We start from the raw sequence: 67320 nt of genomic DNA, 5'->3' as shown, positions 1-67320 counted from the left end.
GCCTATATTAGTTAATCTCCCAAATTTCCTCCTCTTAATTTAAGCATCACCATATAGTTTATATATATATGAATGGCTCAGAATGGTCAATAGTGACATACTCTTTTTTTCAGTTGTATAATAAGCCTGATAGCCTTCTTTCTTCAAAAGGGAAGATTTCTGTATCATTATTAAATTCATATACCATCAATAGCTTTATGACACTCAGGTTGCCAAATTTGGTTTTCTTTATTCTACTTAATTGAGATAATTACTGAACCGCCCATCATTGTACTGAGCTCAGGCTATACCAAGATGGTTAACCTGCCCTCAAAATGAGCAACAATTAATCACGTTGAGATGCTTATGCAGTTAGAATGTGTGCACTGTGCTCTTTTGTTGCACATGGCAGAGACGCTGTGCAGCCCAATCCATTTTCCTAGCTGCATCAAAATAATGACAAATTAACCCATTTATTCTTTCACATATTTTACATAATTAAAAAATTGTTCCCTCTTCTTTGGTATTAGTCCATGCCCTGATTAAAAGTTTCCTAATGCCCCTATAATGTTTCTAATTTCACTTTGAGTTTTGTTGCAAAAAAGAGAAGAGAAAATGGAATGGGAAAATAATATTCTCTGAATGATTTTCAAGGTATCAGGTAGTCGGCTCACATTTAATTTCTAGAAAATAAAAGGAAGATGTCATGGAAAAGTAATGCACAAAGGTAAAAGGAAAGCAAATGCTGAAAATTAAAAAAGAGGAAGTGACATCTCCCCTCCTGAAAAGACAACATGACGCAGCTGATGACACCACCACGATTCTGGGGTGTTACACAGAATAACAGGTTTCAACGCAGCAGGTGGATGAGACTGGTGAAACCACAGACAGCTCCAGAAGGAGGGCAGCTGGATCTCTAAAAGGGACTGTTACTTCAAAGGCTAGTTTTCACCTTTGAAGGATCAGGGAATTTTTTCTTTCTTACTTATCTTTCTTCCCATTTCTTAACCCTCTGTTTTCATCCACCCCTCCTCCATCTTCCTCACTTTCCCTCCTTCCCTCCATCTCTCCTTTGTCTCTCTCTCTCCCTGTTTTATTTTTCCACTGACTACAAAGATGATCCAGCCCCTCGAGCTTAGTCTCACCAACTGGTATTCCACAAAGAGTGGCTTGTGCACTGAATGGCCATTTAATTAATGTGAGACAGGTCAGATATCCCAGGAGCTAGTAGATGTTACACCTTTACCCTGGGCATTATTTTCATACACATATTCAAGTTCACCCAAAGATGAAATTACTAATAAAACTCGTTTTGTTTTGTTTTTTCATGAACTGAGAATTAAAGGAATGGAGGCAGGTCATCACCGGGAAACATTCATCTCACTTCCATACCCAGCTGGGCTGCTTTTCTCCATTACGGATGTGGCTAACAGGTCTTGTGTTACTTTCTTCCAGATGTTGTTATAAGGACATCGCACAACCATCTTCAGGGCATCCGGATGCAGGAGGAATGATGGTCATTTCCGTGTAACAGGAGTGAGGGGGCAAAGGTCTCACAGCCAGAATGAACTAGAGCTGTGACCTGAACCCGGGCAGCCTAGCCTAGGAGTTTGCTGCCACAACCATAAGAGGGAAAGACCACTGAATAAGGCATTTCCCTGCCATATATGAACACTAGCATTATTCTATTTACTGGAAGCATCTTCCTCTCTTTCTAGGTGGACCAGAATCCTTTTGGATAGAATAGGGCTCACTTAACACCTACTGATTTCCAAGTCTGCCTTTCAAAGAAATCATGCTAGCTTTTGCTCTCAAATGTATCTCTGAAACTGCCCTTTCCCACATGAGATATTTTCAGAAATTAACAAGAAGTTTAAAGTGTCCATTTTATATTTGTTCTTATTATCTTTGTTTTCAGAATCCTTCATATTTCCAACAGAGTTCTTTAATGCTAGGTTACACACACTTCAGAATATTTACTCCTTTTTGTACTTGCTGAGGGGCAGAGACTCCTGTGTCTGCTCCTGTGACAGACACTGCTCTAGAATCTAGGGACAGTGTTACTGTCCTCAGGGAGCTCACAGTCCAGTGAGAGGGCAGAAGTCAAACGACTAGTTAGGGTGATGACTTCATTACCAGTTTGCAGAGAGCAACTAAAGGCTTAAGGCTCAAGAGTTTAGGTGGAGGGAGTACTGTGTAGGTTTAGCCACCATTTATAGAACAAATCATGACCTTTGCCCAGCTCAGTACCCTCTCTAAATTTTCTGTTTCTCCATCTATAAAATACAAATGACCCTGATTATTATATATCAAAGGGAACTTCTGAAGACGCAATGAAATTATGCTTATAAAGTATTTTGTTGAGAGCCTGTATATAAGGAAATATGGCCATTAATATTAGTACTGTAAAAAAACACCTTTACAGGAGCGTTGAGGTGATGTCATCATAAGCTTTAGGTACCATTGCAGCCCCCAAATCCCCGTTCTGTGACATTGTCTAGACTTTTCTTCCCAGAACAATCAAGTAGGTGTGAGAAAAAATGTTTTGAAGCTGTGGTGGATACTGCATCGGCATTTCTTGCTTTGAAGTCTCCCATCTGTACTCATGTTGATAAATTTGATTTTTAAATTGAATTCAGAAACACATGCACAAAAGCAGAAAGGGAGACTAAAGGGATAAAATGGAAAATCCCAGAAAATGCAAGTTTTGTGTGCTATGAGCACCAAGTGTTTCTATCATGAAATAGTGCATATGTTTATCATTTTTATATTCTCTATTTTTACAATATATAGTGTCCTTCTTTGTAGTAATACTTTTGTCATCAACTATTATTTTTTATTTTAATATATCCATTTCAGCTCTCTTTTGGTTGCCATTTGTATGGAATATTCTTTTCTATCTTTTTTAACTCTCAACCTATTTGCATCCTTGGGTCTAAGTCTTACAGATAGTGGTTGGATAGTTGGATCAGATTTTTGTTGTTGTTGTCTTGTATTCATTCTTCCAACTTTGTCTTTTAATTGGGAAGGTTATTTCCCTTATATTGATGATAATTACTGATAAGAAAGGATTTATCTCTGCCATATTGCTATTTCTTTTCTATAGGTCATAGTTTTTATTTTTCAATTTCTATAATACTGCCTTCTTTTGAGATTGATTTTTTTAGTGTATGATTATAGCTCACTTTTCATTTCATTTTCTGTATGCTTTTTTCTTTTATATTGATATTTTATCGGTTGTTCTGAAGATGAGCACATAGACATTATGAACAATTTGTACACAATTTCTAATGTATGTATCGAAAATCCAAAAATCCATTTACTTGTAATTCTTTTCTAAAGTTGTTCCTTTGACTCTCCAGCTTAAAATTTGGAGGAAAGTTTTGCCTACAAAGATTATCAAGTACACTATCTTCAAATATTGATAAGCTGTTATAGCATAAGTCCCACTAGTTCACAATTTAATATCATACATACCACATACATTTCCAATCTTTCCCAGTGTGGTAGTTAGGTTCAGATGTCAACTTGGCCAGGTGAAGGTGCCTGGTTCTATTGCTGTGGACATGAGCCAATGGCATGTGAACCTCATCTGTTGCTGATTACATCTGTAGTTGGCTAGGAGGTGTGCTGCTGCAATGAATGATGTTTGATTTAATTGGCTGATGCTTAAATGAGAGAGCTCAGCATAGCACAGCCCATGAAGCTCAGCATACCTCATCTCAGCACTCACAGCTCAGCCCAGGCCTTTCTGGAGATGTAGAAAGAAATCACCCCAGGGAAAGTTGTGGGAACCCAGAGGCCTGGAAAGAAGGCCAACCGAGATCACCCTGTGCCTTCCATGTAAGAAAGAACCTCAGTTGAAAGCTGCCTTTCCTCTGAAGAACTATACATTTTTAACTAAATAAATTCCCTTTTGTTAAAAACCAATCCATCTCTGGCATGTTGCATTCTGGCAGCTAGCAAACTAGAACACCCAGCATATAACAAAGTTTTTAGGGAAACTGTACTACATGACTAAGGATGCTGCAGCATGCCCACAGTTCTGACAGGGAGAGCCAAGATGAGTGTTCTAATTTGCTAGCTGCCAGAATGCAACACACCAGAGATGGATTGGCTTTTAATAAAAGGGGATTTATTTCATTAGTTCTTCAGAGGAAAGGCAGCTAACTTTGAACTGAGGTTCTTTCTTACGTGGGAAGGCCCAGGGTGATCTCTGTTGGCCTTCTCTCCAGGCCTCTGTGTTCCAACAACTTTCCCTGGGGTGATTTCTTTCTGCATCTCCAAAGGCCTGGGCTGAGCTGTGAGTGCTGAGATGAGGTATGCTGAGCTGCTTGGGCTGTGCTACGTTGAATCTCTCATTTACGCACTACCCAATTAAATCAAACATCATTCATTGCAGCAGGCACACCTCCTAGCCGACTGCAGATGTAATGAGCAACAGATGAGGTTCATGTACCATTGGCTCATGTCTGCAGCAACAGAACTGGGTGCCTTCACCTGGCCAAGTTGACAACTGAATCTAACTACCACAATTAGGGAGCAGTTTTAAGAGGCAAAAACATGGGAACAGAAGTATTTAAAAATGTTCAACGTGTACTAAATGCATGACTATGACTCCAAATCATCATTTGGTATGTGTTACGTTATAAGATATAAAAATTGTCACCCCCCCTTACCCTATGGAAGTTGACATCCAAGGTAGGTAAAGCCTCTCAAAAGTCAATATCCCATTATTTTCTGATTGTATCAAAAATAGCAAATGATTTCCCTCTTAAAAAGACACATTTCCACATACAAAAAATAGGATGAGGTGTGATTTCAGTCTCCTTCTTTAAAATGTTTCCTCTAGTGCTACTAAAAACTTGCATTTACAAAATAGTTGATTAAAATTATCTTCTGTATTGTACGAGAATGGAAAAACAGGACCCTGGTAAGACACTGTATTTGATATTCATCAGACGTGACTTCTTTCTCTCCTGCTTCATCAGAGGCTGAACTCTCCTCATTTTTAGTTTCTCCATTTTGTCCAGGTAAATCTTTTGTTACTTGGTCAGCTACTTCAGCTTGTTTTCCCTTTGCTCCCCTTTTCCCTTTAGGGTGTACGTTTTTTGTCTGAAGACTTATCCTTTCCTGCCACCTATTTTGATTCACTTCCACTTTCTCAGGAGCAGGTTGAGGTGACAGTCTCGCAGACCTCTGCTTGGGCTCCTCCTTCCCCACACCTTTGGCCAAGGTGACCTGCGGAAAGAAGCAAATGGTGAATGCATTTTCCGCGTACATTTAATTATTTTCTGGGGATTACCCTGGGGATTAAAATGAGCATCTTAAACTTATAACAATCTAATTTGAATTAATATAACTTAGCTTCAATAGCATAATGAAATTGTGCTCCCATACAGCTCTGTCCCCCTTTTTATTGTTATTGTTAGAAATTACAACTTTATACATTGTGCCCATTAATACAGATTTATGATTATTGTTGTAGGCATTTGTCTTTTCAATCACATAGGAAATGAAAATAGGAGGTATAAACCAAAAATGTAATTATACTGAATTTAATATTTTTCTATGTAATTCCTTTACCAGTGTTCTTTGTTTCTTCATAAGGCTTTAAGTTACTGTTTGGTGCTTTTTCACTTTAGGCTAAAGGACTTCATTTAGCATTCCTTACATGGCAGATCTACTAGTGATGGGATTCCACCAGCTTTTGTTTACCTGGTATGTACTAATTTGTCCTTATTATTGAAGGATAGCTTTGCTAGGCAGACAGGTCTTTTTTTTTTTTTTTTCCTTTGGTGCTTTAAGTGTATCTTCCCAACCTTTCTGTTCTACATACTTCTGAATAGATATTAGCTATTAATCTTATTGAAGATCACTTGTAGGTAATGAGTTACTTCCTGCTGCTTTCAAGAATCTCCTTTGTCTTTGCCTTTTAATAGTTTGATTATAATGTGTCTCATTGTAGATCTTTTTGAGTTTTCTCTGCTTGGAGCTTGTTGAATTTTTTTGATATGTAAATTCAAGTCTCTCATCAATTTAGGATTTTTGTTTGGGCCATTATTTGTTAATTTATTCTCTTTGCTCCTTTCTATCTCTCCTCTCTTTCTGGGACTGCCATAAGGAATATGTTAATACAGCACATGTTGACCAAACTGTTTTTCCTTTTCCATTTTTTTCTCTTTCGTTTTCTTCTGGATCCTGGCCATTTCTTTGTCTCCTTGGGGTTATTAAGCCCAAATCATCCTCCCTCAGAATTTATTTTGGAAAGTTTTTCCTCCAGTTTCTTGATGATCACCTTTGATAAACTCACCTTCTCACCAAGATAAAGAGATCTGTTTCTCTTTTTAGTACAGGATCACATGGACCTGACTAATTAAGATCATTTTCTGATGGTAACAGGCTCTGTTCATTTTTTCCCCTCATATTCCTTTCCAGTTATCAGACTGCTTAATTTTGATTGGCTTGATCTTCAAATTCTCTGATTTTTTCCTTCTACCTGCTCAGATATGCTGATGAATCCTTCTAGTGAATTTTTCATTTCAATTGTTATGATTTTAATTCCAGAATTCTATTGTTTTTCTTCAGAATTCTTTCTGAATTCTGGTATTCTCCATGTGGTGCAATTTTTTTTCCATACTTTCCTTTAGTTATTTAAACATTGTTTGCTTAAGCTATTTGGACATATTTAAGACAGCTGATTTAAACTCTTTATCTAAGAAGTCTAAATCTGGTCTTCCTCAGGGATAGTTTTTAATTGATTGTTATTTATTACTGTGTGTGGGTCATAGTTCTTTGTTTGTTTTTTTGTTTTTGTATTTCTCATAATTTTTTTGTTGAAGATTTCAAATTTAAATTAATATAAGATAACAATTTTGGAAATCAGTCCTCCCCAAAGTGTGTTGTTGCTGCTTATGTAGGTTATTGTTCTTTATTTGTTAGTGTATATTCAACACTAGTTCTGTATTATTTGATATTTGAGGCCACTGAAATCTATAATGAGTTAACTACTGATTGACTAATTTTGGAACAGAAGCTTCCTTTAGCCTGGCATTTCAGTTTGCTAGCTGCTAGATTATAATATATATGATGTGGATTGGCTTTAAAAAAGGAATTTATTATTTTGCCCTTTTACAGTTCCCAGGCCCTGTAAATGTCCAAATTAAGGCAAGGCTAGAAGAGTGTCCAAATTAAGGCATCCATTAAAAGATACCTTGACTCAAGAAGGCTGATGGGTCCAGAACACCTCTGTCAGCTGGACAGGCACATGGCAACGTCTGCTAGCTTTCTCTCCCAGATTCTGCTTTATGAAACTCCTTGGGTGGCATTTTCCTTGTTGATCTCCAAAGCTCTCTGGCATGTGTACTCTGTTTATTCTTGTTTCTCTGTTGATTTGGGTGAGGTCTAAGCTTTTTCCAAAATGATTCCCTCATAAAGGGCTCCAGTAAGCAACACCATCTTGAATGGGTGAAGATGCATCTCCATGTAAACCATCTAATCAAAAGTTACCACCCACAACTGGGTGGGTCACATTTCCATGGAAACAATAAAAAAGAGCCCCCCCAAGCAATATTGAATGAAGATTAAAGGACATGGCTTTTTGGGGTACTCAGTAGCTTCAAACTGGCACATTCCACACTTTGGACTTGTTCTTTCCAAATGCATAATGCATTCATTCCATAACAATATCAGAAAGCCTTAAATCATTTCAGTAACGATACGAATATAATACAAAGTCAGAAACAGTACAAAATCTCATCAAAGTCAGCTACAGGCATGGTCTATCCTAAGGTAAAATTCTGCTCTGGCTCTGGACCTATAAAAGTCAGAATAAGTTATCTTCCGCCAGTATAAAAGGAGGGGTAGTCATAGGTACATACTTCCATTTTCATGGGGAGAAATTGGAAGGAACACTGAACGCTGGGGTAACCAAACCCATATAGTTCCTAAAACCTGCAGGGCTAACTCCGTTAGATTTCAAAGTCTGAGAGTCATTTATCCTTGGAACTTTAGAAAGAGGCATTTCCACCCTTTCCAAGGGCCTACACAGTGGCCCACCTACTTCTGAATGCAACCTTGGGGGACACTGGGGAGACCACCTTTTTCTGAGCTCCACCCTCTCTAAGCATTGGGGCCAGACCCAGGTTCTCTGCTGTCTCTGGGGCACGGGCTCAACCTCTGCAGAAAATGTGATGGCAGCCAGTCTCTCCCCAATCCCCAAGGAATGTGCTCCAACCTCTCCAAGGTCTGCGGGACAAATCTTCCTGAACAGTGAGGTGGAAGGCCCACACTCTGCCTTCGGGGCAAACTTACCCTCTCCAAGTGCATGGGTGGGCCCCCATCCTGGCCCGAGGTTTCTTGACTTCAGTCCTTAGCTTCCATGTTTCTGCCCCTGAAGTTATTTTTCTTTCTGTTTGTCCCTTTGTTCTCTCCTTTAGTTCAGACTTGTTAGGTCCCACCACACTCCTGTTGGTTTCCTATGCAGTAGGCTGGGATTATGCCCATCAGACAGAAGGACTTTCCACTAATCCTTTCTGGATAACTCCATCTCAAATCCTCCCTTGTCCTGTAATGGCTGACTGCTTCCTTCTTTGGTGAATCCTCATGTCAGGCAGTACTCTCTGAGGTCTCTCTTTCTGGAAACCAACAATTTTGAAGACCATCAATCTCTGGTTTCATTGTACCTAAGAGTTCAGTTCTCAACTTTTCTCTTTCCACTTGCATTTTACTATAAGCTGCAAGGAGAAGCCACTGCATCTTCCACATTTTGATTGGAAATTTCTTCTCCTAAATATCCAAGTTCATCCTCATATTTTGCTTTCCATGTACAAAGAATGCCTTCATTTCAGTTTTCAATGACGTGTTCATGGTTTCTGTCTAAGGAATTATCTGATATATCTTTAGAGTCCACATTTCTACCAACAGTCCCTTCAAAGCATTCTAGGCCTTCTCTATCAAGCTTCTGACAACTCCTCCAGAATCTTCCCCTTATCCTTTTAAAAGTTGGTCCAACATTTTGGTATTTGCAAACCGCAGCAACACCCCACTTCTCTGGTACCAAAATCTGTTGCGGTTTGCTAGCTGCTGGAATACAATATACCAGAAACAGAACAGCTTTTCAAAAGGGAATTTATTTAATTTCAAGTTTATAGTTCTAAGGCCCTGAAAATATCCCAATTAAGGCAAGATCATAAGAGTGTTGAAATCCAGGGAAAGCTACCTTAACTCAAGAAGGCTGAGGGGTCCAGAAAACCTGTCAGCTGGAAAGGCACATGGCGATGTTTACTGCTTTCTCTCTTGGCTTCTTGTTTCATGAAGCTCCCCTGGTGCATTTTCCTTCTTCGTCTCCAAAGGTCTTTGCCTTTGTGGAATCTGGTGGTTGTGGATGTTCTGTCGATTCTGGTGGCTCTAAAGATTTTCCCAAAATGGTTCCCTCTTAAGGGGCTCCAGTAAGCAACCCCACCTTGAATGGAAGGAGACACTTTTCCATGGAAACAGTGTATCTCTTGGTCTTTCTCAAAGAACTGTGTGTGTGTGTGTTTGCATGTTGGAGCAAACCTTAAATACTCAGTTTTGCATTGGTCTTCACTTGCTGCTTATGCCCAGCCTTAAAATTAGCCAGAGCAGGAGATTAGTTCATTTTCAGTTATTTCTTGAGCATTTGCACAACTTGACAACTGTGCAGGCCTTTCTACTTTCCCAGTAGTATAACTGAGTTTTTCAAAGCCCCTATGACATTATTCCTCAGCTTTCTCTTCTAAGCTTTTAGACTAGGATATTGTTTGGCCTTACTATTCCTGTTACCCATTGCCTCAGTTAGTCAGTACATTAAAACACTTGCCTGTAAATTATTTTGAGAAATGCACTCCAGGGAGAAATTTTTAGCATTGGGTGAGCTCTGAGACATATAAAATGAAGATAACCCTTTCCGGTGGGGTCTTTCAGGGAAGTACCTTACTTCAAATAATACCAATCTTTGGGACTGAGGGTGTGAAGGCATTCCAGCTCTATTATGCTCCTTCCAGTGCTGGAAGTACACTTGTTACATTTCAAGCCTCCCACTGAGCTTGAGTGAGGAGAGAGGACTAGGGCAAGTTAAAAGCTACAACTTATGATATTCTTTATTGTGATTCATGTGTGTTACTTGAATAAATGCTCCTGGGTTTTTATAAGTCTGGTTAATTTCCAGATTTCTGAAAAAGTAGATGTTGACTATCTTTGCCAGTTTTTTTTTTCTTTGCATTTATGGACAGATAAATTTCAGGGGGGTTTTACTCTGTCATTTTCTAGGGGATCACTTGACTGTACTTATGTTTCCACGAATTCCAAGAATCTGAGGAAATCAACCTTCACAAACAAAATTCAGCCCTTCTTTACCATTAATTTGAAATGTAGTCAGTAACTGACAAATGCTAGGAGCTGTTTTTACTTTCATAAATACAGCTTAAGCAAACATTGCCTTCTTATTCTGGTTGATCTGGTATGTGATATTGTATGTTCTGTCCTTGAGTTATTTAACCAAAATAAGAATTAAGATTGGCTTTAGAGTAAGAAAATGATAGGGATTTACTAACATGCATTTCACATTTCTAATGTAATTAGAAACCTTTCTAATGAGAATTTATTCTTATTAATGCTTTTGTGTATTTGTTTTTTTAATGGACAGGACTTTAAACTGTCCTTTCTTTATTCTATTTCTTCATATACTTCATTCATCACAGTTGAATATCACGGCCGGGAGATAAGTTTGCCCAGCCTCTAAGCCAGGTTTTATCTACATCCAGCAGATGTTAGTATAACTCTAGGTTTACTCATGTTTGGTTAAGGGATGCTTCACCATGTAAAGGAAGACTCTAAAGTTGAGGGGACGTGGAGCACAGAGAAGGAATGTTGCCTGTAATCTCTGTGCCCTTCTTGTTTTAGCTTGATCCAGTCTGAGGTAGGATGGTGAGTCGCCAAAAGAAAACGGTCATTAAAGGCTCACAGTGATAGATGGAGCAGGGAAGCTCTGGTCCTTCAACTCTAACTCAGACCCAACCAATTATCTGGTTCTTGGTTAAAGGTTATGGTGAAGCCAAGAGAAAGGGACAGTCCACACGGCAGTCAAGATGACCTTTCAGCTCTTTCCTTAGGTGTAAGTGTACCTCACTACAGGTTCAAATGTAAAGTCTTAAAAAATGAAGAAGCTGAGGTTATAATGGCAACAAACTTATCATCAACCAAAAATGTTTTCCATTTCAAACATGAAACTATACTCAGAGGCAGTTTACACACTAGGCCAACATGTTAGTTGCATTGCTTTACATTCATATGCTTCATTTTAATATGAGAATGGTTTCATCCTAATAAATTACTGCCTTATTGACCACAAGATTTCTGGAATTTTCTCAGTCTATGTCCCTAATATAGCACAGTGCACCAAATTACTCTCATTGTAAGGGCATTCAGAATTAATATCATTTTGTGAATAAAATGATAGAACAGGAATCAGTTTTATTTACTAAGTTATTCAACCATCTCACCTGTTTATATATGAACATAAATTCCCAGATGTATCTGTTTTTATCATGTCTGCTGGAAAGTATCATTCCAGAAGGAACTGGCAGTGAGCCATGGAATGAGTTAAAATTGATGAAAATTTTAATGAAAAAACTGAGATAATTTAAGTTGATTTTTAAAATATATTATCTTAAAATTTATGACCATGGAAGAATTGAAGGGGATATGACAAGTGTCAAACACATATAAAGGAAACATAAACGTAAGACATAAATGAATAAAATGAGAATGAAAAACAAAAGATTAAGATATTGAAAATAAACTGCGTAAACTTCCCTATTAATAGGAAAACTCTTGATTCATTTACAAAACAACAAAATAATTACTCAATAGGGGAAATGCCTAAAATCAAATAATGCAAAAAAATAAAAGCAAACAGTGGGCAGAGGTAGAGGAATACTATATGAGGGAAAGATGGTGAAGTCACAATATTCTAACAGTAAGTTTTGGATACTGAATAATAGTGATGATAATGCAATGAAAAAGTGTTAAAATATAAAAACAACATCAATATATAAAATAAACAATTCATAACAAAATTATAAAAAACATGGAACTAAAATGAAAGTAAAATAGAACATTCAACAATAATTTCTAGACATATATAAATATGTGAAGAGAAACATTGCATTTGGAAACTTTAGCACAATAGTATTTTTTCTAAAAATAATATAGAAAAATAAGAAGGATTAAAAGAATTGAAAAAATATCATTTAAAGGGTAAATTAGTGTCTAAGACTCTGGGCACCGTAATTTAAAAAAGAAAAACAAATCTCTTTATTTAAAACCATTACCAAAAATCATCACATATTGGAATAAAACAACTTATTCTTTATTGCCTGCCCGTAAATAATAGTGACTATCATTCCCTGAGCACCTACAATATGTAAGCTTAACAAACTGTAGATGCTAGTAAGTTGGAGCACCATCATTCACACCCAACCAAATATATCCCCAAATCCATATGCTTTCCAGGGTGACATAATTAAAATTTACATTAATAGACTAATTCATCATGAGTAAGAAGATTGACCTTAGAAAATCGGGGATTAGTTACTAGTTCTTCTCTGTATTGATGGCTTCACAGCTGAAATTTTGAAATTACCGTTTTTGCCCTCAGTAAAATTACATTATAAATCAGAGTGCATTTGCTCATAGAATAAAGGCAATATTAGGAATAACTTGTTCTTCAAAGGATCAATCCAAAGCATGGCAGGGCATGGTAAGCCTGCCCTTTGCATTCATACACACAGATTTTCATAACCTGAAAATATAACAGAATGAGATAAAAATAGAGATCTAATAAGTGAAGATAGCAAGAAAACTAAAAACATAACAGCAAAATTAGAACCCAGATATAAGGGAGAAAGAATGGAAATAACAGATCAGAACTGTAGTCCTCAGATAAATTCAAACACCAAATTTCTCTAAATGAAGAAATGCAATTAAAAAGACATGAAAAGGACAATAGAAATAAGGTGTTAATGGAAATATTGAATGGAGTTCCTAACTAATAAGAGTACCTAATAAGTACTCTTGGGGATTAAATAAGAATAGTTGCAAAAGAATCAATATTTAAAGATATAGTGAAAGATCATTTCTCATATTTGATTAGAGACCTGAGTCAATAGATGAGCAGAGGCCAGCAGGACAAGACCTGGTGGGAAAGGCAGTGAAGTATCTCCACTGCCCAGCGGGACTCTAGATGTTCTAACCACTGTGTACAAGTCCCCTAAGAGGCTGACATTCAGGTGCAAGTTGTTTTTCCCCAGTAACTAGGTTCATCTCATAACACAAAAGTCCTCCTTCTCATGAGATTGGTTAGGCACTGCCCTGAGGTCCTGGCAAAAAGAGAGAGCAGCATTGTGGGGTGGATTTCTTCCCAATGTAATGATTCTCTTTGCTTCAGCTGTGACCTGTCCTGGCTGCCCTCAGGGAGAGGAGAATGGAGACAGTGTGTGCCTTACTGACTCTGCCTGTGAGTTCTGCCTTGTACTGGGTGATGCTTGTAATGTTTGAACCTTTGATTCCTTTGAGGAATCTAAAGACCTCAAACTGTGTGAAGCCAAAATAATAAAAGGAGTTTCGTTTTTTTCTTTAAAGAGCAATTTTACATACAATCTGATAGGGACAGTTCATGTATAAGAGGGGACCCATCCAAGATTATTGATTGTGTTGCTGCCTTGACACTCGATCCAAATCCAATATTAGAAAACACAGAAAAAATTTTTCCATCCTTACTCAGCACGCTAACAGATTTGCTAGCTTAAAAATCACTGTTTGGGTGGTTACTGTTCTTTCTTTTTCTAAGTGTGATGCTTCATTACAGTTATCTTGTTTTCCATCCACGTTGGAATATCAGGAATTGGAAATGGCTCTGGTTTTGTTTACCTGATGTTCTCAGAATTTACAAAGTTTGTGAAAGCCTTAAGAAATCCTGCACTGGGCCCTGGATTTAGGAACCCAGTGAGATTTACGTTATGCCCCTCTGAGTAAAAGGTCAAGGTCCTTTTGTGGGTTATGATATAATTGTATCATATTGTTACAAGAATGTGGGAATAAGAATCTTTGTAGATCATAGATAAATAATAGTTATAAACTATGTGTCATCCATTGGTTTTGTCTTTGCACTTCTTCTTCTGCGTTAATCTGGTAACAAATCTTTGTTTCATGAAGGAAATATTAACGACATGGTACAGCGTGGACAGCCTCCACAGGCCTGATTTCTGGGGATGGACAAATCAAGACATCTGAATCTTTAGCAGGAATTGTTCCTGAATATCAAAGAGAACTCTTTCCACCTGGATGGCTAAGGCAGTGGAATCTGAGACTAGGATTCTTCATGACCATCTTTGATGTACAAAGACATCATCTAAAGGTTGGGGAAAAAGACACATCCCCACGGATTTTGTTTCAGCCTGTTAGATTCCACTGGGATTCCCACAGGAAGCAATGGTTTGCTGTTTTTATCATACTCACTGCTAAGGCATCTGTTGCTTTTCCTGTGTAGCCCAAAACTCAAATTAACAAATTTTATAAGTACTTTTTTACATCCATGTTCTTTGCATATGTACGCACCAGAAGGTCAGCAAGCGCCCACCTCGTTTTCGAGGTTCTCTCTCAAAGGTCATTGAGTGAAGGAAAAAATGGATGGATGGATGAATGAATGGATGGATGAATCCACTGCACTGCATAGTTTCCTATTAGTTTGCAGAATTAGCACCTTGGGAAGTTTTTTATTTTTCAAGAACAGAAATGTCTTAAAATAAATTTAATGACAATTTATTAAACTTTTAAAACAGTAAGTAACATAGTTAATGCAAAGCAAAGGTGAACATATTTATATAAAATAGAACATATAAATTAAAAACTGTAAAAATTGTAAATTACTTGAAATTCTTAAATAAATAAATAAATACATATTTTATGAAGTAAATTTCATTTATGGGTCCCTAGTTACAGTTCACTAGATTCTGAAAATATTTGGGCATTATATATACCTAATAATACTGATAAACATTTGTTAATTTTGAGTACAATTATTTTATAGCTGAAGCAAAAAAAAAAAAAGGTCTTTAAATGACCGGAAAAATAAGTCTGAGTTTGGATGTTCATCTCTGGGAATCACTTTCCTTTCTACTTTCTGAGTTTCCTTGTGAGCTTTTGAATGAAGAGAAGCCATCTCCTGATTTCCACTCTGACAACCTCCCAGGCACAGGTACTGTTTTTTTTCTCTTGTAGATAGAGATGGATTCTCTGGAAGTATCTCCTCATGGCCAGTGTGAGGTCCTTCATTCCCAGGAGAGATTCTTCTCCTCCCATCTCCTGCAGCAAACAGGTCTCAAGGTCCTCCAGCTGGCGGTGAAGTCCTGAGAGGAGTTGTTCCAGGAGGGTCGTGTTCCAAACAGCAGAGGAGGCCTCAGTGTGGAAGAGGTTGAAGATCTGCTGGAGCATCTCGTGGACGACAGACAGGGCCTGGGCCTTCTGGACCCGGCTGGCCTCCACCATCTCCTGGGGGAATCTGAAGTCAGTCCTGTCCTTCAGGCAGGAGAGAAGGGAGATCTTCCCCATTCGTCCCAACACTGTGAGGGTCTCCTGCTTTCCCACGTCCAGGCTCTGAGGCAGGTCACAGCTGAAGGAGCTGGTGGGGCTGGAGAAGATCATCACCAACACCAGCAGTGAAGGGACTGAAAAAGCCATTGGTGAGTTCCAAGGAGACCCTCTTCTGGTTGAGATGGGGGGACCGTGAGCTTCGAACCAGGTTCTCTGAGGACCTTCTTCCATGTGTGCCATTTAAATACTGAAGACAAGAAATTTCATTTTCTGAATTTCACCCAGACATTTCTATTCCTCATTCTGGAATTTCCCTTCTCCTTAGTGGCCTGAGAAGATGTATCATTTGCAATTCTTTCTGTCTCCTTACACTGAGAGTTCACTTTACACAAAAATATTAGAATTCCCAATCCAATGAAATGCTTATCATCTTAAACACCAATATATAATGGATAGATCTGTGTGGATACGTGTTTTCATATGTTAAGAAGAACTTTGAGAAATCATTCCTTGGCTTCTTTTTAAACCTTCTTTCTCCCCCCACTTAATATTGTTCATTGAAGTGTGGTAATCAGAAATGAAATGTGTCCTTTATGTGTATAGATCTACTTGTGCTTTCTGTCATATCCTTAATACCAGGTACTTGATAACATCCGTAAAGAAAAGGGCACTTGGATCCTTCAACTCATGGGAGCTTTCACCTGGTTCATGCTGAAAGAGTTGATCAAAGGTTGTAGATCTCAGAACAAGGTGAGAACTTGGTTTATCCTTATCCCCATTTTCATTCTGAGGTAACTTTGCCCCCATTTTATGTGGATAATGAAACCACACAAAAGGGAATTATATGTGTGTGTGTGTTTGTGTGTGTATATGTGTGCAAGCACAGTCATGTGGTTTGGTAGGACGGGGAGTGTCATAAGGGTTGGTTGGATAATTGTTCCTAATTTCAATGATATGCTCATGTGCACCATTATTACTACCTCTCTCAAAGCATCCCCTCATCTCACCCGTATTTCCACAAATGTAGTACACCCTCTCCTCATAGCCTAGTATTTAGTATTTAGTTTAGTGTTATTACAACATATACACTTTTGGGGTTATTCCCTGAAAATAAGGATCATGTCAGCATACTTTTCGTACTATCCTTTAGACAATCCTGTATTGTGTGATGGTAGGTGTGGGGAGTGGAATTGTTGAGCATATGAGCCTACATTATTTATCTTCCATGTTTCCTCCTCTTAATTCAAGCACCACCGTACAGTTTGGTGTATGTGAATGGCCTAGGATGGTTAGTAGTGGCATGTTCTTTTTTCAGGTGTACAGTAAGTCTGATAGCCTCCTCTCTTCATAAGGGTAAGAGTTCTCCATCATTATTAAATCCATATACCTTAAATAGCTTTATGATAAGCAGTTTGCCAAATTTGGTTTTCTTTATTCTACTTAATTGAGATAAGTACTGAACTGCCCATCATTGCACTGAGCCAAGACTATACCAAGATGATTAATCCTCCCTCAAAATGAGTGAAGTGCAACCATCGCTATCATCGAGACATGCAAGCAGTTAGAATGTGTACACTGGGTTTCTTTGTTGCTTCGTGGCAGAGACGTTGTCCAGCCCAGTTCATTATTCTGGCTGTATCAGAATAATGACTTTGTGATCCATTTATTCTTTCAGGTTTTTTACATAATTAAAAAATTGTTCCCTCTTCTTTCGTATTAGATTTTTCTCTGATTAAAAGTTTTCCTTATCTCCTTCTAATGTTTCTAATTTGCTTTAAGTTTTGTTTCAAAAAGGAGAAGCGAAAGTGTAACTTAAAAAAATTACATTCTTTGTATGATTTTCGAGATATCAGAATATTCAGCTCACTTTTAATATTCCTAGAAAGTAAAAGGAAGCAGTCAAAACTAATGCACATATGGAAAAGGAAAGTAAATGCTGAAAATTAAAAAAAGAGGAAGTGACGTCTTTCTCTCCTGGAAAGACAACATGACACAACTAATGACACCACCAGATTCTGGGGTGTTGCACAGAAGGACAGGTTTCAGTGCAGCAGGTGGATGAAGTGTGGAAACGGCAGGTGGCTCCAGGAGGGCAGCTGGCTCTTTAAAAGAGGTTGTTGCTTAAAAGGCTACTTTTCAGTGTTGAAAATCAGAGAATTTTTTCCTTGCTTTCTTCCCTGCTCTTTTCCTCATGTCCCCTCCTCCATCTTCCCTGCTCTCCCTTCTTCTCTCTCTCTCTCTCTCTTCCTCACCCCCCCTCCATTTTATTTTTTCCACAGTGGACCATGGAGATGATTCAACCCTAGGATATCGTTACACCACCTGACAATCAGCAGAGTGTGAATTGTACACTGAACAGCCATTTAATTAGTGTGAGAGAGGTTTGGTTTCTCAGGAGCGAATAGATGTTATGTATTTAGACAGAGCAGTACTTCCATACATATGTTTACGTTCACACAAAGATGAAATGAGAAATAAAACCTGGCTTTTGATTTTTGAGCTAAGAATTAAAGGAACGTAGCAGATCATCTCAGGGAAACATCCATTTAGTTCCCATAGCTGGCTGGGTTGCTTTTCTCCATTATGGGAGAGGCTAACAGGTCATGCTTACTTTGTTCCAGGTGTTGTTATAAGGACATCACACAACCATCATCAGGGCATCCCGGCATAGTGGGAATGGTGATCATTTCCGTGTAACAGGAGTGAGGGGGCAAAGGTCTCATAGCCTGTAGATACTAGAGCTGTGACCTGAACCCAGGCTGCCTTCCTGGAGTTAAATATCACAACCATGAGAGGCAAAGTCTCTTCCGAATAACATTTACCCTGCCATATATAAATGCTAATAGGTTTTTACCTTCCGCTTCCCATTTTTCCTGTTCATTGGAAGCATCATTCCCTCTCTCCAGATAGACCAGAATCCATTTGGGTAAAATACAGGCCACTTAACACCTTCTAATTTCCAGCCCTGTCTTTCACATAAATGATGCTACTTGTTGGGCTCAACCAGATTCCTAAAACTCCCCTTTCCCACATGAAATATTTTCAAAAATTAACCAGAAGGTTAAAGTCTCCATTTCTGGGGGGTGGTGGTGGTGCATGGTCTGGGTACCAAACCTGGCTCTCTGCATGGAAGGCAAGAATTTTATCACTGAACCATCCATACACCGTAAAGTATCTGGTTTATATTTATTTGTATTGTCTTTGTTTTCAGAATCCTTCATATTTCCAACAGAGGTCTTTAATGCTAGGTTACACACTCTTTGGAATATTTACTCCTTTTTGCACTTGCTGTGGGGCAGAGACTCCTCTGTCTGCCCCTTTGACAGACACTGCTCGAGAATCTAGGGACAGTGTTACTGCCCTCAGGGAGCTCACAGTCCAGTGAGAGGTCAGAAGTCACACAGCTAGTTAGGGTGATAACTTCATTACCAGTGTGCAGAGAGCAGCTAAAGGCTTAAGGCTACAGAGTTAAGGAGGATGGAGTACCGTGTAGGTTTAGCCACTATTTATAGAATAAATCATGACTTTTGTCCAGCTCAATACCCTCTCTGAATTTTCTATTTCTCCATCTATAAAATTTAAGTGACTCTGATGATTATATCTCAAATGGAAACTGTGAAGATTCAATGAAATTATGTTTGCAGAATACTTTGCTGAGAACCTGTATATAACATAATTTAGCCATTAATATTAGTATTATAGAAAAATCTTTACAGGTGCAATGAGGGGATGTCATGATAAGCTATGAGTACCATTGCAGTCCAAACTATCCGGTTTCTATGACATTGTCTAGACTTTTAGTTTCAGGAACAACCAAGAAGGTATGAAAAAATATTTAAAAGTAAGGCGGATACTGCATTTGCATTTCTTGATTATGAGTCCTCCATCCCGTACACATGTCAATGAATGTTCATTTTTTACTTGAGTTCACACATATACATATACACAAAAGTAGAAGGGAAACAAAAGAGGTAAAGTGAATATTTCCAGAAAATGAAAGTTCATGTGCTGTGAGCATCAAATGTCCCCACAATGTGCTGAGGCAAGGCTCCCTCTCCAGGCAGCTCTGCAGAGTTACTAGCTCCCCAGGGCCCTCCCAGGCTCTGTGCTGAGGGTTCTGCTGAGGCTCTGCCCCTTCCCCATCTGTTGTCTGGCCTGTGTCCTGCCTGGGAGCCACGGCCATTGGGAACCCTTCACTCTGGTGAGTCAAATGGAGAGAATCTCCCTCCTGTCATGTATAAAGGACAGGAATGACTTCTGATCTTCTCACGTACTCATGGATGGGAACCAGTTTGAGAAGACGCTACCACCCCTGTCCAACCTGAGCTAGTCCAGCATATCTTCAACCTCCTCACACAAGTGGTTCTTTAGTGGCTTAGGATGACACTCTGCTTGACACATTTCTCTTTGGATTTTATTAGCACCTGAAAGATCTGGAGACATGATCGGAGAAGGAAATGCAAGTAGATCAGACACCCCTGGAAAGCGAGAACTCCAGACTGACTGTGAGGCGGCACTTCCAAGGAGTCAGGATGCATCTGAAGGAGAAGCAATAGCTCTGTGCCTGGGAGGTGGTCTGGGTTGAAATCAGAAGGTGCTTTCTTTTCAACAACAAGCTCAAAGGAAACCTCTGGCAATAATGGACATGTGATTCCCAAAACAGTTCATTTGGTCAACTCATTTGCTCCTTCCAAGATTGAGAGTGCAATCTTCATCATTGTTTTTATGCCAGATTAAAAATAAATCATGGCAAATTTTTTGGATTCATAAGCTTTTAAGATAGAGACATGCAACTTCCATTTGCTTCAACTGAACAAAATTTTATAATTTTTATTTACGTATATAAAATTATTGATATATTTACATTGTTTGCAGTATTTAAATATTTAGTGTCCTTTAAACACTTGTTTAATATTGTGTTTTGTACAAGACTCTACTGCTAATTTTTAAGTTATGGGAAATAAATGCCATTTGAAGAAAACTATGTTCTTGCTTCACACGCATTGTTAGTATAAAGATTGACAAAAAGCCTTTTCTCATAAATAAACCCAGGCAAAGAACCTGAGTGAAGAGGGAGTGGGAATCCCCAGCATCAATCATACTATGATGGGCATCATGAGTAGGTATAGAATCTGATCCCCCAGGACATAATTCAGCTATAGAAAGTAGAGCTCTGTGGCGAAGAGCCCAAGGTCTGGACCCAGTCCTCTGCTTGGCGCCTGCAGCATGAGCGATACTTCATGTGCCATTGAAGAACTGAGTGAGCCTAGGGAAGTTTACTCTGCTTCTAAACTGTGGGCCCTGGAGAGTATGGGAGAGACCTGAGGAAGTGAGAGGAAGCCTCACATGTGTGACTGGACCCTGAATACTTTCATGTCTTTATTCTGTACTTTAAATATTTCAAGCATAATATTGAATGCTATGTCCATACAATTAAATATTAGAGTGTAATGTCCTTTTATTTTCTACGATGGTTTCATACTCAGTATTTATTTGACTGTCAAATTCACCTAGAAAGTACTGGTAGCATTTTTATTATTTTGCTATTGTTCATTCAATAAAGAGTGTTTAAGCTCCTTGTATGTAACACCTACTAGGTGTGGTGTCAGATGCCAGCGACACTAAGGTGAATACATTTTACACCTGCCTTTTAGTTGTGTATAGTCGTCTAGACAGCTGGTCTAAGGAGAAGAAAGGGCAGCTAGTGGGGCTTCCCTGAGAAATGGAGAGAACAAGGAGATGTCAGTGCATCCTAGACTCAGCCTCACTGGCATGCAGTGTGGAGCTGCGTTCTGACTAGTGTGTGGCGTCATTATGTTGTCAGATTCTGTTTAGATGGGAAAATACTCAGAAGACAACTATCATTCAGCAAATCCTGGTGTGGCACCCCCAGCATCAAGCGATAGGGCTTGGTAAATTCTAATATAATTAACTGAAAGTGAGCAAAAATGTGAAAGATGTAAGCCTTTCAAATTGGAAAGAAAAAAGTGATACTATTTCTGTTGTGAAAAGACATGATCTTAAATATACAACATTCCAAAGAATCCACAAGAAAGCTCCTAGCAGCAATAAATGAATTCAGAAAAATTGTTGAATATTAGATCACTGTAGAGAATTACTTGTTTTTCTATACACCAGCAATCTGAAATGAAAATAATGAAACAATTCCATTTACAACTGCATCTATGAAAATATCTAGTAACACATTTACCCAAGGATGTTTTGTTAGTCAAAATTCTTCACAGAAATAGAAGCTTCAGGATATATTTATGTAAATGTTAAAGGTTTCCTTATAAGACTGCACTCACATAATTGTAAGGATAGACATGCCCAAATTCCATAGGGCAGGACATGAATTGAGACTTTGGCAAAGAAGGCTTTGATGAATCCCTCAGAGAGGCTGGCTGGATGAAGTAGAGATAGAAATTCTCCTTTTTATTGCTGAAATCATCAGTTCTGTTAAGCCCATCAACTGATTGTAAAGGGCTTCTCCCATTGCCACAGCATTCTCCTTTGTTTATTATAGATGTAATCAGCCATAGTTGTGATAAATTGATAGTGCCTTTAATAGCTTCACAGAAGCAGTCAGGCCAGTGCTTGTTTGTCCAAACCTTTGGCACACTGACCTAGTCAAGGTGACACATGAAATTGACTATCATAGATGTGAAAGACTTATCCTCCAAAAACTATGACATACTGCTAAATGTGATTAAAGAAGAATGAAATCAATGGAAAATCATCTCATGTTCATGGATTAAAAGATTTAATATTGGAAACACAGTTTCTTAACCTATTTCTTCTGTAGTACCACTGTTTGTCCTGGAATTATCCTTATTTCCTTCCCCCTTTTGGCTGGCCTCCTTCTCATCTATCTATCCCTCCTGTTTTGGTTTGCTAAAGTGGCCAGAATGTAATATACCAAAGATGGATTGGCTTTTCAAAGGGTGTTTATTAGATTTCAAATTTACAGTTATAAAGCCATGAAAATGTCCGAATTAAGACATCAGAAAGAGGATAGCTGGACTCTGAAGAAAGTCTGCCACTTATATCATTCCCATCTCAGTTGGTAAGACCCTGTTTGTTCTCGGCTGGTCCTTGCTCCTGGTTTGTGGCTTTCAGCTTCGGATTCCAGTGATCTCCTCCCTGTGCCCTGTGGGTCTTCTCTGGGCACCTTTTGGGGCATTCGTATCTCTAAGCATCTGTGGGTCCTCTTTTAGGTTCTCCTGGGCAAACTCTGGATTTCATCTCTGAATCACCTCAGACATTTTGTGTTTTTTTTTGGTCTCCAAGCCTCTGTGCTTGCTCCAAAATATCTCCTTCCTTAAAGACTCCAGTAAACAGATTAAGACCCACTTTGAATGGGTGGGGTCACATCTGCATGGAAACAACCTAATGTGAAGTTCCCACCCAACCATATATCTGCACCCACAAAATTAGAATAAAGGACATGGGTTTTCTGGGGTGAGTAACAGTTTCAAACCAGCACACCTCAGTTAGGAAAAAGGGAGGGTGTATTAGAAACTATTACTAAGAAAAACATTCTGCTATTCTGACTAACACAGCAGCTAAGATACAACTCTCCAAGTCTGGGGCTCAACTCTTCCTGAACAGTGAGGTGGAAGGCCCACCCTTTGCCTTCGGGGCAAACTCCCCTCTCCTAGCCTTAGGGTTCTTCTCTTCAGTCCTTAACTTCCATGGTTCTGACCCTGAAGGTAGGTTTCCTTCAGTTTTTCCCTTTCCACTCCCCTTTAGTCCAGACTTGCAGTAGTTCCATTTATACAGGTGCCATAGCACTCTGGTTGGTTCCCTATGCAATAGGCTGGGATTATGCCCATCAGACAAAAGGACTTTCACTAATCCTTTATGGATAACTCCATCTCAAATCTTCCTTTGTCCTGTAATGGCTGACTGCTTCTGTGTTTGGTCAGATCCTCATGTGGGGCACTACTCTCTGGGGTCTCCCTTTCTGGAAGCCACAGTTTTCCAGACTGACGATTTCTGGTGTCTTTGTGCCCAATTGTTCAGTTCTCAGCTTATCTCTTTCCTCTTGCATTAGTATAAGCTGCAAGGAGAAGCCACTGCATCTGGCACATTTTCATTGGAAAAATCTTCTCCTAGATATCCAAGTTCATTACTCTCAAATTCTGCTTTCCATCTACAAAGAATGTCTTCCTTTCAGTTTTCAATGACATGTTCATCATTTCTGCCTAAGCCCTTATCAGATGCATCTTTAGAGTCCACATTTCTAGCAACAGTCCCTTCAAAGCATTCTAGGCCTTTTCTATTAAGCTTCTAACAACTCCTTCAGAATCTTCCCCTTTTCCATTTAAAAAGCCATTCCAACATTTTGGTAATTGTGAGCCGCAGCAACACCTCACTTCTCTGGTACCAAAACCATTCAGTTGCTAGTTGCCAGATTGCAATATACCAGAAACAGAACAGCTTTTAAAAAGGGAATTGAATAAGTTGCAAGTTTACATTTGTAAGGCCGTGAAAATGTCCAAATTAAGACAAGGCTATAAGAGTGTCCAAATTAAGACATCCAGGGAAAGATTCCTTGATTCAAGAAGACTGATGGGTCCAGAATACCTCTATCATCTGGAAAGGGACATGGCAAAATCTGCTGATTTTCTCTCCCAGATTCTTGTTTCAAGGGGCGTTTTCCTTCCTCATCTCCAAAGGTCTCTGGCTGAGTGGACTCTGTCGCTTCTGGTGGATCTAAAGCTTTTTCCAAAATGGTTCCCTCATAAAGGGCTTCAGTAAGCAACTACACTTGGAATGGGTGCAGACACATCTCCATGGAAACAATGCATCTGTTGGTCTTTCCAACAAGCTGGGTGTGTGCGTGTGTGTGTGTGCGCATGTCGGTGCACACCTTCAATACTCAGCCAGGCCACTTACAAGTTTGCCTTACTCTTCACTTCCTGCGTATGCCCAGCCTTAATTTCAGCCAGAGTCGGAGATGAGGCCATTTTCAGATCTTCCCTGAGCATTTGCACAGTTCTGCAACTATGCATACCCTTCTAGATTCCCAATATATGATCACATTTTTCAGACCCCTATGGACATCTTATTTCTCTGCTTTTTCTTCTAAGCTTTTAGACTGGATATTGTTTGGCCTTATTGTTTCCGTTACCTATTGCCTCACGTGGCCAATACATTAAAACACTTGCCTGTAAGTGTTTTTGAGAAATGTTCTTCAGGGAGAAGTTCTTAGCGTTGGTTGAGCTCTTTGATAGGAAAAATAAAGATAACCCTTTCCAGTGGGCTCTTTGCACCTGACAAGTCAAATAATACCAATCATTGGAAAGGTGGGTGTGAAGGCATTCCAGCTCCATTCTGCTGCCTCCAGTACCCGGGATGTAGTCTGCTACTCCTCAAGTCTCCTACTGTGCTTGGGTGTTCAGGAGAGGACTAGGGCAAGATAAATGCTGCAACTCTTGCTGTTGTTTACTGAGATCCAGCTGCTTTGCTTGAACACATGCTCCTAGGTTTTTTTTAAGTCTTTGGTTAATTTCCAGATTTCTGAAAAAGTAGATGCTGGCTATTTTTGCCAGGTTTTTTTTGTTGCATTTATGGAGAGACAATTTTTATGGGTTTTTTACTTTGCCATTTTCATGAGTGTCCCTGGTCTGTACATACATTCCAAGAATCTGAGGATCAACCTTCACAGACAAAATTGGGCCTTTCCTTACCATTTCTTTGAACTGTTGTCAGTAACTGACAAATGTCAGGTGCAATTTTGCTTTCATAAACAGCTTCAACAAACACCACCTTCTTATTTGGTTGGTTTTGTACATGGTGTTGCAGTTTTCTGCCCTTGAGATAGTTAACCAAATAAGAATTTAGATTGCCTTTAGGGTAAGAAGATGTTGGGGATTTATGAACATGAATTTCAGATTTCTAATGTCTTTTTCTTTTACTTATGCTTTTGTGTATTTGTTTTTTAATGGACAGGACTTCAAACTTTCCTTTCTTTTCCCTATTCTAATGTAATTTATGCATCTCAGTGGGATATCATGGCAGGGAGATGAATTTTCCCTGCCTCTAAACCAGGATTTACCCACGTCCAGCAGGTGGCAGTAAACCCACAGGTTTACTCATCTTTGGCCAAGGGATATTTCACCACCTAAAGGAAAACTCCAAAGCTGAGGGGGCAGGGAGCACAGAGAAGAATGCTGCCTGAGACCTCAGTGCTCCCTTGTTTTACCTCGATCCAGTTTAGGATTGGAGGGCAAGTTGTCAAAAGAAAAAGGTCATTAAAAGATTACAATAATAAATGGAGGAGGTCAGCTCTGGTCCTTAAACTCTATACTCAGACCCAACCAATTCATTTACTTCTTGGTTGAAGGTCCTGATGAGCCAAGGGAAAGGAACAGTCCACATGGCACTCCAGAGGACCTTTCAGCTCTTGCTTAATTATAAATGAACCTCACTACAGTTTCAAATGTAAAGTCTTAAAACATGCAGCAGCTGTGGTAATGATAGCAATTACCACAATTACCAAAATTAATTAACCAAAAATGTTTTGCATTCCACAGTGGGAATATATTTAGAGCCAGGTTACACACTAGGCCAGCATGTGAGTAGCATTGCTTTACATTCATACGCTTCATTTTTATACGAGAATTGTTTAATCCTAGCAGATTACTGCCATATTGACTATAAGATTTCTGACAATTTCTAAGAATACAAAACTAACATAGCAGCACATGGCATTAAATTACTGTCATTGTAAGAGCGTTCAAAATTAATATCATTTTGTGAATAAAATGATATAACAGAAATCATTTTATTCACTAACTCATTCAACCATCTCACCTGTTTATATATGATCATACATTCCCAGCTATATCTGTTCATATCACGTCTGCTAGACGCATTTACCAGGCTGACTAAAAGTACAGTTCAGGAAGGAACTAACATTGAGCCATGGAATGAGTTAAATTTGGTGATATTTTTAATTAAAAAATTAGGAGATAATTTCACTTGATTTTTAAAATATATTGTCTTTAAATGAATGACACTTGTAGAATTGAAGGGGATATGAGAAATGTCAAACACACATAAAGGTAACATAAAAGCAAAGCGTAAATCAATAAAATAAGACCCATAAACAATACAATAAGAGATTAAATATAAACTGCTTAAACATTCCTGTTAAAAGGAAAACTCCTGACTCATTTAATAAACAACTTCATAATTACTCTGAATAGAGGGAAATGGCTAATATCAATTAATAATAAAAACTAAAAGCAAACGATGGACAGAGATAGGCAAGACTATAAGAGGGAAAGATGTAGCGGTTGTGACCTCTACATTGATAACACTATCAATGAGAGATTGATAATGAGTGATCATAAGAATTCAATTAAAAAAGGTTAAATTTGAAAAATAGTGTCAAGATATAAAGGAAACAAATATAATACATAATTATATTATAAAAGTCATGGAACTAAAATGAAACATTCAGCAACAACTTCTAGAAGTCTATAAAAACGTGAGGAGAAACAAGATGCATTACTGAATTTTAGGACAATATTATTTTTTCTAAAAATAATATAGAAAACTGAGATGGGTAAAAACAATTGGGAAATACTATTTAAAGAGTAAATTAGTGACTAAGATTCTGGGCACTGTAACTTAAAACAAGAAAACTTGGAGAATTTCAGTTAAGAACAGAGGCCATCAGGAGATAGAAAGATGGAAGATATTGGGTAATTGGAGCTGGAGGGATACATATTGTGCAACAGGACTGATTGTAAAAATTCAGAAATGGATAATATAATACTTCCTAATTGTAGTACAATAATGTTAGTACACCGAATGAAGCTGAATGTGAGAATGATAGAGGGAGGAGAGCTGGGGGCTCAAGTGAAACCAGAAAGAAAGACAGACAATAAAGACTGAGATGGTGTAATCTAGGAATGCCTAGAGTGCACAATGATAGTGAATAAATGTACAAATTAAAAAATGTTTTTGCATGAGGAAGAACAAAGGAATGTCGATATTGCTGGGTGTTGAAAACATATGGTAATTCATATTTTAAAACTTTAACTTGTATGTGAGACTACAGCAAAAATTTTGGTACAAAATTTATATTTTGACTAGTGCATTTCCTAATATAACTTATGTAGACAGTTTAATTGAACTCCGTAAATACATGGAATCTTGAATAGGGCATGAGATTTTGTAGGTTTGCTGTTATAGTTGATCAATGTTTGTAGATCTCGGAACAAGTGGAGAACATGGTTTATCCTTACCCCCATTTTCTAGCTGAGGTATCTTTGCCTCCACTTTAAGTGGATAATGAAGCCACGCAAAGGGGAATTAGATGTGCGTACATGTGTTTGTGCGTGTGTGTGTGTGTATGTACAGTTGTGTGGTTCAGTAGGATGGGAAAAGTCCTATGGGTTTTCTGGATAACATTTTCTAATTTCAAAGAGATACACTCAAGTGCACTGTTACTACGACCCTGTCTCAAAGCATCCCCTCATTTCACCATTTCCATAAATGCAGTGCACCCCCTCCTCACAGCGTAGACTTTCAGTATTTTGTTTAGTGTCTTACAGCACCCACAGACCTCTTTGAATCGTCCCTTGAAAGTAAGGAACGTATCAGCATACTGTCCCTAGAACCCTTGAGACAATCCTGTATTTTGTGATGTAGCTGTGCGGAATGGAATTGCTGTGCATATGAGCTGATATTTTTTAATCTCCTGAGTTTCCTCCTCTTAATTCAAGCATCACAATATAGTTTGTATGCATATGAATGGTTCAGAGTGGTCATTAGTGACATACTCTTTTTTCAGGTGCACAATAAGTCTGACACCTTCCTCTCTTCATAAACAGAAGATTTCTTCATCATATTAAGTCCATATACCTTAAATAGCTTTGTGAAACTCAGTTGTCCAAATTTAGTTTTCTTTATTCCATTTAATTGATAAAAGTACTGAACTGGCCATCATTGCACTAAGCCCAGACTATACCAAGATGATTAAATCTGCCCTCAGGAGGAGCAAATTTGCAACCATCACTAAGTTGAGATGTCCGTGCAGTTAGAATGTGTGCACTGGGCTTCATTGCTACTTTATGGCAGAGATGTTGTCCAGCCCAGTCCATTACTCTAACCGCATCAAAATAATGACTAAGTCATCCATTTGTTCTTTCACATTGTTTTGCATAACCTAAAAATTGTTCCCTCTTCTTTGGTATTTGTCTCTGCACTGATTAAATGTTTTCCTAATGCTCCCGTAGGGTTTCCAATTTCAGTTTGAGGTTTGTTGCAAAGGGTAGAGAAAATGAAATGAAAATAAAAGACATCATTTACAAGGTATCTGAATATCGTGCTCACTTTTAATATTCCTGGAATGTAAAAGTAAGCAGCCATGGAGAAGCAACACACAAAGGCAAATAGAAAGTAAATGCTGAAAATTAAAAAAGAGGAAGTGACGTCTCCCCTCATGAAACGACAAAATGACACATGTAACGACACCACCAGAATTCTGCGGGGTTATATAGAATGACAGGTTTCAATGCAGCAGGTGGATGAGTCTGTTGAAACCGCACATAACTTTTAAAGGAGGCAGCAGATCTTTAAAACAGGCTGTTGCTTAAAAGATTAGTTTTCAGGTTTGAAAGATCAGGTTTTTTTCTTACTTTTTTCCCCCAGTTATCTTCCCTTTCCTCCTCATCCCTCTCCTCCAACTTCTCTTTCTTCCTCTCCCTCCATCCCTCTCTCCGTTCCTCCCTCTGTCCCTCCGTCCCTCCCTCCCCTCTTCTACTACTCCCCTCTCTTTTTTCCACTGACCACAAAGATGATCCGACTTCATGGATTTAGTCACACCAGTTGACATTCAACAGAGAGTGGCTTGCGGATTGAATGGCCATTAATTAATGTGTGAGAGGTTAGCTATCTCAGGGGCTAAGAGATGTTATTCATTTGGAGAGGGCATTACCTTCACACAGGTGTTCAATGTCATGCAAAGACGAAATTAGAAATAAATCTGTTTTTTATCAGATTTAGAGGAATGGAGGCAGATCATCTCAGGGAGACTTCTGTCCAGTTTCCACATCTGGCTTGTCTCCATTATGGGAGTGGCTCACAGGCCTTGTCTGTAATTGTTTCAGATGTTGTTATAAGCACATCACAACATAGCTTAAGGGCATCGCGGTGCAGTGGGTACAAGTAACATTTCCGTGTACAGTGAGGAGGCAAAGGTCATCGAGCCCAGACCGCGCGGTGGCGGCGACGTGCGCTGCGCCCCGAGGAGCGCGCCGAGCCGGCGGAGGCCTGGCGCTGTGGCGGTGGCGGGGCGGGTCCCGCGTCGGCCCCTTTGCGCGCGGGGGGAGCCGCCGCCAGTGGGCGAGGAGGCTGCGGGACGGAAGGCGGCCGGAGGGGGGCGCCCGCGGGACCTGCCGCCATCGCCCCTGCAGGCCCAGCACCCTCGCCGCCGCCACGCACGGACCCCGGTTATGGACGTATTTTCTGATAAAACTGGACTGGAATGATTTTAATGACATTTGTATATATATATATACATTTTTAAATTTTGCCTTTGCCTTAAAGTGCCAAGAGAAAATTTGCACATTTCAAGGTGGTCTTGGCCACCTCCTTGATTTGGGTGCTCTTGGATCTGTTCCTGCTGCTTTATTTCAGTGACTGCAACAAATGTGATGAGAAAGGGAAAGAGGATTTCCTGCTGGAGATGTTCTAGCGGCGGTACAGAAGCGCATGAAGGTCCTGGAGAAATGGGGAAGCCAGCCGTCATTCCTAAAGATGATCAAGGAAATATGAAAGAGATGTTTGAAATCAGTCAGTTCAACTTACTGACGAGTGAGATGATTGCCCTCAACAGAGCTTCACCAGATGTGAGGTTAGAAGGGTGTAAACAAAGGTTTATCGGGATAATCTTCCTACAAGTGTGGTGATTGTTTTCCACAGCAAGGCTTGGCGCACACTTCTGAGAACTGTCCATATTGCTGTCCATAAATTGCTCACCAAGACATATGTTGGAAGATATTGTTCTGGTGGATGATGCCAGAGAAACAGACTTTTTGAAAAGACCTCTAGAGAGTTCTGTGAGGAAATTAAAAGTACCACTTCATGTAATTCGAATGGAACAACGTTCTGGGTTGATCAGAGCTAGACGGAAAGGCGCTGCTGTGTCTGAAGGTCACCTTTTTAGATTGTCTTGTGGACAGATAGTGGCATGGCTGGAGCCTCTCTTAGCCAGGATCAAACATGACAGGAAACCAGGCGCATGTCCAGTCGCTGATGTGATCAGTGCTGACACCTTACACATTTCCAGGAGGCCCAGGGAAGACTATCAATAAAAATAACAGACGACTTGGAGAAGTTTGGATGGATGAATTCAAGAATTTCTTCTACATAATTTGCCCAGGTGTTACAAAGGTAGATCATGGAGATATATCATCAAGTCTTGGTCCAAGTCCAAAGTTACAATGCAGACCTTCCTCTTGGTACCTGGAGGATATTTATCCTGATTCTCAAATTCCATGTCACTGTTTCTCTTTAGGAGAAGTCCGTAATAAGGAAACAAATTAGTGTCTGGGTTACATGGCTAGAACAGAGAAATAAAAAGTTGGAATTTTTAGCTGTCATGGTATGGGAGGTTATGAGGTTTCTTCTTATACTGCCAACCAAGATATTAGAACAGTTGACCTTTGCTTGGATGTTTCCAAACTTAACGGTCCAGCACGATGCTCCAATGCCACCCCCTAACAGCAGCCACCTGTGGGAGTGCGACCCAGTGAAGTTCAGCCTGCAGCATGCGGACACGCGTCAGTGCCTGGGGAAAGTCCCGGAGGAGGAGAGCCGGGGGCCCAGCGTCAGGGGTGTGATGGAAGCCGGTCCCAGCCGTGGCTTCTCAGAAACATCGCCCTTCCAGAACTATCCTGAGACCAAGTTTACGAAAAAAAGAACAAAAATAAGGATTGACTGGATTACTTCAGCATGCATTTCTGCCACTTTCTTAAGTGGCAAAAAAGGAAAAGTGTTTTTCTGCTCTGCGGGATGTAAGGCTCATCAGCCATTAAAGTCTGAGACTCCTCTAGCTCTTCCTTAGCTGTGAACCAGCCTTCCTGGCCAAGGCCGTGACGCTACATACTAATGAGACTGTGCACACTGATGTTTACAAGATTGAAAGAATTTCTCATCAAGAATCATTGTAAAGAAAACTCAGACAATGAAACAACCAAGAAACTGTACTTTCTGGAGAGCTGTACTTTTTATGGTTTGCTTGCACATCAGTAATTTCTGCTGAATGTGCTATCATGATGAGAGATTTCCCAAATTTTTTTTTTCTGATTAGAATTGGTAGCCAGTATATATTGATAAAAAAATAAATGGAAAAGAATTGGAACCAGATTCAAAATCATGAAAATAAAATTTGTAGAATAATTTATAAAGCTATATTAAATAGGGTTGAAAGAAAATTGAATCAGAACTATGGGAAATATAATTTGCTATGGTGTAGTTTTAAATTTCTCTCTATATTTTCTGCTTCAGTGGGGAAAATAACTGAATTTGATGACATTTATTTTATTTTCATATGTGATAATCATGGATGCTTTTTTTTCCTTGGAGGTCTGAAGTTGATCTGGAAAAAAATGGCTCTTTGAGATAACAGTTTTAATGTCTTTCTACAGTTATTTATTTTAATTTATTTTATTTGGTTTACAGGTATTGGAATTATAATTTTTTTACTGTCTATTATACACTTGTTTAATATTGCATTTTGTACAAGACTGTCCTGTAAATTCTTTAGTTATGGGAAATAAATGACCTTGAAGAAAACCATTTTCTTGCTTCACACACTTTTTTATTTTTGCATGGGCAGGCGCTAGGAATCGAACCCGGGTCACCAACATGGCAGGCAAGAACGCTGCCTGCTGAGCCACCATGGCCTGCGCCACACACTTTTTTAATATAATTAATATAAAGATAGTGCAGAGCATTTTCTCACAAAATAAACACAGTCAAAGTACCTGAATGAGGAGGGAATAGGAATCCCCAGCACCAGTCATGTTATGATGGGCATTTTGACATAACTCAGCTATAGAAAGAAGAGCTCCTTGGCGAAAAGTGCAAACTATGGATTTTATGAGTCCATAAAATTTGCCATGATTTGTTTTTAATCTGGCATAAAAACAGTGATGGAGATTTCAGTCTCAGTCTTGGAAATAGTAGATTAGTTGACCAGATGAACTCTTTTGAGAATCACCATGCCCACATTTCTGCAGGTTTCCTTTGAGCCTGTTACTGAAGAGAAACCACCTTTGGATTTCAAATCGGACCACCTCCCAGCACAGGAACCGAATTGCTTCTCTTTCAGATACACCCTGATTCCTCGGGAGTTTCTCCTCACAGCCAGTCTGGAGCTCTCACTTCTCAGGTGTCTGATCTTCCTTCATTTCCTTCTCCAGTCATGTCTCCAGGTCATCCAGGTGCTGGTGAAATCCAAAGAGGAATGTGTCCAGCAGGTCTCATCCCAGGCCAGAAAAGAACCATTTGTGATGAAAAGGCTGAAGATTTGCTTGAGGAGCTCATGCTGGACAGCGGTGGTAGCGTCTTCTCAACCTGCTTCTCAACCATGAGTGTGTGGGGAGACCAGAAGTCATTCCTGTTCCTCAGACCTAACGGGATGGAAGTTCTCTCCATTTGACTCACCAGTGTGAAGATTCCCAATGGTCATGGCTTCCAGGCAGGACACAGGCCGGACAACAGTTGGGGAAGGGGCAGAGTCTCAGCAGAGCCATCAGCACAGAGCCTGGGAGGGCCCCTGGGGAGCTGGTGACTCTGCAGAGCTGCCTGGAGAGGGAGCCTCATCTCAGCACATTGTGGGGACACTTGGTGCTCACAGCACACAAACCTTCATTTTCTGGGTTTTTCTATTTTACCCCTTTTGTTTCCCTTTCTAAGGTTTTTGGGTATTTCTGAATTCGATTAAAAAATGAACATCTATCAATATGAGTATCAGATGGAAGAGTCCAAAGCAAGAAGTGCCACGCAGTATCTGCCACAGTTTTAAAACATATTTTTTTCACACCTTCTTGGTTGCAGCTTGGGAGAAAATTCTATACAATGTCAGAGAAAGGGTATTGTAGGGATTGCAATGGTACCCAAAACTTTTCATAACATTACCTCATTGCATCTGTGAAGATATTTTTTATAATACTAACATCGATGGCCATGTTTTATCATGTATTTATTATGTACAGGCTCTCAGCTAAGTGATATACAAACATAATTTCATTGAATCTTCACAGTTTCCCTTTAATATAATCATCATTGTCATTTATGTTTTATAAATGGAGAAATGAAACTCAAAGAGGTACTGAGCTCAACAAAACACTATATAAATGGTAGATAAACCCTAAATGGTACTCTTTCAACATTAAAACTTTATCCTTTATCTGCTCTCTGCACACTGGTAATGAAGTCATCACCCTAACTAGCTGTGTGACTTCTGACCTCTCCCTGGACTGTGAGCACCCTGGGGGCAGTAACACTGCCCCTAGATTCTAGAGCAGTGTCTGTCACAGGAGCAGACACAGGAGTCTCTGCCCCTCAGCAAGTACAAAAAGGAGTACATGTTCCAAAGGGCATGTATCCTAGCATTAAAGAAGTCTGATGGAAATATGAAGGCTTCTGAAACAGAAATCATAAAAACTAATTTAGATGGATACTTTAACCGTCTGATTAACTTCTGAAAACATCTCATGTGGGAAAGGGGAGTTTCAGAGATCCAGGTGAACCCAACACTAGCATCATTTATTTGAAAGACAGGACTGGGAATTAGAAGGTGTTAAGTGAGTTCTATTCTATACAAAAGGATTCTGGTCTATCTGGAAAGAGCCAATGATGCTTTCAGTGAATAGGAAAAATGGGAACTAGATGGAAAGAACTTATTCAGTTTTGTGTATATCAGGGAAAATGTCTGATTCAGAAGCATCTTTGCCTTTCATGGTTGCAATATTAAACTCCTGGGCTGAGCAGCCCGGGTTCAAGGCACAGTTCTAGTTTGTCCTTGTTGTGTGACCTTTTCTACCTCACTCCTACTACACAGAAATGATCATTGTTTCCACTACTTCAGGATGCTCTGCAGATGGTTGTTGTGATGTACTTATGACAACGTCTGGAAAAAAGAAAACACAAGACTTGTTAGCCTCTACCATAATGAAGAAAAGTAACACAGCCAGCTAAGGAAACTGAATGGATGTTCCCCCAAGATGATCAGCCTCTTTAATTCTCAGTTCAAAAGAAAAAAGTTTTATTTCCAATTTCATCTTTGTATGAACTCGAACATGTGTATGGAGGTAATGCCCTGTTCAAACGAATAACATCTATTCACTCCTGAGATATGAAACACCTGTTGCAATTAATTAAATGGTTGTTCAGTTTACAAACCACTCTTGATCAGTCAGTGAGACTAAATCTGTGGAGTTGGGTTATTTCTGTGTGTGTGTGTGTGTGTGTGTGTGTGTGTGTGTGTGTGTGAGAGAGAGAGAGAGAGAGAGAGAGAGAGAGAGAGAGAGAGAGAGAGAGAGAGAGAGAGAGAGAGAGAGAGAGAGAGAAACAGAAGGAGTGAGAGGAAGACAGAGGGAGGAGGGAGATGAAGAAGAGAGAGAAAAGAACTGGGAAGAAATTAAGAAAAAAATTTGCTGAATTTTATAGCTGAAAACTAGCCTTTTAAGCAACAGCCTGTTCTAAAGATCCAGCCGCGCTCCTCTGGAGCCATCTGCGGGTTCGACAGTCTCATCCACCTGCTGCACTGAAACCTGTCATTCTGTATAACAGCCCTGACTTGTGGTGGTGTCATTAGCTGTGTCCTTTTGTCATTTCAGGAGAATAGATGTCACTTCCTCTGTTGTAATTTTCACCATTTACTTTCCTTTTGCCTATGTGTCTAACTTCTCAATGACTGCTTACACTTTTACTTTCTAGGAATGTTGAAAGTGAGCTGAATATTCTGATGTATTGAAAATCATGGGGAGAATAGGTTACTTTTTGTTGTTACATTTTCTCTTCCCTTTTTTGTAACAAACCTCGAAGTGAAATTGGAAACATTACAGGGGCATTAGGAAACCGTTTAATTAGTGCAAAGACAAACATCAAAGAAGAGGGAACAATTTTTAAATTATGTATAAAATGTCAAAGAATAAATGGATCACTTAGCCATTCTTTCGGTAAAGGTAAAATAATGGGCTGGGCTGGACATCTCTGCCACGAAGCCACAAGAAAGCCGAGTGCACACATTCTACCTGTTTGAACGTCTCGACATTAGCAACAGCTCCACCTGCCTCATTCTGAAGTCAGATTAATCATGTTGGTATAATGTGGGCTCAGCACAATGATGAAAGTTCAGTACTAATCTCAATTAAGTAGAATAAAGAAAACCGAGTTTGGTAAACTGTATATTATAAAGCTATTTAAGGTATATAGATTTAATAATGGAGGAGAACTATTCCCCTTATGAATAGAGGAGGTTATCAGACTCATTATACTTGAAAAAAAGAGTATGTCACTGCTGACTATTCTGGGCCATTCACATACATACCAAACTATATGGTGATGCTTGAACTAAGAAGAGCAGACTTGGGAGATTAAATATTATAGGTGCATATGCACAGCAATTCCTCTCCCCCACCTACCATCACAAAATACAGGATTGTTAAAGGGTTCTAGGAAAGGTATGCCAACATGTTCCTTACTTTCAAGGGATGATTCTAAGAAGTTTATAGGTGACGTAAGAACACTAAACAAAATGCTAAAAGTCTAGGCTATGAGGAGAGGTGTACTACATTTGTGGAAATACAGATGTGATGAGAAGATGCTTTGAAAGAAGTAATAATAATGGTGCACTTCAGTGCACCATTTGAAACTAGAACCAATTATCCAATCAAATCATAGAACTCTCCCCATCCTATCAAACCACACCACTGCATAAACATACACACACACACACACACACACACACACACACAAATGCATGCACAGACATCTAATTCCCTTTTTGTGGTTTTGTTATTAACCTAAAGTGGGAGCCACACCAACAAGAAAATAAGGATAAATATGAACCACATGCTTCTTGTTCTTAGCTCTACAACCTACTATCAACTGTATCAACATGAACCACGTGAAAGTTCCTATGGGTTGAAGGAAGCATAAGGAGTCCTTTTGCTTTAGATTGCCAAGTGCCTGGTATTGAGAATATGACAGAAAACACAAGTAGATCTATGCATATAAAGGACATATCTTTCATGCCTGATTAGTACATCAAAACTTCCATGAAGGATATCTCAAGGGGAGAAAGAAGATTTAAGAAGAAACTGAAGAATGATTTCTTCAAAGTTGTTCTTAACATATTAAAGAAAGTATCCAGACAGCTCTATTTAAAAATGGTGTTTATTAAGATAATCAACATCCCATTGGATAGGACTTCTAATATTTTAAGGGGTAAACTGAACTCTCAATGTAAGACTACAGAAAGAATTAAAACTGATACATCTTCTCAGGACACTGAGGAGAAGGGAATTTCCAAAATGGGAAATAGAAAGGTCTGGGTGAAATTCAGAAAATGAAATTTCTTGTCTTCAGTATTTAAATGGCACACATGGAAGAAGGTCCTCAGAGAACCTGGTTCGAAGCTCACGGTCCCCCATCTCAACCAGAAGAGGGTCTCCTTGGAACTCGCCAATGGCTTTTTCAGTCCCTTCACTGCTGGTGTTGGTGATGATCTTCTTCAGCCCCATCAGCTCCTTCAGCTGTGACCTGCCTCAGAGCCTGGACGTGGGAAAGCAGGAGACCCTCACAGTGTTGGGACAAATGGGGAAGATCTCCCTTCTCTCCTGCCTGAAGGACAGGACTGACTTCAGATTCCCCCAGGAGATGGTGGAGGCCAGCCGGGTCCAGAAGGCCCAGGCCCTGTCTGTCGTCCACGAGATGCTCCAGCAGATCTTCAACCTCTTCCACACAGAGGCCTCCTCTGCTGTTTGGAACACGACCCTCCTGGAACAGCTCCTCTCAGGACTTCACCGCCAGCTGGAGGACCTTGAGACCTGTTTGCTGCAGGAGATGGGAGAAGAAGGATCTCTGCTGGGAATGAAGGACCTCACACTGGCCATGAGGAGCTACTTCCAGAGAATCCATCTCTATCTACAAGAGAAGAAAAACAGTAACTGTGCCTGGGAGGTTGTCCGAGTGGAAATCAGGAGATGGCTTCTCTTCATTCATGTGCTCACAAGGAAACTCAGGAATTAGGAAGGAAAGTGATTCCCAAAGACGAACATCTAAACTCCGACTTAATTTTCCAGTCATTTCAAAAGCCAATATTTTTTGTCTCAGCTAGAAAACAATTTCATTTATATTTAGCATATTTTATCAGTATTATTGACATATGTATGACCAAATATTTTCAGAATCTGGATAAATGTAAACACTGCCCTGTAACTGAACTTTATTTCATAAAATATGTATTTATTTATTTAAACATTTCAATTAATTTATAATTTTGATGGTGTTTGTAGTCATATGTTCTGTTTTACATAAAACATGTACTCGTTTGCTTTGTAATAAATACATTACTTATTGTTATAATAGTTGATAAATCGTAACTAAATTTCTTTTAAGACATTTATGCCTATGAAGAAAATAAATTTCCCCTTAGTTGCTAATTCTGCAAACTGATTAGCAAAGTATGTAATGCAGTGCATCCATCCATCCATTCATCCATCCATTCATTCATTCATTTAATGACCATGGGGATAGAGCCTTGAGAAATAGGTGAGTGTTTTCTGACCTTCTGGAGCTTACATACAGCAAAGCACATGGACATTAAAAATTAGTTATAAAATTAGTTGCATTTGGAATCAGGGCTACACAGGAAAAGCAAAAGTTGTCTCAGCAGGGTGTATCATGGAAAGAGCAAACCATTGACTGCAGCGGGAATTCCAGTGGGATCTAACAGGCTCAAGCAAAATCCCTGGGAATATGTCTTTTTCCATCCTTTAGATGATGTCTTTATATCATAGTAAGATAGCCACAAATTATTCTAGATTCAGATTCCCCTGTCTTAGCTATCCAGGCAGAAAGAGTTTTCTTTGATATTCAACAACAATTTCTTCTGTAGATTCTAATTTCTTGATTTGCCCCTCCTTGGAACTCAGGACTGTGGAGGCTGTCCAAGCTTTGTCACATGATTAACATTTCCTTCCTGGAAGAAAAATTTGTTACCAGAGTGATGCAGAAGAGAAAAAGTGAAGACAAAACCAATTGATGGTGCATATATTATAACTATTACTTGTCTGTCATCTACAAAGATTCTTATTCCCAAATACTTGTAACAGTATGATGCAATTATATCATAAGCAACCAAAAGGATCCTGAGCTTTTCACTCAGAGGATGATAACAGGAGTCTCATTAGGTTTCTGAATCCAGGGCTGTGCTGGTTTGAAAGGACTACATACCCTAGAAAAGCCAGGTTTTAATTCTGATCCAATCTTGTGGAAACAACCATTTCTTTCAATCCCTGTTCAGTACTGTAGCTTGGAAACTTAATTAGATTATCTCCACAGAGATGTGACTCACACAGTCGTGGGTATTCATTTTGATTAGATGGAGATGTGACTCCACCCTTTCCAGGTGGGTCTTGATTACTGTACTGGAATGCTAAAAATGTGGAAACATTTTGGAGAGAGCAATAGAGCCATGAGCGGAGAGAGCCATGAGAACCAGGAGTGTTCATGCAGCCACAGACCTTTGGAGATGAAAGGATTCATCCCCGGGTTAGCTTCATGAAGCAAGAATCTAGAGAGAAGTTTAGCAGACCTCACCACGTTTGCCATGTGCCTTTGCAATTGAGAGAGAAGCCCTGAACGCCATCAGCCTTCTTGAAACAAGATATCTTTCCCTGGATGCCTAACATTGGATATTTCTAGAGCCTTGCTTTATTTTGGACGTTTTCACAGTTTTAGAACTGTAAACTAGCAATTTATTAAATACCTGTTTTTTTTTTTTTTTTGCATTGGCAGACACCGAGAATCAAACCTGGGTCTCTGGCATGTGAATTCCTTGTTTTAAATGCCATTTCGTTTCATGTATATTTTATTCCAGCAGCTAGCTAGAACAAGGGCCTAGTCCAGTATTGCTTAAGGATTTTCACCCTGTTTTTATATTCTGAGGCTTTAAGTAAAGAAAAGTGTAACCATGTTCCAATTCCTAGTATTCCAAGTGGACGGCAAACGGGGTAACTGTAAGGAAACTTCACACTTAGAACCAGAAAGATCAGTAACCCCCAAACAGTGATTTTAATCTACTAAGTGTGTTAGCTTGTTGAACAAGGTTGGAAAAGTTTTTTCTGCATTTTATAATACATACTTTGCTTGGATTGGATGTCAATATAGCAACACAATCAATAATTTTGGATGGGTCCCCACTTACACGTGAAATATCCCTAACAGATTGCATGTAAAATTGTTCTTTAAAGAAAAAAGTGAGACTCCTTTTATTATGTTGGCCTCAAACAGTTTGAACCCATTTGATTGCTGTCAGGAGAAAGGTTCGTATGTCGCAAGGGTCACCCAGTACAAGGCAGGACTCACAGGCAGAGTCAGTAAGGCACACACTGTCTCCATTCTCCTCTTCCTGTGGGCAGCCAGGACAGGTTACAGCTGGAGCAAAGAGAATAACCTTCAGGGGAAGAAATCCACCCCACTCTGCTGTTCTTTCTCCTTATGGGGAGCTTTGGGCGGTGCCTAAACAATCACATTAGAGTGAGGACTTTTGTGTTATGCGATGAACCTAGGTACTGGAAAAAAACATCTTGCAGCTGGATATCAGCCTCTGAGGGGAATTGTACACAGTGGTTAGAACACCTAGAATCCCGCTGGGCAGTGGAGCTACTTCACAGCCTTTCCCATCAGGTCTTGTCCTGCTGGTCTCTGCTCATCTATTGACTCAGGTCTCTTCAAATATGAGAAGTGATATTTCATTATATCTTTGATTATTGATTCTTTTGCAACTATTCTTATTTATTCCTCAAGAGTACCTACACTCTTATCAGGAACTCCATTCATTACTTTCCATAACACCTTATTTTCTTTCATCCTTTTCATCTCTTTTCAATTGCTTTTCTTCATTTAGAGAATCTTTGTCGTTTTTCTTTCATGTGAGGACGTCATTTCTGATCTGACATTTCTATTCTTTTTCTCTTACATTTGCGTTCTAATTCTCCTGTTATATCTTTAGTTTCCTTGCTCAGTTCACTTCTTTTTTCTCTATTGTTAACTCATTCTATTACATTTTCAATTTATTAAAATATCTGTACGTGAATATAGATGGAAGGCCTACCATGCCCTGACATGCATTGGATTGATCCTTTGAAGAACAAGTTAATGCTTATATTGTCTTCTTTCGAACATCAAACCCTGATCCATTATGCAATGTTATCTAAGGGGCAAAACATGATAATTTCAATATTTCACCTGTGAAGACATCAATACAGAGAAGAACTGGTAACCTATCCCTGGTTTTTAGAGGCAGAATCTTGCAGCAGGCATCTTTGTAATGCAAAGCACAATTGTGGGCAAGCTTGAGAGCAAATTCAATTGCTTCCAGGGAAATGATTCCTTCCTTTGTGTGGGTATTTTCTAATCACTGAGAATGTCAACTGGGACCGCTGTATCTGTTTGTTTGTGTATATTAGAGTCAATATTTGCCTTCTACATGATCCAAAAGATCATATATTCAGCACCTCACACAGGAGTTGAGATTCTAGAAGGAGACTTGAAATGCCAAAGCTCACTCTAAACTGTCCTAATGAAATATTTCTCTTGCTCACATTTCCACCTTCAGTTTTCACCTAGCCTTGTTATTTTTATATTCAATAATTCCAATTTTGGGGCTCATCTGCTGGTAATTGCTCTGCTGAATGGACTGTATGGGGGTTAAGGAGTGAGGAACTTAGTGAGGTTTAGAGCAGCCCTTGAGGCCAGGGAGCATGATACCAATTACATGTGATGAGAGTGTGTCCCCTGGTAGAGTTTTGAAGGGGAGAATTTCCCAGAGGAAATTGTATATTTTCTGGTATAAAAGCATCTTATATTTCTAAGATTAATCTTCTTAATCATGCAGAATTATTCCACTAATGTAACTTTGAATTATGTCACACTGAAAAGCATATGAACTTGGGAAAATATTGGTTGGGTGTGAATGATAGTAGTTCAATTACCAGCACCTGAAGTTTGTTATCTTGCCTCTAGTAGATGCTCAATAAATGATGGTTATTCATTACTGACAGGCTGCAAAGAGTGCGTTGTTGTAGTCTTGTCATGGTTAGGTTCATGTGTCAGGTTGGCCAAGTGATGGTACTTGTTTGTCTGGTTGGGCAAGTACTGGCCTATCTGTTGCGATGAAGACATTTCATAGAATTAAATCATTGTCATGTTCGCTACATCCATTTGTAATCAGCCAAAGGGGAGTGTCGTCTGCAATGAATAATGCTTAATCTGATCACTGGAAGCCGTTTAAGGAAGATTCAGAAGAGACAGGCTCTCTTCCTGCTTTGGCCGGTGAGCCTCTCCTGTGAGCTCATCCAGAACTCCATCGGAATCATTGGCTTCACAGCCTGCCCTGCGGATTTTGGACTCTGTGTTCCCACAGTCACATGAGACACTTTTATAAATCTTATATTTGCGAGTGTTCCCTGTTGATTCTGTTTCTCTAGAGAACCCTAACTAATACATCTTGGTGCTAGGAGTGGGGTTATTTAAAATGATTTATAAATATTTTAAAGAGGTTGTATTTCCTGTTTTTACTTACACTACCCCAGAGTCCTCGCCACTAATTTACTATTCAAATAATTTCCCAATTCTTTTTGTCCTTCTTATTTTTCTATATTGTGTTTAGAAAAAAAAATACTGTGCTAAAATTTCAAAATGCATCATATTTCTTTTCACATTTTTATATATTTCTAAAAATCATAACTGAATGTTTTATTTAATTTGCATTTTAGTTTCATGGCTTTTATAATTTAGTTATGAATTATATTTGTTTCCTTTCTATGTTGTCACTATTTTTAAAATTTAGCCTTTTTCATTGATGCTTATGACTATTATGTATTATCAAGTTCTCACTGATAGTAATATTGCACCCTCTCTGTCTTTCCCTCATATAGTCTTGCTCTATCTTTGTCCACTGTTTGCATTTTTTTTGTATTACTTGATATTAGACATTTGCGACCACTGACAATAATTACAAAGTTACTTCTTAAATGAATCAAGAGTTTTCCTTTTAACAGGGATGTTTAACAAGTTTATATTTAATGTCTTAATCTTTTGTTTTTGGTTCTCATTTTATTCAGTTATGTTTAATTTTATTTTTTAATTCTTTTTCTTTTTCTTTTTTAATGTTATATATGTATAACATAGGTATAACATAGGTATATATGTATAATAATGTTAAATATGTATAAAAACACGTATTTTTATATGTGTTTGACACTTGTCATATCCCCTTCGATTCTCAAATTGTCATTAACTTTAAGACAATATATTTTAAAAATCAACTTAAATTATCTCTCGATTATTTAATTAAAACTTTCACCAATTTTAATTCATTCCATGTCTCATGGCCAGTTCCTCCTAGGACTGTTACTTTAGTCAGCCTGATAAGTGTAGTAGCTGACACAATATGAATAGAGATACCTGGGAATTTATGTTTGTATATAAGCAGGTGAGATGGTTGAATACGTTAGTTAATAGAAATGGATTTCTGTTGTATTATTTTGTTTGTGAAATGATATTCATTTTGAATGCACTTATGATAACAGTTATTTGGTTCAGTGTGCCATATTAGTGCCATATTCTTAGTAATTGTCAGAAATCTTGTGGTCAATAAGGCAGTAATCTACTAGGATTAAACAATTCTTGTATTAGAATGAAGCATATGAATGTAACGCAATGCGACTGACATGCTGACTTAGTTTGTAAACTGCCTCTGAATATAGTTCCACTGTGGAATGCAAAAATTTTTGGTTGATGATAAGACTATTGCCATCATTACCACAGCTTCTGCATGTTTTAAGACTTTACATTTGAAACCGTAATGAGGTACACTTAGAATTACGGAAAGAGTTTAAAGGTCTTGAGTGCCATGTGGACTGTCCCTTTCTCTTGGCTTCACCATAACCTTTAACCAAGCAGCAGATGAATTGGTTGGGTCTGAGTATAAAGTTTCAGGACCAGAGCTGACTTTCATTCATTACTGCAAGCCTTTAATGGCCATTTTCTTTTGAGAACTTGTCTTCTGACATATGATATACCAGAACTATAATGGCTTCTAAAAAGGAGAATTTAATAAGTTATAAGTTTCCAGTTCTAAGGAAATGAAAGTGTCCAAATTAAGGCACCAACAAGAGGTTCCCTTCACTCAAGAAAGGCTGATGGGTCTGGAACACGTATGCCAGCTGGGAAGTCACGTGGCTGCCGTCTGGTGGTACTTTGCTCCTGGTCTCCATTGCTTTCAGCCACTATTCCTGTGGGGATTCTTCACTTTGCATCTTTGGGACTGGCTTTCATCTCTTGGCTTCCCTTGACCCTCTCCAGGTTCTGGCCTGATTAACATCTCATGGAGACATCTGCTGGGCCCCAAGAATTTCCAGACATCTCTGTCTGTGTTCTCCAAGTGTTGGTATCTTTGCTCTGAAGTTATTGTTGGGTCTGTTGTGCTCAAGTTTCTACAAAAGTTTGCTCTTTTAAAGGCTCTAGTAAACTAATCAAGAACCACTTGGAATGGGTGGAGTCACATCTCCATCTAATCAAAAGGTCACACCAATAATTAGGTGTGTCACATCTCCCTGGAGATAATCTAATCAAAGTTTCCAAGACTAAAGTATTGAAGCAGGATTACATGAAACAGTTGCCCTCACTAGATTGATTTATGACTGAAACATGGCTTTTGGGGTACATAATACTTTCAAACTGGCCCATGATCCAACTTCAGACTGGATCACGCTAAAACAATGACATCACAGAGATTTCAGGCAATGTTTCTTCTCTGTGCTCCATGCCCCCTCAGCTTTGGAGTCTTCCTTCACACAGTGAAACATCCCTGAACCAAAGAAGTGTAAATCCACCATTTTACTGCCATCTGGTGACTGCAGGTAAAACCTGGCTGAGAGGATGGCCATACTGATCTCCTGCCATGATGTCCAGCTGTGAAGAATGCAGGACATTAGAAATAGGGAAGAGAAAGGAGATTTTGATGTCCTGTCCATTACAAAATAACGACACAAAACCAAAAATAAGAAAAAAGTTCTCATTAGAAATGTGAAATTTATGTTTGTAAGTCCCCATCATCCTCTTACTCTAAAGCCAATCTAATTAATTTTGGCTGAATAAATCAAAGACAGAAAAGAAAAGATCACATAGAAAACTAACCAGAATAACAAGGTAGTGTTTATTTGAGCTGTATTATGAATGCAAAAATTACCCCTGACATTTGCCAATTATAGACAACAGTTAAATTAATGTTAAAGAAGAGCCCAATTCTGTCCGTGAAGGTTGATTTCCTCAGATTCATGGAAATGTAAGTAGAGACACATGACATGAATGGAAATGGCAGAGTAAAAAACCCAGGAAATATGTCTGTCTATAAATACAAGCCCCAAAACTGGCAAAAATAGCCAGAATCTACTTTTCAGGAATCTGGAAATTAATCAGACTTACAAAACCTGGGAACATTTTTTCAAGTAAAGCAGCTGACTCTCAGTAAAGAACAGCAAGAGTTGTAGCATTTAACTTGCCTTACGCTGAAACTACTCCGTAGGGGCCTTGAAAAGTAAAAGTCTGCATTGGGGCACCGCAGAGAGTAGAACAAAGCTGGAATGCCTCCACATCCCCATTCCCAGTGATTATTATTATTTGGCTTGTCAGGTGCGAAGAGCCCACTGGAAAGGGGTATCTTTACTTTACGTGTCTCAGAGCTCAGCCAATGCTAAATACTTCTCCTGGGAGAGCATTTCTCAAAAACGTTTACTGCCAAGTATTTTAATATATTGGCTACCTGAGGCAATGGGTAACGGGAACAGTAGGGCCAGACAATATCCTAGCCTAAAAGCTGAGAAGAAAAAGGTGAGGAAGAAGATGTCCAAAGGGCTTTGAAAGACCCGATCATAGTTCTGGGACTCTAGAAGGGCCTGCTCAGTTGTCGAGCTGTGCAAATGCTCAGGGAGAACCTGGAAATGACCCAGTCTCCCACTCTGTTTGATCTTAAAGTTTGGCATAAGCAGGAAGTGAGGACTAAGGCAAAGTTGAAAGTTGCCTGGCTGAGTGTTCAGTGTGAACCACAACATGCACACACACACACACACACATACACACACACACACACAAAGGTACTTGAGAAAGACCGAGAACTGCATTGTTTCCAGGCATAAGGAAATCTCTGTTCCATCATTCGTTGATCCCCACCTAACTGATTATAGATTTCAGAGCATCATATAACAAATAACACAAAATTTAGAGAATTAGTGCAGTAAATTCACTAAACAACAAGGAACGGCAACCTGCAGAAAGCAGCAAAAACACACTTTGGGGAGGACAGATTTCTAGAGTTGCCACCTTATATTAATTTGAATGTGAAGTTTTTATCAAAAAATAATGAGAAATAGAAACAAATAAAAGAAATAACAACACACAATAACAACAACAACAAAAGGAACATATGGCCCATATACAGTAAGAAAATACCAATCAATTAAAAACTGTTCCTGAGGAAGACCAGATTTAGACTTCCTACGTAAACACTTTAAATCAGCTGTTTCAAATATGTTCAAATACATAAGTGAAACAATGCCTAACTACATAAGGAAGGTATGAGAAAATTGACTTCCCACAGGGAGAATAATGAGACAGAATTCTGAAGAGAAACCAAATAGAATTCTGGACCTGAAAATTATAACAGGCGAAGTGAAAAATTCGCTAGAAGAATTCAACAGTAGAACTGAACAGGCAGAAGAAAGAGTGAGATAATTTGAAGAAAAGCCAACTGAAATTATGCAGTCTGATGAGCAGAAAGGAATATGAATGAAAAAACATAAACAGAATCTGTTAGCATCAGAAGACATGGTCTCTTTTTAGGCTGTATGGGTGGGGTCACATTTCATTCTTTTTCCATCTGATTATCCTGTTATTGCAGCAGTACGTTTGTTGTATTTTTCTTTGTTTGCATTTACTTATTTGTTTGTTTTGGGAAGTGCATGGGCCAGGAACTGTACCCATTCTATTGAACTCTTGTTCCACCCTCCCCAAGAGGTACACATCTCCATCTTTGTTGCTTAAAACTAGGTCAAATAAGTCTCCACACCTCTAAGACCCTGTATTCTTCTTGCATTGAAGGTAAACCCATGAGACTGTTTCCTACATTATGTTCCTTTCCCTAAACATACTTGCATCATACTGGCTATCTTCTGCCTACCAGGAATATAAACAATCCAAAGAAACAATGGTACCATAATTATTTTGTAACCTGATTTTTAATTTACTAATCTATGCATGAAGATGTGAAAAAGTTGACTCAGATGGCCCCAGCCTGTGAGTACAAATGAACAGACCTTTACTCTGACATCACCCAGACACTATTAGCAGCGAGCCCCATCTCTTAAAGTAGTTGTCCTTCAAAAATATCTCCAAGATACTTCAGGTCAGTGTTGGTGCATTCATGAATGAATGTTCTCTCACTTCCTGCCACATGCGAACATGGAGAAAATTGGACCCATGCATAACTAAGTACTGTCTGGAGCCTCCTGTTGGCCCCTTTTCTGTCAGCCTCTCATCAGGAATAGAATCCAGAGGCCAATCCAGTCCTGGGGCCGAGAATAAAGCTGGCAGTCAGATGTCAGCAGTAATGTGTGAATGTTGTGGAATTCTACTGAGATGGGAATCTGAGGAAGACACTCGTTAATGCTGGTCCCTGAACCTCCATACCCTAAATGTATTAGATCCCATGCTAGGTGCTGGGAAACTGCAGTCAATTACTACACATTGTCCCTCCTAAACCTTTTCCTTTGTTTGTTTGTTTGTCTTGATCTCTGGTATGTAAATTATTTTTCATTAACATTTGTTTCTTTTCAAGTGTTCTGTATTTATTCCAGGAGCTGCTTATTCTGTTTTATGACTTTCCTGTCCTCACCGTTCTTCTCCCATCTGAACTTCCTGCTTGGCAAATCATCTGGGGATGCTTTCATGGGCCAGACCTCTACAGGGCAAACCTCACTTCCCCCTCATATCTTCATGCATAGATTAGTAAATTAAAAATCAGGTTACAAAATAATTATAGTATCATTGTTTCTTTGGATTGTTTATATTACTGGTAGGCAGAGGATAGCCAGTATGACACAGGTATGTTTAGAACTAAGTACCCAGGGTCACACGCAGTGAAAGGGGCATAATGTAGGAAACAGTCTCATGGGTTTACCTTCAATGCAAGAAGAATACAGGGTCTTAGAGGTGTGGAGACTTACTGACCAACATTCATTCACATGGTCACACCCAGCATGAAGAGGCTGGAAGGGAGTCTAATTGTATGACTAGAGGGAAAAGGAGACAAGTGTGAATACAATAACTGTTGATTTTTTTATCTTTCATTTTTCATTGATCTCGTGTCTGTGTTATAATACACAAAACATAAAATTGGCCATTAGTGACATTTATGACATTCTAATGTTGTACAGCCATTACCACTATCCAGTTCCAGAATATTTTCATCACCTCAACAAGAAACCCCATTACCAATAAGCATGTTCTCCCCAATCCTACCTCTACTAATCCAATTTCTGTCTACTTGTATTTGCCTATTCTGGATATTTCATATAAATGAAATCATACTGTATGTGGCCTTTGTGTCTGACTCCTCTCACTTAGCATAATATGTTCAAGGTTCATGCAAATTGAAGCATCTATCAGTACTTCTTCCTTTTTCATGGCTTGAATAATATTCCATAGCATGGATAAACTACATTTGTTCATCTATTCATCTGGTGATGGACATCTGTTTTGTTTCTCCCATTCGGCTAACATGAGCAGTGCTGCTATAAACAATCATGTACAAGTTTTTGATGAGTACTTAGTTTCAATTCTTCCTGATGAATGCCCAGAGATGCAGTTACTGGTTCATATGTTAATTCTATGTTTAACTGTTGTGGAAATGGCTAACTGTTTTCCACAGTGGGCAACTCATTTTACAATCCCATCAGCAATGTACAAGGGTTCTAAATTGTCCACGTCCTAGCCACCCCTTTGTAAGTTTCTGTTCATTTTCTTATTTTATGTCCATCCTGGTGGTGTGGAGAAGTAGCTCATTGAAGTTTTGATTTGCATCTCACTGGTGATCACAGATGTTGAGCATCTTTATGTGTGCTGGTTGACCACTTGTGTGTCTTTTTGGAGAAATGTCTATTCAAGTCTTTGTCCATTTTTATTGGGTTGTTTATCTTTCTGTTGTGTTGTTTAAAGGATTTTTCTTCCATTGATGTATATGCCTATCCTTATGCTAGCATCACTCTTTTTTATTACTGTAGCTTTGTAGTAAGTTCTGAAATCAAAAAATGTGTGTCCTCCAATTTCGTTTTGTTTCTCAAGATTTGTTGAGTTTGGTGATCGCTTGCAATTCCATATGCATTCTAGGATTAATTTTTCCATTTCTACAAAAGAGTCCCTTGGGATTTTGATAGGGGTTGCATTTACTTTATAGATCACTTTCGATTGTACTGAGCTCTGAACAATATTCAGTATTCCCATCTATGAACACAGAATGTCTTTCCATTTATTTAGCATTCTTTAATTTCTTTCAACATTGTTTTATAGTATGCAGTGTACAGATCTTGCACCTAATTGGGTAAATGTCTTCCAAAGTATTTTATTCTTGTAGATGGTACACTGACTGTAAATGCTTTCTTAATTTCCTTTTCAGAATGATCAGTAGTAATATATAGAAATACAACAAATTTGTACATGTTTATCTTGTATCCTGACAGTTTGCTGAATTTGTTTATTAGTTCTAATCTTTTTCCATGTCTGTGTATTCTTTAGAATTTTCTCTCTCTATGTATACATATATGTATAAAATCATGTCATCTGCAAATGGAGATAGTTTTACATCTTCCCCTTCAACTTGGATGCTTTTTTATTTCTATTCTTGCCTAGTTATTCTGGTTACGACTTGCAGTACAATATTAAATAGAATTGGAGAAGTCGAGTATCCTTGTCTTGCTCCTGATCTTAACGCAAAATGTTCAATCTTTCACAGTTGAGTGGCAGTGTTTTTTTTGGTTTTTACTTTTGGTTTTCTTTTTTACAAATGCCCTTTATTCTGTTTTAGAAGTTTCCTTCTGTTCCTAATTTTCTGAGTGTTTCTATCATGAAATGGTGCGTAGTTTATAATTGTCATATTTTCTGCTATCTTTTTATCCATATATAATATCCTTTGTCTCTAGTAATATTTTCCCATAAACCTATTATTTTTATTTTAATAACCCCCCTCAGCTCTCTTTTGGCTATTCTATTTGCATAGAATAGTCTTTTCTATCTTTTAATTCTCAACCTATTTGTGCCTTTGAGGCTAAAGTCTTACAGATAGTAGTTGGATAGTTGGATCAGTTTTTGTTGCTGTTTTCTATGTATTCGTTCTTCCAACCCATCTGCTAATTTAAAAAGTTATTTCCCTTATATTGATGGTAATTCCTGATAAGGAAGGATTTACCTCTTCTGTATTGATATTTGTTTTCTATATGTCATATCTTCTTTATTTTTTAATTCCTATAACACTGACTTCTTTTATGATTAATTTATTTTTTCTAGAGTACAGTTTTGGTTCACTTTTCATTTCATTGTCTGCATACATTTTATTCTTTCATATTGAGATATTATTAGTTGTTCTGAATATAAGCACACAGACATTATGAACAATTTGTACACAATTATTAATGTATGTACTGAAAATCTAAAAAGCCATGTAGTTGTAATTCCTTCCAACATTATTCCAGTGACTTTCGAGCTTGAAATTTGGAGGCAAGTTTTCCCTAAGAAGATTATCAAGTACATCTATGTTCAAATGTTGATAATTTGTTATATCGTATAAATCCTACTATTTCACAATTTAATATCATACGTATCACCCGACATTTCCAATCTTTCCCAACATGCAACAAAGCTATTAGGAAAACTGGGCTACCTGGACGAAGGATGTGACAACATGCACACAATTCTGACGAGGTGAATTCTGACAAGATTAGGGAGCCAGTTTTAAGAAACAAACACGGGAACAGAAGTAATTAAAAATGTTCAACATGTACTAAATGCATGACTGCAACTGCATACCATCATCATTTAGTATGTGTTGCATCATAAAGTATAAAAAGAGCCACCACCACCTACCCTATGGAATGTGAAGTTGACATCCAAGACATTCAAAGCCTCCCATAAGTCATATCCCACTTTTTGTGATTCTTTGAAAATACAAACAACCGACAAATGATTTGCCTTCTTAAAAAAAAGGCATTTCCTTTTAAAAAATGAAATGAGTTGGGATTTCAATCTCTGCTTTAAAAAAGGAGCTCCTTTTTAAATTTGCATTTACAAATTGTTGATAAAAATTTGTAAAATTGTAAAAATTTTACAAATGTAAAATTTTAAAAATTTGTAAAATTTGTAAAAATTGTTGATAAAAATAGAGCTACTAAACAACTTGCATTTACAAATAGTTCATAAAGATATTCTCTGGATTGTACAAGAAGGGAGAAACAGGGCCCCTGAGAAGGCAAGGTATACCATAGTCATCAAACTAGGCTTCTTTCTCTCCTGCTTCATCAGAGGCTGGCCTCTCCACATTTTTAGATTCTCCATTTTTTGCAGGTAAATCTTTAGTTTCTTGGTCAGCCACTTCAGCTTGTTTTCCCTTTGCTCCCCTTTTCCCTTTAGAGTGCACTTTCTTTTTCATCTGAAAACTTATCCTTTCCTGTTTTCTATTTTACTCTCGTTCCCACTTTCTCAGGAGCAGGTTTAGGGGACAGTATTGCGGACCTTTGCTGGGGCTCCTCCTTCCCCACACCTGTGGTCACGGTGACCTGCGGAAAGAAGCAGATGGTGAATGAATTTTCCATGTATAATTAGTTATTTTCTGGGGACTGCCCTGGGTATTACAATGGATATTTTAAACTTATAACAATCTAGGTTGAATTAATATAATTTAGCTTCAATAACATACGGAAATTATGCTCCTATTCAGATCTGTCTCCCTCTTTATTGTTATTAATAGAAATTTATATCATGTGTGTCCATTAACATAGATTTACGATTATTGTTTTATGTATTTGTCTTTTCGATCATATAGGAAAGGCAAACAGGAGTTATAAACCAAAAATGTAATGATACTGGATTTAATATTTTTCTATGTAATTACCTTTACCAGTGTTCTTTCTTTCTTTGTATGGGTTTAAGGACTGTTTAGCGTGCTTTCATTTTAGCCTAAAGGACTCCACGTTGCATTTCTCATAGGGCAGATCTACTAGTGTTGGATTCCATCAGCTTTAGTTTACCTGGTATGTACTAATTTCTCCTTATTTTTGAAGGATAGTTTTGCTAGGCTTGGAATTCTTAACAGACAAGTCTTTTTTGTTTTGCTTTTTGTGCTTTAACTGTATCTTCCCAACCTTCTGTTCTCCATACTTTCTGAATAGAAATTGGCTCTTAATCTTATTGAAGATCACTTGTAGGTAATGAGTTACTTCCTGCTGCTTTCAAGAATCTCCTTTGTCTTTGTCTTTCAAGAGTTGGATCATAATATGTTTCCTTTTGGAGCTCTTGAAGTTTTATCTCCTTGCAGTTTGTTGATTTTTTTTTAATATATAAAGTCATGTCTTTCCTCAAATTAGGGATTAGGCCATTAAAGACTTACAATAATAAATGAATGAGGTCAACTCTGGTCCTTAAACTTTACACTCAGACCCAACCAGTTCATCTACTTCTTGGTTAAAGGTCCTGGTGAGCCAAGAGAAAGGGATGGTCCACATGGCACTCAGGAAGATCTTTTAGCCCTTTCCTTAAGTGAAAATGTACCTCACTACAGTTTCAAAATAGAGTCTTAAAACATGCAGAAGCTCTGGTAATGATGGCAACAGTCTTATCATCAACCAAAAGAGTTTTGCATTCCATGATGGAACTATTTTCAGGGGCAGTTTACAAACTAGGCCAGTATGTCAGTCACATTGCTTTACATTCATATGCTTCATTTTATGCGAGAATTGTTTAAACCTAGTAGATCACTGCCTTATTGACCACAAGATTTCTGACAATTCCTAAGAATATGGCACTAACATTGCACACTGCATCAAATTACTGTCATTGTAAGAACATTCAAAATGAATTATCATTTCGTGAGCAAAGTAATGCAACACAAATCAATTTATATTCACCAACTTATTCAACCATTTCACCTTTTTATACATGAACATAAATTTCCAGTTTTATCAATTCATATCATGTCTGCTGCACACACTTACCAGGCTGACTAAAAGTATCATTCTAGAAGGAACCAGCAGTGAGCCATGGAATGAATTAACACTGGTGACATTTTTAATTTAAAAATGAACAGATAATTTAAGTTGATTTTAAAAATATATTGTCTTTAAATTGGCCAATTGAAGCAAGTGTCAAACACATTTAAACATGACATAAAAGTAAAGCATAAATGAATAAAATGAGAACCAGAAACAAAAGATTGAAATATTAAATATAAACTCCTTGAACATCTCTATTAGAAGGAAAACTCTTTATTCATTTGAAAAAGAACTTCATAATTACTCTCAATAGGGGGACATGCCTAAAATGAAATAATACCAAAAAATAAAAGCAAATGATGGAGAAAGAGCAACACTATAACAGGGAAAGATTGAGAGGTCACAATATTAGTATCAACGAAATCTTCATAATGAGTAATAGTCATAAGAGTCAATGAAAAGTATTTTAAAAAGTATCACTATATAAAGGAAACAAGTAGGATTCATAATTAAATTATGAAATTTATGGAACTAAAATAAAAATAAGCATTCAAATAATTTCCACAAATATATAAAAGTTTGAAGAGAAACATGATGATTCTTGAAATTTTACCTCAATATTATTTTTTCTAAAAATATTTTTTAAAAATTATTTTCTAAAAATAATATGGAAAATAAGAAGAATAAAAATAATTGGTACGGTGGCTCAGTGGCAGAGTTTTTGCCTGTCATGCCAGAGACACGGGTTCATTTCCTTGTGCCTGCATATGTAAAAAAAAATAAAAATAAAACAACAAAAAAAATTGGGAAATAGTATTTAAAGGATAAATTAGTGACTAAGATTCTGGGGACTGTGACTTAAAACAAGAAACTAACATCTTTGAAATATTTATACCTCGTTAGCAAATATCATCACATATTAGACTACAACAACTTATTCTTTACTGCCTGTTAGTATATAATAATGGCTATCATTTACTGTGCACCTACTACATACAAGATCAACAAACTACATGCTACTAAGCACTATCATTCACAGCCAACAAATATTTCCCGAAGTCCATATTCTTTTCAGTGTGAAATAATTAAAATTTACATTAGTAGACTAATTCATCATGAGTAAGAATATTGATCTTAAAAAATAGGAGATTGGTTACCAATTCTTGTCTGTAATATTGTTTTCACAGCTGAAATTTTGAAATTATGCTTTTGCCCCTGTTAAAATTATGTTATGAATCACTGTCCATTTGCTCATGGAAGGAAGAGAATATAATTAACTTGTTCTTCACAGGATCAAGCCAAAGCATGCGGGGCAGGGTAAGCTTTCCATTTGCATTCATACACATATATATTCATAACCTGAAAACATAACAAAATGAGATAAAAATAGAGATCTAAGAAGTAAAAATAGCAAGGAAACTAAAAACATAACAGCAGAATTAAAACTGCAATGTAAGAGAAAAAGAATAGAAATTACAGATCAGAAATGATGTCCTCTTATGAAAGACAAACTTGACCTATTCTCTATATGAAGAAAAGCAACTAAAAAATGGAAAGGATGATAGAAATAAGGTGCAATGGAAATTAGTGAATGGAGCTCCTGATAAGAGAGTAGGTACTCTTGAAGAATAAATAAGTATAGTTGTAAAAGAATCAATATTTAAAGATGTAGTGAAAGATCATTTCTCATATTTGATTAGAGACCTGAGGCAGTGGATGAGCAGAGACCAGCAGGACAAGACCTGGTGGGAAAGGCGATGAAGTAGCTCCACTGCCCAGCGGGAATCTAGGTGCTCTAACCACTGTGTGCAAGTCCCCTAAGAGGCTGACTTGCAGCTGTAAGACGTTTTTCCCCAGTAATCAGGTTCATCTCATAAAATAAAAGTCCTCATTCTCATGTGATTGTTTAGGCACTGCCCAAAGTCCCCATGAATGGAGAGAGCAGCAGAGTTGGTGGATTTCTTCCCTTGGAAATTATTCTTTTATGCTCCAGCTGTGACCTGTCCTTGCTTGCTGCCCTCAGGAGGAGGAGAATGGAGACAGTGTATGTCTACTGACTCTCTGCCTGTGAGTTTTACCTTGTACTGGGTGACCCTTGTAACATTTGACCTTTCTATTGACAGCTATCAAAAGGGCTCAAACTGTGTGAGGGCAACATAATAAAAGGAGTTTCACTTTTTCCTTAAAAAACAATTTTACATGCAATCTGATAGGGACGGTTCATGTATAAGAGGAAATCAATCCAAGATTATTAATTGTATTGCTGTCTTGCATCCAATTCAACCTCAAGTACTAGCGCAGAAAACATCTTTCCGTCCTTGTTCGGCAAGCTAACAGATTTGTTAGCTTAAAAGTGCTGTTTGGGTGGGGGGTTACCAGTCTTTCTTGTTCTAAGTGTGAAGTTTCATTACAGTTATCCTGTTTTCCATCCACTTTGGAATATTAGGAATTGAAAGGTGGTTATATTTGGTTTACCCGATGTTCTCAGAATTTACAAACTGTGTGAAAATCCTTTAGAAATCCTGAGCAGGGCCCTGGCTTTAGGGACCCAGTGAGACGTCTCTGAGTAAAAACATCAGGGACCTTTTGGTTGGTTATGATACAATTGCATTATATTATTACAAGTATGTGGGAATAAGAATCTTTGTGGATGATAGATAAATAATAATCATGATACATATACCATCAGTTGGTTTTGCCTTTATGTTTTCTCTTCTGCATTACTCTGGTAACAAATCTTTCTTCCATGCAAGAAATATTAACCATGTGGGAAAGGAAGGCTTGCATCTACAGTCCTGAGTTTCAAGGATGGGAAAGTCAAGAAATCTGAATCTTTAGCAGGCATTGTTCTTGAATATCAAAGAGAACTCATTTCACCTGGGTGGCTAAGGCAGTGGAATCTGAGTCTAGGATTCTTTGTGACCATCTTGTCAATGATATACAAAATGCAATAAAGGATGGGGAAAAAAACACGTTCTCATGGATTGGGTTTGAGCCTGTTAGATCCCACTGGCATTCCCGCAGCAGCCAATGGTTTGCTATTGCCATGAGACTCACTGCTAAGGCGTCTTTTACTTTTCCTGTAGGGCCCAGATCCCAAATGTAATGAATTTTATGAATACTTTTGTACATTCAGGTCCCTTGTTTGTGTAAGCTCTAGTGGGTCAGTGAACACTCACCTCTTTCTCAAGGTTCTAGCTCAAAGGTCATTGAATGAATGAATGAATGAATGAATCCACTGCACTGGATTGTTTCCTATGTATTTTGCAGAATTAGTACCTCAAGGAAATTTCTTTTTTTTTGAAACAGCAGAAACCAGAAACGCCTTAAAATAAATTTAATAAGAATTTATTAAACTTCTAAAACAGTAAATAAGACATTCATTATAAAGCAAAGGTGAACATATTTATATAAAAAGAACATATAAATAGAAAAAGCATAAAAATGATAAATTTGTTGAAATGCTTAAATAAATAAATAAATAAATAAATAAATAAATAAATATTTTATTAAATAAAGTTCAGTTACAGGTCACTAGATAGAGTTTGTTTGACAGATCCTGAAAATATTGTTCCTATGTATGCTTCATAATGTTGATAATTATTGCTAATTATGAATCCAATTATTTTATAGATGAAGCAATGAATATCACCTTTGAAATGACTGGAACATAAGTGAGCTTGGATGTTCATCTCTGGGAATCAGTTTCTTTCCTAATTGCTGAGTTTTCTTGTGAGCTTATGAATGAAGAGAAGCCATTTCCTGATTTCCACTCTGACAACCTCCCAGGCACAGTTACTGTGTTTCTTCTCTTGCAGATAGAGATGGATTCTCTGGAAGTATCTCCTCACAGCCAGTGTGGGGTCCTTCATTCCCAGGAGAGATCCTTCTTCTCCCATCTCCTGCAGCAAACAGGTCTCAAGGTCCTCCAGCTGGCGGTGAAGTCCTGAGAGGAGCTGTTCCAGGAGGGTCGTGTTCCAAACAGCAGAGGAGGCCTCTGTGTGGAAGAGGTTGAAGATCTGCTGGAGCATCTCGTGGAGGACAGGCAGGGCCTGGGCCTTCTGGACCCGGCTGGCCTCCACCATCTCCTGGGGGAATCTGAAGTCAGTCCTGTCCTTCAGGCAGGAGAGAAGGGAGATCTTCCCCATTTGTGCCAACACTGTGAGGGTCTCCTGCTTTCCCACGTCCAGGCTCTGAGGCAGGTCACAGCTGAAGGAGCTGATGGGGCTGGAGAAGATCATCACCAACATCACCAGTGAAGGGACTGAAAAAGCCATTGGTGAGTTACAAGGAGACCCTATTCTGGTTGAGATGGGGAACCGTGAGCTTCGAACCAGGTTCTCTGAGGACCTTCTTCCATGTGTGCCATTTAAATACTGAAGACAAGCATTTTCATTTTCTGAAACTCCCTCAGATATTTCTATTCCCCATTTTGGAATTTCCCGTCTCCTCAGGGGCCTGAGAAGATGTTTCAGTTCTAATTCTTTCTGTATTTTCACACTGGAAGTTCAGTTTACACTTTATAATCTTAGAATTTCCAATCCAGTGGGATGCTCACATTTTAATAAACATCAATTTTTAGTAGACAGAGTTATCTGTGTCCGTTTTTCCATGTTAAGATGAACTTTGAAGAAATCATTTCTATGCTTTTTAAAAATCTTTTTTTCCCCCACTCTAGATATCATTCATGGAAATGCTGAGATACTAATCAGGTATGAAAGATATGTCCTTTATGTGCCTAGATATATTTGTGTTTTTCTGTCTTATCTTCAATACCAGGCACTTGGTAATCTAAAACAAAAGGGCCCCTTAAACTTCCTTCCACCCACCGGAGCTATCACCTGGTTCATGCTGGTGTAGATGATGAAAGGATGTAGATCTCAGAACAAGAGAACATGGTTCATCCTTAACCCATTTTCTAGCTGAGTATCTTTGCCCCCACTTAAGTGGATAATGAAGCCACGCAAAGGGGAATTAGTTGTGTATGCGTGTGTTTGAGTGTGTCTGTGTGTGTATGTACAGTTGTGTGGTTTGGAAGGATGGAGAGACTTGGATAATTGTTTCCAATTTCACAGAGATACACTCAAGTGCACCATTATTGTGACCTTCCTTAAAGCATCCCTCATCTCACCTGTATTTCCACAAATGTAGTCCACCCTCTCTTCATGGCCTAGACTTTTAATATTTCATTTAGTGTTCTTACAACACCTACACATTTTTTACAGTCATTCCCTGAAAATAGGGAACATGTCAGCCTACCTTTCACAGAACCCTTGATACCATCCTGTATTTCGTGATGATAGATGTGGGGAGTGGAATTTTTGTTCTTATGAGTCTGTATTATTTAATCTACCAAATTTCCTCCTCTTTATTTAAGCATCACCATATAGTTTATATATATATGAATGGCTCAGAATGGTCAATAGTGACATACGCTTTTCTCAGTTGTATACTAAGTCTGATAGCCTCCTCTCTTCATAAGGGAAGATTTCTCTATCATTATTAAAGTCATATACTATAAATAGCTTTATGACAGTCTGGTTGCCAAATCTGATTTTCTTTATTCTACTTAATTGAGATAGTACTGAACTGCCCATCATTGTACTGAGCTCAGGCTATACCAAGATGGTTAACCTGCCCTCAAAATGAGCAACAATTAATCACGTTGAGATGCTTATGCAGTTAGAATGTGTGCACTGTGCTCTTTTGTTGCACATGGCAGAGACGCTGTGCAGCCCAATCCATTTTCCTAGCTGCATCAAAATAATGACAAATTAACCCATTTATTCTTTCACATATTTTACATAATTAAAAAATTGTTCCCTCTTCTTTGGTATTAGTCCATGCCCTGATTAAAAGTTTCCTAATGCCCCTATAATGTTTCTAATTTCACTTTGAGTTTTGTTGCAAAAAAGAGAAGAGAAAATGGAATGGGAAAATAATATTCTCTGAATGATTTTCAAGGTATCAGGTAGTCGGCTCACATTTAATTTCTAGAAAATAAAAGGAAGATGTCATGGAAAAGTAATGCACAAAGGTAAAAGGAAAGCAAATGCTGAAAATTAAAAAAGAGGAAGTGACATCTCCCCTCCTGAAAAGACAACATGACGCAGCTGATGACACCACCACGATTCTGGGGTGTTACACAGAATAACAGGTTTCAACGCAGCAGGTGGATGAGACTGCTGAAACCACAGACAGCTCCAGAAGGAGGGCAGTTGGATCTTTAAAAGGGACTGTTTCTTCAAAGGCTAGTTTTCACCTTTGAAGGATCAGGGAATTTTTTCTTTCTTACTTATCTTTCTTCCCATTTCTTAACCCTCTGTTTTCATCCACCCCTCCTCCATCTTCCTCACTTTCCCACCTTCCCTCCATCTCTCCCTCTCCTTCCCTCTCTCTCTCTCTCTCTCTCTCTCTCTCCTTCTCCCTGTTTTATTTTTCCACTGACTACAAAGATGATCCAGCCCCTCGAGCTTAGTCTCACCAACTGATATTCCACAAAGAGTGGCTTGTACACTGAATGGCCATTTAATTAATGTGAGAGAGGTCAGATATCTCAGGAGCTAGTAGATGTTACGCATTTACCCTGGGCATATTTCCATACACATATTCAAGTTCACCCGAAGATGAAATTACTAATAAAATTCGTTTTGTTTTGTTTTTTCATGAGCTGAGAACTAAAGGCATGGAGGCAGGTCATCACTGGGAAACATTCATCTCACTTCCATACCCAGCTGGGCTGCTTTTCTCCATTACGGATGTGGCTAACAGGTCTTGTGTTACTTTCTTCCAGATGTTGTTATAAGGACATCGCACAACCATCTTCAGGGCATCCGGACGCAGGAGGAATGATGGTCATTTCCGTGTAACAGGAGTGAGGGGGCAAAGGTCTCACAGCCAGAATGAACTAGAGCTGTGACCTGAACCCGGGCTGCCTAGCTCAGGAGTTTTCTGCCACAACTGTGAGAGGGAAAGACCACTGAATAAGACATTTCCCTGCCATATATAAACACTAGCATTTTTCTATTTACTGGAAGCATCTTCCTCTCTTTCTAGATCGACCAGAATCCTTTTGGATAGAATAGGGCTTGCTTAACACCTACTGATTTCCACGTCTGCCTTTCAAAGAAATGATGCTACCCTTGGTCTCAAATGAGTCTCTGAAACTGCCCTTTCCCACATGAGATATTTTCTGAAATTAACAAGAAGTTTAAAGTATCCATTTTATATTTGTTCTTATTATCTTTGTTTTCAGAATCCTTCATATTTCCAACAGAGTTCTTTAATGCTAGGTTACACACACTTTGGAATATTTACTCCTTTTTGTACTTGCTGAAGGGCAGAGACTCCTGTGTCTGCTCCTGTGACAGACACTGCTCTAGGATCTAGGGACAGAGTTACTGCCCTCAGGGAGCTCACAGTCCAGTGAGAGGTCAGAAGTCCAACGATTAGTTGGGGTGATGACTTCATTACCAGTGTGCAGAGAGCAGCTAAAGGCTTAAGGCTCAAGAGTTTAGGTGGAGGGCGGACCATGTAGGTTTAGCCACCATTTGTCGAGCAAATCATGACTTTTGCCCAGCTCAGTACCCTCTCTAAATTTTCTATTTCTCCATCTATGAAATACAAATGTCTCTGATTATTATATATCAAAGGGAACCTCTGAAGACTCAGTGAAATTACGAAGTATTTTGTTGAGAGCCTGTATATAAGGAAATATGGCCATTAATATTAGTAGTGTAAAAATAAAACCTTTACAAGAGCAATGAGGTGATGTCATAATAAGCTTTGGGTATCATTGCAGCCCCCAAATCCCCTTTCTGTGACATTGTCTAGACTTTTCTTCCCAGAACAATCAAGTAAGTGTGAGAAAAAATGTTTTAAAACTGTGGTGGATATTGTATCAGCATTTCTTGCTTTGGAATTCCCCATCTCTACTCAGGTTGATAAATTTGATTTTTAAATTGAATTCAGAAACACATGCACAAAAGCAGAAAGGGAGACTAAAGGGATAAAATGGAAAATCTCAGAAAATGAAAGTTTTGTGTGCTATGAGCACCTAGTGTTTCGACCATGAAATAGTGCATATGTTTATCATTTTTATATTCTCTGCTATTTTATCAATATGTAATGTCCTTCTTTTTAGTAATACTTTTGTCATAAACCTATTATTTTTTACTTTAATATATCCATCTCAGCTCTCTTTTCCTTACCGTTTGTATGGAATATCCTTTTCTATCTTTTAACTCTCAACCTATTTGCATCCTTGGGTCTAAGTCTTACAGATAGTGGTTGTATATTTGGATCAGAATTTTGTTGTTGTTGTCTGTATTCATCTTCCAAATTTTTCTTTTAATTGGGAAGGTTATTTCCCTTATATTGATAATAATTACTGATAAGAAAGGATTTCCCTCTGCCATATTGCTATTTTTTTCTATATGTCATATTTTTTATTTTTCAATTTCTATAATACTGCCTTCTTTTGAGATTAATTGATTCTTTTTAGTGAATGATTTTAGCTCACTTTTCATTTCATTTTCTGTATACTTTTTTCTTTTATATTGATATTTTCTTGGTTGTTCTGAAGATGAGCACACAGGCATTATGAACAATTTGTACACAATTTTTAATGTATGTACCGAAAATCCAAAAATCCATTTACTTGTAATTCTTTTCTAAAGTTATTGCTTTGACTCTCCAGCTTAAAAGTTGGAGGAGAGCTTTCCCTATGAAGATTACCAAGTACACTATCTTCAAATATTAATAAGCTGTTATAAGTCCCACTAGTTCACAATTTAATATCATACATACCACATACATTTCCAATCTTTCCCAATGTGGTAGTTAGGTTCAGATGTCAACTGGGCCAGGTGAAGGTGCCTGGTTCTGTTGCTGTGGACATGAGCCAATGGCATGTGAACTCATGTGAACACCCAGCATAAAACAAAGTTTTTAGGGAAACTGTACTACACGACTAAGGATGCTGCAGCATGCACACAGTTCTGACAGGGAGAGCCAAGATAAGTGCTCTAGTTTGCTAGCTGCCAGAATGCAACATACCAGAGATGGATTGGCTTTAAATAAAAGGTGATTTATTTATTGGTTCCTCAGAGGAAAGGCAGCTAACTTTGAACTGAGGTTCTTTCTTATGTGGGAAGGGACAGGTGATCTCTGCAGGCCTTCTCTCCAGGCCTCTGGGTTCCAACGACTTTCCCTGGGGTGATTTCTTTCTGAATCTCCAAGGGCCTGGTCTGAGCTGTGAGTGCTGAGATGAGGTATGGTGAGCTGCTTGGGCTGATCTATGTTGAATCTCTCATTTAAGCACCACCCAATTAAATCAAACATCATTCATTGCAGCAGGCACGCCTCCTAGCCGACTGCAGATGTAATAAGCAACAGATGAGGTTCACGTACCATTGTATCATGTCCACAGCAACAGAACTGGGTGCTTTCACTTGGCCAAGTTGACAACTGAATGTAACAACCACAATTAGGGAGCAGTTTTAAGAGGCAAAAACATGGGAACAGAAGTATTTAAAAATGTACAGCGCGTACTAAATGCATGACTACGACCCCAAATCATCATTTGGTATGTGTTACATAATAAGATATAAAAATTGTCACCCCCCCCACCCTATGGTATGTTGACATCCAAGATAGTCCAAGCCTCTCAAAAGTCAATATTCCACCATTTTCTGGTTGTATAAAAAAAAAAAAAGAGCAAATGATTGCTCTCTTAAAAAAAACTCATTTCCACTTAAAAAAATGGGGTGAGGTTGGATTTCAATCTCCCCTTAAAAATGTTTCCTCTAGTGCTATTAAAAACTTGTATTTACAAAATAGTTGATTAAGATTATCCTCCGTATTGTACAAAAATGGAGAAACGTGCCCCTGGTAAGACCTTGTATTTGATACTCATCAGACGTGGCTTTTTTCTCTCCTGCTTCATCAGAGGCTGCACTCTCCTCATTTTTAGTTTCTCCATTTTCTCCAGGTAAATCTTTTGTTGCTTGGACAGCCACTTCAGCTTGTTTTCCCTTTGCTCCCCTTTTCCCTTTAGGGTGTACATTTTTGTCTGAAGACTTATTCTTTCCTGCTGCCTATTTGGATTCGCTCTCACTTTCTCAGGAGCAGGTTGAGGTAACAGTCTCGAAGACCTCTGCTTGGGCTCCTCCTTCCCCACACCTTTGGTCAAGGTGATCTGTGGAAAGAAGCTGATGGTGCATGCATTTTCCATGTATGTTTAGTTATTTTCTGGGCACTTCCCTGGGGTTTACAACGAGCATCTTAAACTTATTACAATCTGTCCCCCCTTTTATAGTTATTGTTAGAAATTATAAATTTATACATTGTGCCCATTAATATAGATTTATGACTGTTTTAGACATTTGTCTTTTCAATCATATAGGAAATGAAAATAGGAGGTATTAACCAAAAATGTAATGATACTGGATTTAATATTTTTCTATGTAATTACCTGTACCAGAGTTCTTTGTTTCTTCATGAGAACTTTTACTTTAAGTTACTGTTTGGTGCTGTTGCACTTAAAGCTAAAGGACTTCATTTAGCATTCCTTACAGGGCAGATTAACTAGTGATGGGATTCCACCAGCTTTTGTTTACCTGGTATGTACTAATTTGTCCTTATAATTGAAGGATAGTTTCTGCTAGGCAGACAGGTCGTTTTTTTTTTTGTTTGGTTTTTTTTTTTTGCTATCAGTGCTTTAAGTATATCTTCCCAACCTTTCTGTTCTACATGCTTCTGAATAGAAATTAGCTATTAATCTTATTGAAGATCACTTGTATGTAATGAGTTACTTCCTGCTGCTTTCAAGAATCCCCTTTGTCTTTGTCTTTCAATAGTTTGATTATAATGCGTCTCATTGTAGATCTTTTTGAGTTTTCTCTGCTTGGAGCTTGTTGAATTTTTTGGATATGTAAATTCAAGTCTTTCATCAATTTAGGATTTTTGTTTGGGCCATGATTTGTTAATTTATTCTCTTTGCCCCTTTCTATCTCTCCTCTCTTTCTGGGACTGCCATAAGGAATATGTGAGCAGAGCACATGTTGACCAAACTGCTTTCCATTTTACATTCTTTTCTCTTTTGTTTTCTGCTGGATCCTGGCCATTTCTTTGTCTCCTTGGGGTTATTAAGCCCAAACCATTCTTCCCTCAGAATTTATTTTGGAATGTTTTTCCTCCAATTCCTTGATGATCTCCTTTGATAAATCCACCTTCTCACCAAGATAAAGACACTTGCTTCTATTATCAATACAGGATCACGTGGGCTGACTAATTAAGACTGTTTTCTGATGGTAACCAACTCTATTCAAGTTTTTTCCTTCATATTCCTTTCCACTTATCAGACTGCTTAATTTTGATTGGCTTGCTCTTCATATTTGCTGATTTTTTTCTTCTGCCTGCTCAAATATGCTGTTGAATCCTTCTAGTGAATTTTTCACTTCAATTGTTATGATTTTAATTCCAGAATTCTATTTGTTTTTCTTAAGAATTCATTCTCTTTGTTGGTGTTCCCCTTGTAGTAAGATTTTTTTTCATTCTTTCCTTTAGTTATTTAGGCATTGTTTGCTTAAGCTATTTGGACATATTTAAGACAGCTGATTTAAATTCTTTATCTAAGAAGTCTAAATCTAGTGTTCCTCAGGGACAGCTTTTAATTGATTGTTAATTTCTTACTGTGTGTGGGCCACACTTCCTTGTTTGTTTGTTTGTTTTTGTATTTCTCATAATTTTGTGTTGAAAACTTCGCATTTAAATTAATATAAGATAACAACTCTGGAAATCAGTCCTCCCCAAAGTTTCTTGTCACTGCTTATGTAGGTTATAGTTAGTGTTTATTTGTTAGTGTATATTCTGCACTAACTCTGTAAATTCTGTATTATTTGTTATTTGAGGCCACTGAAGTCTACAATGAGTTAACTACTGATTGACTAATTTTGGAACAGAGGCTTCCTTCAATGTCTGGTATTTCAGTTTGGTAGCTGCTAGATTGCAATACATCTGACATGGATTGGCTTTAAAAAAGGAATTTATTAATTTGCACGTTTACAGTTCTCAGGCCGTGTAAATGTCCAAATTAAGGCAAGGCTATAAGGGTGTCCAAATTAAGGCATCCATTAAAAGATACCTTGACTCAAGAAGGCTGATGGGTCCATAGCACCTCTGTCAGCTGGACAGGCACATGGCAACATCTGCTAGCTTCCTCTACCAGATTTTGATTTATGAAACTCCTTGGGGGCATTTTCCTTGTTTGTCTCCAAAGCTCTCTGGCATGTGTACTTCATTTATTCTGGTTTCTCTGTTGATTTGGGTGAGGTCTAAGCTTTTTCCAAAATGATTCCCTCATAAAGGGTTCCAGTAAGCAACACCATCTTGAATGGGTGAAGACACATCTCCATGTAAACCATTTCATCAAAATTACCACCCACAATTGGGTGGGTCACATTTCCATGGAAACAACAAAAAAGAGCAGCCAAGCAATATTGAATGAAGATTAAAGGACATGGCATTTTGGGGGTACTCAATGGCTTCAAACTGGCACATTCCACACTTTGGATTTGTTCTTTCCAAATGCAAAATGCATTCATTCCATAACAATATCAGAAAGCCTTAAGTCATTTCAGTAACAATACAAATATAATACAAAGTCAGAAACCGTACAAGAGCTCATCAAAGTCAGCTACAGGCATGGTCCTCCTAAGGTAAAATTCTCCTCTGGCTCTGGACCTATAAAAGTCAGAATAAGTTATCTGCTGCCAGTATAAAAGGAGGGATAGTCATAGGTACACACTTCCATTTTCATGGGAAGAAATTGGAAGGAACACTGAACACTGGAGTCACCAAACCCATATGGTTCCTAAAACCTGCAGGGCAAACTCCATTAGATTTCAAAGTCTGAGAGTCATTTATCCTTGGAACTTTAGAAAGTGGCATTTCCACTCTTTCCAAGGCCCTACACAGTGGCCCAGCTACCTCTGAATACAACTTGGGGGTCATTGGGGAGACCACCTTTTTCTGAGCTCCACCCTCTCTAAGCATTGGGGCCATACCCAGGTTCTCTGCTATCTCTGGGGGCATAGGCTCAACCTCTGCAGAAAAATGTGATGGCAACCAGTCTCTCCCCAATCCCCAAGGAATGTGCTCCACCCTCTCCAAGGTCTGGGGGACAAATCTTCCTGAACAGTGAGGTGGAAGGCCCACACTCTGCCTTCGGGGCAAACTTACCCTTTCCAAGTGCATGGGTGGGCCCCCTCTCCTGGCCTTACCTTCCGTGGTTCTGCCTCTGAAGTTATTTTTCTTTCAGTTTGTCCCTTTTTTCTCCCCTTTAGTTCAGACTTGTAGTGGTTCTGTTTATATAGGTCCCACCATACTAGGCTGGGATAATGCCCATCAGACAAAAGGACTTTCCACTAATCCTTTCTGGATAATTCCATCTCAAATCCTCCCTTATCCTGTGATGGCTGACTGCTTCCTTCTTTGGTGAATCCTCATGTCAGGCAGTACTCTCTGAGGTCTCTTTCTGGAAACCAACAACTTTGAAGACCATCAATTTCTGATTTCATTGTACCTAAGAGTTCAGTTCTCAACTTTTCTCTTTCCACTTGCATTTTACTATAAACTGCAAGAGAAGCCACTGCATCTTCCAAATTTTGATTGGAAATTTCTTCTCCTAACTATCCAAGTTCATCCTCATATTTTGCTTTCCATGTACAAAAAATGCCTTCATGTCAGTTTTCAATGACATGTTCATGGTTTCTATCTAAGGACTTATCTGATATATCTTTAGAGTCCACATTTCTACCAACAGTCCCTTCAAAGCATTCTAGGCCTTCTCTATCAAGCTTCTGACAACTCCTCCAGAATCTTCCCCTTATCCTTTTAAAAAGTTGGTCCAACGTTTTGGTATTTGCAAACCGCAGCAACACCCCACTTCTCTGGTACCAAAATCTGTTTCAGTTTGCTAGCTGCTGGATTACAATATACCAGAAACAGAACAGCTTTTAAAAAGGGAATTTATTTAATTTTAAGGTTATAGTTCTAAGGCCATGAAAATATCCCAATTAAGGCAAGATCATAAGAGTGTCCAAATCCAGGGAAAGATACCTTAACTCAAGAAGGCTGAGGGGTCCAGAAAACC

The 67320-nt window shown here is 38.4% G+C and overlaps 3 protein-coding genes and 3 pseudogenes across 3 annotated transcripts; 4 read left to right on the top strand and 2 right to left on the bottom strand.

The window, feature by feature from the left end:
• Positions 1-15174: 15174 nt before the first annotated feature.
• Positions 15175-15738, bottom strand: LOC143660833 (interferon omega-1-like). The gene has a single exon (XM_077134251.1). The coding sequence runs from the start codon at positions 15736-15738 to the stop codon at positions 15175-15177; it is 564 nt and encodes a 187-aa protein (XP_076990366.1).
• Positions 15739-16278: 540 nt separating this feature from the next.
• On the top strand, positions 16279-20231 carry LOC143656830 (interferon alpha-2-like; annotated as a pseudogene).
• Positions 20232-30065: 9834 nt separating this feature from the next.
• Positions 30066-30884, top strand: LOC143656819 (polypeptide N-acetylgalactosaminyltransferase 1 pseudogene; annotated as a pseudogene).
• A 1-nt stretch (position 30885) lies between these two features.
• Positions 30886-31512, top strand: LOC143656808 (polypeptide N-acetylgalactosaminyltransferase 1 pseudogene; annotated as a pseudogene).
• Positions 31513-37240: 5728 nt separating this feature from the next.
• On the top strand, positions 37241-37875 carry LOC143656797 (interferon omega-1-like). Its single transcript, XM_077128626.1, has one exon. It carries the CDS (start codon positions 37312-37314, stop codon positions 37873-37875), a length of 564 nt encoding a protein of 187 aa, XP_076984741.1. The 5' UTR covers positions 37241-37311.
• A 19003-nt stretch (positions 37876-56878) lies between these two features.
• LOC143656786 (interferon omega-1-like) lies at positions 56879-57442 on the bottom strand. Its single transcript, XM_077128624.1, has one exon. The coding sequence runs from the start codon at positions 57440-57442 to the stop codon at positions 56879-56881; it is 564 nt and encodes a 187-aa protein (XP_076984739.1).
• Between the last annotated feature and the right edge of the window lie 9878 nt (positions 57443-67320).

This window comes from Tamandua tetradactyla, chromosome 2 (genome assembly GCF_023851605.1).
Source record: "Tamandua tetradactyla isolate mTamTet1 chromosome 2, mTamTet1.pri, whole genome shotgun sequence".
Classification (NCBI taxonomy): Eukaryota; Metazoa; Chordata; class Mammalia; order Pilosa; family Myrmecophagidae; genus Tamandua; species Tamandua tetradactyla.
This window is presented reverse-complemented; position numbering and strand designations above follow the sequence as displayed.

Coding starts and splice junctions, on each gene's coding strand:
- LOC143656786 (XM_077128624.1), bottom strand. CDS start 57,442: ATGGCTTTTTCAGTCCCTTCACTGGTGATGTTGGTGATGATCTTCTCC.
- LOC143656797 (XM_077128626.1), top strand. CDS start 37,312: ATGGCTTTTTCAGTCCCTTCACTGCTGGTGTTGGTGATGATCTTCTTC.
- LOC143660833 (XM_077134251.1), bottom strand. CDS start 15,738: ATGGCTTTTTCAGTCCCTTCACTGCTGGTGTTGGTGATGATCTTCTCC.